At 48.1% G+C, this 68472-nt stretch overlaps 6 protein-coding genes across 15 annotated transcripts in view; 1 reads left to right on the plus strand and 5 right to left on the minus strand.

Moving 5' to 3' along the window:
- Nucleotides 1–3518: 3518 nt before the first annotated feature.
- Nucleotides 3519–19035, minus strand: SDR9C7 (short chain dehydrogenase/reductase family 9C member 7). The gene is made up of 4 exons (XM_037163541.2): nt 18735–19035; nt 13443–13701; nt 12577–12740; nt 3519–4292 (listed from the first exon to the last, which is right to left on the minus strand). Exons 1-4 carry the CDS (start codon nt 19033–19035, stop codon nt 4075–4077), a joined length of 942 nt encoding a protein of 313 aa, XP_037019436.2. The 3' UTR covers nt 3519–4074.
- A 4342-nt stretch (nt 19036–23377) lies between these two features.
- Nucleotides 23378–55306, minus strand: RDH16 (retinol dehydrogenase 16). 6 transcript variants are annotated; one of them, XM_037163527.2, is made up of 6 exons: nt 46996–51461; nt 32802–33183; nt 30330–30588; nt 29308–29471; nt 28637–28873; nt 23378–25838 (listed from the first exon to the last, which is right to left on the minus strand). In XM_037163527.2, exons 1-5 carry the CDS (start codon nt 47035–47037, stop codon nt 28656–28658), a joined length of 1065 nt encoding a protein of 354 aa, XP_037019422.2. In that variant the 5' UTR covers nt 47038–51461; the 3' UTR covers nt 23378–25838; nt 28637–28655. The 6 variants fall into 6 exon arrangements, with proteins under 6 accessions (XP_037019422.2, XP_037019423.2, XP_037019425.2 ...); XM_037163528.2 differs by lacking the exons at nt 23378–25838; nt 46996–51461 and adding an exon at nt 55220–55306 and having other exon boundaries at nt 27958–28873; XM_037163530.2 differs by lacking the exons at nt 23378–25838; nt 46996–51461 and adding an exon at nt 54882–54964 and having other exon boundaries at nt 27958–28873.
- LOC119062530 (peptidyl-prolyl cis-trans isomerase NIMA-interacting 4-like) lies at nt 33726–34304 on the minus strand. The gene has a single exon (XM_037163532.2). The coding sequence runs from the start codon at nt 34160–34162 to the stop codon at nt 33770–33772; it is 393 nt and encodes a 130-aa protein (XP_037019427.2). The 5' UTR covers nt 34163–34304; the 3' UTR covers nt 33726–33769.
- Nucleotides 43129–45260, plus strand: GPR182 (G protein-coupled receptor 182). Its single transcript, XM_037163525.2, has 2 exons — nt 43129–43336; nt 43864–45260. The coding sequence occupies exon 2, from the start codon at nt 43892–43894 to the stop codon at nt 45074–45076; it is 1185 nt and encodes a 394-aa protein (XP_037019420.2). The 5' UTR covers nt 43129–43336; nt 43864–43891; the 3' UTR covers nt 45077–45260.
- Nucleotides 51521–59453, minus strand: ZBTB39 (zinc finger and BTB domain containing 39). 3 transcript variants are annotated; one of them, XM_037163524.2, is made up of 2 exons: nt 59435–59453; nt 51521–53709 (listed from the first exon to the last, which is right to left on the minus strand). In XM_037163524.2, the coding sequence occupies exon 2, from the start codon at nt 53656–53658 to the stop codon at nt 51523–51525; it is 2136 nt and encodes a 711-aa protein (XP_037019419.2). In that variant the 5' UTR covers nt 53659–53709; nt 59435–59453; the 3' UTR covers nt 51521–51522. The 3 variants fall into 3 exon arrangements, with proteins under 3 accessions (XP_037019419.2, XP_037019417.2, XP_037019418.2); XM_037163522.2 differs by lacking the exon at nt 59435–59453 and adding an exon at nt 55220–55298; XM_037163523.2 differs by lacking the exon at nt 59435–59453 and adding an exon at nt 54882–54958.
- A 2852-nt stretch (nt 59454–62305) lies between these two features.
- The window catches only part of TAC3 (tachykinin precursor 3), a 6418-nt gene continuing 251 nt past the window's right edge, over nt 62306–68472 (minus strand). The window contains exons 2-7 of one of the 3 annotated variants that reach the window (XM_053662108.1): nt 67913–68025; nt 65367–65463; nt 65157–65186; nt 65010–65063; nt 64573–64647; nt 62306–62607 (exon numbers count right to left, since the gene is read on the minus strand). In XM_053662108.1, coding sequence (XP_053518083.1) covers nt 64574–64647; nt 65010–65063; nt 65157–65186; nt 65367–65463; nt 67913–68020 — 363 coding nt within the window. In that variant the 5' untranslated portion in view covers nt 68021–68025 and the 3' untranslated portion in view covers nt 62306–62607; nt 64573. Of the gene's footprint in view, nt 62643–64572; nt 64648–65009; nt 65064–65156; nt 65187–65366; nt 65464–67912; nt 68026–68472 lie in introns of all 3 variants that reach the window. The other 2 variants (XM_037163543.2, XM_053662107.1) reach the window with 2 other exon arrangements.

Raw genomic sequence — 68472 nt, forward strand, 5'->3', positions numbered from 1 at the left:
GGATAGTAAACCAAGGCAGGGAGGAGGAGGGACACATGTCTAACCCACTAACTCAACAGTCCTGAGCCCGGTCCAATAGTATTGCCGGGTTTCAGACATCACAAGAAACTCTGTGTTAGCACGGGGGTGGGGGGAGTCCTTGAAATTCTATGTATCATTTTCACTATCTGGGAAAGAAAGCCTTGAAACTGTGTATTCATCCCAAGGCCTGGAAGCGGGGAGAGGAGGAAGTTCACCGAGTCCAAAGAAAAAGCCCATAAAACAACTTTGGTTAACTGCCTACCTCTGGTCACTGTTTTACTTGGGAGTCCCTAAGCTTACAGAAAGGGCCTATAAATAACTTTAGGTAACTGCCCCAACTTTAATTAACTGCCTCCTGTCACATATCTGTTTTACGACAAGGGGTCTAGAGCAAAATAAGGATTCAGGCTAACAGACCCCCGCCCATACCTACATTTGGGTAGTCATGTCTCCCCGGGAGAACTGGTGCCACCTTTACCTGTCAATCAGTATGTAACTGCTTCACCCCCATCCCGCCAACTATGTAAGTCCCCAGAATAAAGGACCTGGGGTTCTTGCCACCCTTGCTCTTGCTTCTTGCCACCCTTACCATGCCCTGAACCTATGCCTTTTGCCCCGACTTTGGCAACTCTTGTTCTCTTCCATGAGAACGTATCACTAATAAACCCTGCTTGCAAGGTAGTAGACTTGCTGATCTGTAATTCTTTTTTTAAAATATATTTTATTGATTATGCTATTACAGTTGTCCAATTTCTCCCCCCTTCACTCCCCTCCACCCTGCATACCCTCTCCCACCCACATTCCCCCACTTTAGTTCATGTCCATAGGTCATACATATAAGTTTTTTGGCTTCTACATTTCCATACTATTCTTACCCTCCCCCTGTCTATTTTCTACCTACCATCTATGCTACTTATTCTTTTCCCCCAGTCTCCCCCTCCCACTCCACTGTTGATACCCTTCCATGTGATCTCCATTTCTGTGGTTCTCTTCCTGTTCTAGTTGTTTGCTTAGTTTGTTTTAGGTGTAGTTGTTATAATAATTGTGAGTTTGCTGTCATTTTACTGTACATATTTTTTATCTTCTTTTTCTTAGATAAGTCCCTTTAACATTTCATATAAGGGCTTGGTGATGATGAACTCCTTGAATTTGATCTTATCTGAGAAGCACTTTATCTGCCCTTCCATTCTAAATGAAAGCTTTGCTGGATAGAGCAGTCTTGGATGTAGGTCCTTGCCTTTCATGACTTGGAATACTTCTTTCCAGCCCCTTCTTGCCTGTAAGGTCTCTTTTGAGAAAACAGCTGACAATCTGATGGGAATTCCTTTGTAGGTAACTACCTTTTTTTCTCTTGCTGCTTCTAGGATTCTCTCCTTCATTTTAATCTTGGCTAATGTAATTATGATGTGTCTTGGTGTGTTTCTCCTTGGGTCCAACTTCTTTGGAAGAAGAGCTTCCAAAACTAATCTCTGAGCTTCCTGGACTTCCTGGAAGTCTATTTCCTTTGCCAGATTGGGGAAGTTCTCCTTTATTATTTGTTCAAATAACTTTTCCACCTGTTGCTCTTCCTCTTCCCCTTCTGGTACCCCTGTAATTTGGATGTTGGAACATTTAAAGATGTCCTGGAGGTTCCTAAACCTCTTCTCATTTTTTTGAATTCTTGTTTCTTCATTCTTTTCTGATTAGATGTTTCTTTCTTCCTTCTGATTCACACTGTTGATGTAAGTCCCAATTTTTTTTCCCATCACTATTGATTCCCTGTACATTTTCCTTTCTTTCACTTAGCATAGCCTTCATCTTTTCATCTAATTTGCATCTAATTTTTTCATCTAATTTGACACAAATTCAACCAGTACTGTGAGCATCCTTATTACCAGTGTTTTGAACTGTGCATCTGATAGGTTGGCTATCTCTTCATCAGTTAGTTATATTTTTCTGGAGCTTTGATTTGTTCTTTTATTTGGACTATTTTTTTTTGTCTTGATGCACCTGTTACATAGTGAGGGCCAGAGCCTTAGGTGTTCACCAGGGCAGGGTAACCCACATCGAAGGGTTGTGATGCTGTGCATGGGGGAGCGGTCTGAGAGGAAACAATGGCACTTGCTCCACTCTCTGCCAGATTTCAGTCACTTCCCCCACTTCCCACAAGGATATTGGGCCCTTCTGGTGCTGACCCCTGGGTGGAAGGGGCTGTGTATGTTCTAGGACCCTGTGGGTCTCTCCAACAAACTCCTCTGTGAGGCTGGGAGTTTCTCCTATAGCTGCCTCAACCCCCACAGGTGTTTTCCATCAGTGGTTTGAGGCTTTGAGGATTTCCCCACACTGGGATTGTGGATTGTGTGGTCCATTCTGCTCCCCAGTTTCTCATGGTTTATCTGCACTCGAATGTGTGACCACCCAGTCCACCAGCCACTGCCTTGCTGGCCAGCTGCAACCTTGTGCACCATGCCCAGTTCCACAATTTGCTGCCTCACTGATCTGTAATTCCTAACTGTGTTGGCGAGAATATCCATTAACACCATCATTCAGCTATAGGATCTTGTCCTAACTCTTTATTGTTTAAGTCAATGGTCAGTTGGCCTTTCAGTTATTTGCATCTCAGTGCATCCTTCCTGATACAGAATTTGGTGCCAGGAATAGAAGTGATGCAAATAACAGGTTGTATGGGGACCTCCAACAAGGTATGTCCACATCCTACTCCCTGGAATCTGTGAATGTTACCTTATTTGGAAAAGGGGTCTTTTGTAGATGCCATTAAGTTCAATTTTATTATTTGCATGTTCAGCCAGATGTTGAAGAGACACAAAGACATTTTAAAAATTATTTTCACACTTGCCTTTATTATATGGCCATTCCTCAAGATCAAAAACATCTTTATTCAATAGGATTTCATATGACCCAGAAATTTAAGGTATTAAAAAAATTAGTTCAATGAATTATTTAACAATGTTACTAATTTCAGAAATTTATTTTTCTATAACAAAAATCCTACACTGGGAATCTGAACACCTTTTATCTTGGTCACTCTGCTGGGGGGCTTTGAATTGGCCACGTCCTGCTCTGAGCACTAATTACTTCCATGGAGCTATCAGCAGTTCCCAAGTGCATCAGAATCGTCTGTGTTCTTGTTACAAATACAGATTTCTGGGCCCCATCCCAAGTCTACTAAGTCATATTTTCTAACATCAAGGCCTAGGCATCTCATTTTAATTAACTGCATGATTATGACATACAGACAGTTTTGGGACCCTCTGAATTAGATGACCTCCAAGACTCTTCACAGCTCTAAAAATGTGACTTTCTGATTTATGTTTCTTTTATCACTGTTTGTCCATCTTCACTACTACATACTGTGCTAAAAAAAACACACACACACACAAAATAAACCAAGACTATGATTGAATCATTTTGTAACCTAGTAGCTACACAGTGCCTGGTATGTAATAAGAACTCAATAAATATTTGAAGAATTATTCATAGTAATTAAATAAATGCATATTATTTTATGTGGGCCCCAATCACCTACAGATAGAGAAATCCAAATAGAAAATATTCTAAACTTTCCCTGTTTAATCATGTACTCCGTCTGTCCTACCACACATTTCAAATAACGGGTTGTGTGTAAGAGGTTAATGCATCTTGAGAGACCCAATAAGAAAGTGGTTGAGACTCGCCTGTGGGCTGGATTGTGCCACAGTGTTTCCCAATGGCACCGACCACTAAGGGAGGGTCATAATTCAGCAGGAGTTAGTTATCGTCTCCTTGACTTTCCCAGGTCCAGAAAAAGCCATATACTGATCAGATGACAGATATTCTTGGGGCCATCCTGCAGGTCTTTGAACCTGCAAAGGCCATCGCAGGTTTCTGTGTGGCCCCAGGGATTGGGAAGAGGTCCTCATCTTCTATTAGAAGTTACCCATAAATTCACCAGCAATGTGTGTCAGCCAAGCAAAGTGTCCCCAGAAAGTCTGATGCCACCTTTTGTGACCTCAGAGTTCCTTCTCCCAGATCCCTTCTGGACACTTCACTGACCACCCTTTGGGCTTCCCCAGCTCAGGCACTGTCTGCTGGCCTTGGAAGGTACCGGCTCAGGATGAAATCTGTCACAGGGGTGGGCAACTTAGCCAAGGGGAGGTAGAGGAATTTGGCATCCAGGCCAGGGTTGTAGCGGATGCGTGGGCTCCGGGAAACAATGGCATGTTCCATGCTATTGGTGACATCTCTGAACCTTGGCTCCGCTGACCGAGTCATGTTTGTTAACTTCTCAGTATCTGTTTGGGGGAGGGGGAGAATAAAAGGTTCTATTATTTTTCATTAAGGATGGTTCTTTCTGAATTCCATTCAAGCTCCCTTTCCATCAGATAACTGATCTAACATTTCAGGCAGATCCACCACACCCTCCAGGTTGTCTCTTACACAAACATCCTGTAAATAATCTTATTTCTATTCCTAAATTCAAGAAGTGTGTATTGTACTAATTCAAAAGAATATATCCATCCCTATGTTCATTACAGCATTATTTGCAATAGCCAAGATATGGAAGCAACCCAAGTGCCCCTCCATAGACAGGTGGATAAAAACATGGTGGTACATATCTACAAGAGAATATTACTTGGCCATAAAAAAATGAAATCTTACCATTTGTGACCACATGGATAGACCTATAGGGTATTATGCAAAGTACCCATTATAATATACCATATTTCGGTATTTGTATGATTAAAATGCCCTGCAATTTTACTTATATGTGGAATCTAAAGAGCAAAATAAATGAACAAAGAAAATAGAAACATACTCATAAATATAGAGATCAGATTGATGGTTGTCAGAGGAGAGAAGTTGAGGGGTTGGGTGAAGAAATTAAGAAGTACAAACTGGTAGTCACAAAATAGTCACGGGGACATAAGTACAGCATAGGGAATATAGTCAATAATATTGTAATGACTACATATGGTGCCAGGTGGGTACAGGAAATATCAGGGGGATCACTTGGCAAAGTATATGATTGTCTAACCACTATGCTGTGCACCTGAAACTAATACACAATAGTATTGAATATTGAATATAAACTAATTGAAAAAAAATCATGTGTTGAATTACTACTATTGTGTTAAACTAGCAACAAGAAAACCTGTGCCCTGTTCTGCTGTGCATTAGTTGTATGACCTGGAGCTTAAACTGTCATCATCTGTAAAATGAGGATAATAGTACCTGTCCTAGAGAATAAGAAATATATGCCCTGGCTGGTGTAGCTCAGTGGATTGAGCGCGGGCCTGCAAACCACACGATCGCAGTTCGATTCCCAGTCAGGGCACATGCCTGGGTTGTAGGCCAGTTCCCAGCAGGGGACTCACAAGAGGCAACCATACATTGATATTTCTTTCCCTCTCTCCTTCCCTTCCTCTCTAAAGATAAATGAATAAAATCTTTAAAAAAAACTATCATTAAAAAAAAGAAATATAAATAATAGCAGGTTAGAAAGTGGAGGAGGATGAAATAAAAAACAAATGTATTTAACTGCATAGAAAAATTGGAAGGAAGTAAAATATTGTCTGCCTGTTGGGATTTCTAGTTGCTGGAGGGATTTTTCCCTCCTGCTCACTCCCTAGAGTTCCCACTGCTTACTCCCTAGAGTTCCCAAATTTTCTGCAAAAGCATTCGGGGGGAGAGTGTCATTAGAAAATAGTAACACTGCCCTCACCTTGGTCACAGGCATTGTGGGGTTCAAATGATCTCAGGCATAGACGGGTGCCTGGTAAGGCTCTAACAAATGTGAGGGTATTCTGTTAACACTGGGCACGTGACTGTGGAGGTGGGTACAAAGCACCCAAGTGGTCCAAGCCTGCTGAAGCCCACCACACAAACAGGAGAAAGGCAGGAGATACACTTCTGGGCTCTGATCTGCGTGGGTGCCCTTGGGCTTGTACTTCAGCGACATCTCCAAGCACTCTGAGGGAAGTGGTGCCTGAGAGTCAGACTTTGAGATAAATGATTAAAACTTGAAAATAAAGAGAGAGCTACAGTGGGTTTGACTTTGGAGATGGTCCAGGAAGGCTAGGGATTCACCCCTCTGAGACAGACACTGAGTTGATGAGGGCAGGACAGTACCATTTGAGTATCCTTAACCCTGGCTTTGAGGAACTTGCCTTTCCGTTTCCTAGAGAGAAGACTACTGCAGTGAAAAAGAACAAACGACCTTTTGGGATCCCCAAAAGAGCCACGCTGACTTAAAAGCCAGACTCTCTGTAAAGTGATAATGTTTTAGGATGCCAACACTCTGCCCTCCAATCTTGGGCCTGATCCATAGTCCACTAACAGCAGGTCCAAGCCAGGAGGCGAGTGTCAGGAGACTCATTCAGGATGCTCAGGGCTGAGTACTTTCACTCAGAGCCAGGGAAGGCTGTGTGACCTGAAGAGACAAGGAAGCTGATGTGATAAGATGATTTTGGAACTAGGCTCTGAAAGATTAGAAGGACCTACACAGCCAGTGGGATGGAAAAAGCTGCCTGAGACATGAAGTTGTATAAGGCACATTTGTTCATTGTTCTTTCAAATATTTATGGACCTCCTATTTTGTGCTGGGCACCCTGTTAGACATGAAGTGGAAAGGGGGACAGAGGTACCCATGTAACCGGTCATTCTCCTATATAGTGAAGAGCACAGGCTTTGGATTCAGGCAACAGGGCACACTTGTGTTACTGTGAGAACTCAGCATCAGGGACCAGGCTTTGGCACTTATGGACCCCATAGTTGAGTTTCTGGCCTCTTCTCTTTTGCCAGGGACAACTACTTCAGATCTAGTCCCTCCCCAGGAAGGGAGGGTGCCACGTCCACAGTGGGATCCTTTCCTTGACAAAGTCAGGAGGGGAGGTCCAAGACTTCAAAGAAGCATTTTCCAACCTGGTGGACGTGGCATGGAGGACCCTGCTATACCCATTGTGATTGTTTTTGCTTTGGGGATTTTGACCTCTTCCGCCCTGATTATTTTGAATACCATTGCTGTGATCCAAATAGTACAAGCAGATCTTTCCCTGTTCACTGAACAAAGTAATAATATTTCAGAAAGTACATAGACCCTGTTCACTGAACAAAGTAATAATACTTTAGAAAGTATATTGAGTGATGTGACTACAGATGATTTAGAGAGTTCTTGGAACAAAGAAAGTAACCATAGTAACACACTAGAAGAAATCAGGAAGCAAAATATGAGTATTGGAGAATTAATAGAAAGTTAGAAAAAGCCTCATAAGATATTTTTCCGGGCCATGGTACCTTACATAATGGCCCAAGAAGAGAGAACAAATATCAAAAGAAATAAAAGAATTAGAACCCCTAGCAAAAGAGGAAATAAGGAAGGGCATAGACAAGTACACAGGTCAACCAGGAGGGCATGTTTACCCCCCACCCCAGTCAATTTTAGACATATCTAAAATGCAGAATAAGAATAGGCCCCCTGCAACAGCCTAACCAAGGCAGACAGTCAAGTTCCTGTTCAGACCAAGAAGCATAGTAACAGTAACTGCAAAAGCCAACGAATCCGAAATTGCTTGCCGGCTGAAATCGCTTGCCAGCTAGAATAGTTTAAAAGCTTCAGCCTTACTTTCAGTAAAGGTCTTCAGAGCATCATGTGCCTTGAGCTGCGTAGTTGCCTGATTTCCGTGCCAACTCCTACCTTCACCTCGAGGGGACCCTTAGACCCGCTGCAGCTGGACCGCGGCAGGAGGGGGCCAAAAGGGGAATTTTTGGTAGCCTTCCTGGCAGGGTTGAGATAAATAAAGAAACTTGGCAGGTGACTGTGTTGCTTGTAGGCTGTGGCTCAACTCTAAGCCTATTAGGACGAGAATACTGTGCCCTGTTCACACAGGTGATTCTGTGTGCTACTTCTTTGGGAATGTTCCAGTGTTAAGTGGTTATTAATTAGGGTACATATTACTCCAAGATACCTAATCTGGTCCAAGGTTCACAGGCCTCGGGACTGTTTGATTGGCTATAACTTGCTGGACTGTCTGCCCAGTTGAGCTGTATAACCACTCCTAAATCTTTAGTCTGTCTACACAGTACCTGCCTCCTTAAACACTACCCACCCCCCACCAACACACAGTTCCCATAACCACCAAGACTTCATGCCTTTGTTGTTCCTTCAGTGAATTTCTGCAACAGCCTCTCAGCTGGTCTCTTGTCTCCACCCTTACCCTTCCTACGGCAACACAAATCTAATCAGGTCACTTCAGAGCCGTTTTAACAGGCTCTCCAATGCCTTCAGGATACGAGCCACACTCCTTAGTGTGGCCATCAAAGCCTGTGATCTGACTCCTAATCACTCACAGCCTCACCCCCACCACAATCCCTTCACACTTCTCTCAGGCCAAACTGTACTAGATGATGGCTGAGGTTTAATTCTCTGAATGATTCATGAGAGAGGAGTTATTACACTTTATAAGGAAGAAACTGAAGTTTAGACAAGCTGTGAAACAGCCAGAGAGACGGCTATGATCTAAACTCTGAATCCACACTGGCTCCAAAAGCATGCAATATGGTCGGGCCTTCAAACACTGCTCATGCTCCTCCCTGCACGGGAAGTAGCTGCCATCTCTTCCCCTACTGGTTCACTCTTCAAAGCTCTCTAAACAATCCATTGTCACCTCTGTGAAGGTTTCTACAACAGCAGAAGTAAGACTCTGCACTGTTGCTTTGTTGTTGTTTTTTTAAAATATTATTTATTTATTTTTAGAGAGAGGGGAAGGGAGGGAGAAAGAGAGAGAGAAATAAACATCAATACGTGGTTGCCTCTCATACTGTCCCCTACTGGGGACCTGGCCTGCAACCCAGGCATGTGCCCTGACTGGGAATTGAACCGGCGACCCTTTGGTTTGCAGGCTGATGCTCAATCCACTGAGCCACACCAGCCAGGGTGTTGCTTTGTTTTTGTTTGCATGTTCATTGTTGCATGATTCTCCTGTGGTGTTGTATTTGCTTCTACATCTCCTCTGCTAGACTGATTCCTGGACACTTCGTCTCATCATCTCTGTGTCACCATACACTCCAGTTAAACTGAAGTGAAAATTAGAGTATGATCACCTGGAAATTTTTTTTACCTTAAAGTAGTCAAATGCTGCCTGAGATTTTTTTTCCTGCAATTATGGTACGGACAACATATTACTCAGCACATGGTATTTTATAAACTCGGTCCTTACTATTCTTCAGAATGATAGCAGTTTTTGATAAGTGGTTTTCAGGGGAATTTCTTCTTTCTCCATGTTCTTTTAAGGCCCGGAGAAGATTACAACTTTTGCCTTCACTGAGCCACTTTACATACTAAGAAAACAGCCTAGTGAGGTTTTCCAGTCACAGGCTGAATCTGTGTTTCACCCTAGGCCCCATAACAACCCCATAAATAATTTGGGCCACTCTTTCGTAAGGGAGAGTTTTAGGATGACCTCCTAGAGGATATATATTATTCCCCCTCCCCCCACCCACCCATCTATTTCCCTTGCTAAGAGCAACATCTACAGAGTTTTCTCTGGGGATTCTTGCCTCTCCCTGAGTCTTTTGGTCTGGCAGAGCACACGACCCACCATGAGCCAATCAGATCTTCACATTCCCCTGGCTGCAGTGATGAGCTCACGGTTGGGTACATCCTGCCGTCCTTCTGACTCTGATCCTGCCATCTTAGGTCCATCAAGTCAGACTATATCTTAGGCCTTTTGAGGAGTTATTGAAAGAACTATCCCTGGGAGGAGAGGAGGAGATGCTGCAGCCATGTGACCGCCACAGGGGACAGAGCCTATGATGCTGGAGCCAGCACAAAAGAAGCAGAGCCAAGAAATAGGGTAAAACCAGGTCCTAAAAACATCATTGGTGGACTTGATCAGGCTATGCCCGAGGGCCATCTCCTTCAATTTTTTTAGTCATGAGTATCAAGAAATGCCTTTTCTGCTTAAATAACTTGGGTTGGATTTTCTGTCACTTATCCACTGACTGAAAAATTCTCAACTGATGTAAAATTCTTTGGGCTTTTTTTTCCCTCACAGAATTCCAGTACATCCAGAACTAAAAGGTTACTTTCTTCAAGTAATACTTCTCTGAATATTTTCCCCTAAATCAATGAATGAATAATATACTTCTGTCCACCAGGTTCCTTGAATGATAAACCTAGCACTCATCCAAGATGGCTTCCTCTCCCTCCCAGACTAGCAGACCTAATATACACCTGGCATCTGTTAACTTCTTTCCATTTTCTCCACTTCCTTTGTAGTCCGAGCCAGTGTGAAGTCTAGCCTGGAACACTGTAGCAACCAGGGCAGTCCTTCCTAACTACAAATCAGATCACCTCCTGAGCATCCTCGCTGGGCTTTGGTGCTCTGAGTTCTCCTGTTCCCCTCAGTTCCCTCACACAGCTCCCCACCCTGTGGCATTCTTAAAGTTCCTCTAGAGACTTTCTTGCCTCGGGGCTTCCTGCAAAAACTTCCCTGCCTATCCCCAGTTTCCAGTCTTCAGCAATGCTTTATTTGTTCTTCCTCAAAGTCAACTCAGAGAAGCCCTCCTCTACACCATAGTCTAAACTGGGATCCAACTCCCAGCCCCATTCTTCTCCCACAGTCCTGTGTTTCTTTCCATGGCACTTGTCCACATTTGCCATTAAATGTGTGTATCTATTAAGATCCGTCTTCCCTAATGAGCCTCAAGCTGCAGGCAGTGAGCTGTGAGCCCTGCTGCTCAATGATCCACTCTCACTCACCAGCCCCACATGGTGCCTGGCAGGTGGCAGGCTTCCAATAAAATGTGTATTAAGTAAATAAATGGTTGTCATGGCTTTGGTGTCTTGACTTTTTACTCCATTGATGTATGACGTTTAGGAGAGTGTGCCACTAAAACAAACCCGCCGAGCAGTTAGATACCTGCCATGGATTTGATTGAGTAATTACATATAACCCATCCAGGGTTTCTGGGTGTATTTAAAAAATTCGTCCCTTTGGATTTTGGATCACTACTATCTAAGAATCTCTCTTTGCAATGCAAGAATTTACAGCTTGTAGATGGCAGTGTAATGGAGGGAAGGAGGCCAGACTCAGTCTGAGGGAGGATAAAAACCACTTTTAAATCAAATTGTTCTTACCAGGGATCAGGTAATCTTCTAAGCACTTTATAGACACTAATTCATTTCATTCTCATAACTCATTTCAGATGGAAAAACTGAGTAACTTGCCCAACTCCAGCAAGAGAGCTGAAATTTGCACTCCGGCAGCCCAGTTCTGGAGTCTAAGAACTTACCTGCAGCAGTAAATTGTCTTTTGGGGATGTTCACAGAAGCCAAGTAAAGAGAGGGAAAAAATCTGGGTTAGGGAAATGAGTAACTAGACCACTGAGGTCCAACGGAAGCAGGAAGGGGCTGGGAGCCTGCATGGCTGCTTCACTCCGGCCCAGGAGAGCCTCCTGAACCAGCAAAGGGCCAGCCCTACCTTCCTGGCCAGCAGCCAGGTCACAGAGAAGCACCTGGAGAAATGAGCTGACTGCTAAGGAGCTGCCAGGTAATGGTGTCATTTATAGTGACAGGTCAGAGGCTGCCCACCTTCCAAGGCAGCTACAGAGATGGCTCTGAGGTGCCCGGAGCCAGAGAAATGGAGAGAACTAGGAAGTCTTTTGGATCATCCTCTCATGAAATCAAACCTCAGTTTTGAGATTAGGTGATCTGAGTGAATGTGAGCACTTCTGGTCCTCAGAGTGGCCTTCTCTCTCCTACCATGAGATGCTCTAACAGGTGTTTCGGCCAATTCCTCTTCCACTGCACCCACAGGCCACACCCCCCTCCTCTCAAGCCCCAATGGCCAGGGTTCCAATCACCCATCAGACTGGAAGAACTGCACAAAGTTTTGGGGGCAGCAGAGTAAACATCTGTAATGACCCTCCGCTCTTCACCCCAAACATCTGAGGTTCACTGAAGACCCTTAGCTTGGAGAGGAAGAAGGGCCTGGAGACGCTTCCTTTAAAATACTCCTGTGCTCCTTTTCCTCTTTATTAATTTAACAAGCACTTAGTGTGTACAAAATATCTCAGATATTAATCCTCATAGCAGCCCTGTGAGGTAGACACTATCATTAGCTCCATTTTATGGATGAGAAAACTGAGGTACAGCACTATTAGGTAACGCGCCCGAAGTCTCCTAGCTGGTAAGTGGTAGAGCCGGGATTCAAATCCAGGCAGTCTGGCTCAAGCAGCTGTGTTCTTATTAACCTCTCCATACTTATGTCAGTGCATTTTCACCTGGTTCCCTAGCATAATGACGTGGGGCAGGGGAGTGGGTGCCAGGACCAGGCGGCATCCCTGGACAGCATCTCTCCTAGCACCCCCGTCTCCCCAGCAGCTCTAGTTCTGTCACTGACAGTCGTCCACTTGGTCTCTGTTATCAAATCTCAGCTCTGTTGCTGGCTGGGTGGCCTTGGGCCCTTTAACCCCTCTGAGCCTCCACCCCATCTTCTACAAAATGGAAGTGTGTCAGTGCCCCCCAAGATCTCCCTGTTCCTCTCAGAGAACCCTCTCCCTGTGAAGGAAACTCACAGATACGGAAGTACTCCTCTCCATAGCTATCCCGCGTCTCCTGAGGCAGCTGCTCCCACAGCTTCTGCATGCGCAAGTCCATGCTGTCCTTGCCCAGAATGGATGTCCGATAGTTCCCAGGCTCGATGATGCTGACTTTAACTCCAAAGTAGTGGAGCTCACGCCTGGGAAAGAAGAGTTGGATTTAGTCTGAGACTCTAAGATGACAAAGGGTCACCAGGGGAGGGTCACTTCTGATACCTCTGTAGGTGCTGATCTCCTCAGGAGAAGAGGCATCCTCCCTACCCCTTGCACCAGGCCAGCCTTGGCTTTCATGCAAGTAAACCCTGTTGTAGGGCCTCAGCACTTTCCCAAGCCTGGCCTCTGGGCAATGGACATTAGACAAATTCAGAGAGAGGAAGTTAACAAAGAATCTAGACTAAAGCCTTACCTCCCATCAGGTACCTCCCACTCAGCCCCACAACCAGCACTCACATGGCAAAGGGGATGAGAGGTCAATATAAGGCCTGCGTCCTCCTCGGAGGGTCTCCCACAAGCACATCTATGCCCAGGCCTCTCTGTTTGGGAGACAGTCCCCCCTACTCCCACAGGGCCAAATAGGGGTTTACTTATTCTGGGGCAGCTCAAGGGAAACCAGGAAGATAGTCTCTCCTAGTACCACTTCACCTTTTTTCTAGTCCCTTTCTTCTCTTGGTCCTCAGGGAAAGCCCCCTGAGGACCAGCCTGCTTCCTACTACTGTTTCAGTTTCTTCTCTTCTGGACTCCCCGGCCTCACTGCTGTCATTCTTCCCACCTCCAGCCCTCTCTTCCTGAGGTGACACCCCAGGACTCCCACGCAGGGTGGCTTGGCACCAAGGCTCAGTCACCTGATGCTGTCAGAGAAGGCCTCGACACCAAACTTGGAGACACAGTAGCCACCACCAATGACAGCCACACGACCACCAGAGCTGGACATGTTGACGACCCGGCCCCGGGCTTTCTTGACCATGGGTAGCATGTGGAGGGTCACCTCGATCAGTCCCACCAGGTTCACATTGATCACCTTCACAAAGTCCTCTATTGTCAGCCATTCATTGGGACCACTGGGCAGGCCCACACCAGCGTTGTTCACCAGGGCCCAGAGACCTGCAGGGAGAGGGAGAGAGAGGACCACACGGAAATCACCAAGGCCTCTTACCCACTGCTCAGGGCTGTTGAGGATGGTTGAGCAGGTACACAAAGCATAAGACACCGGGCTGGGGCCTGGGCTGGGAGCTATTACAGCCTGAAGGAAGATGTGCCTTTTACTAATTAGTTTTCCCCAAAGGGGCCTGTTTTCTGATTCAGCTACCTGGGCCCTGTACCAGCTAACAGTCCAGGCTTTAGCTAATGACATCTAAGCTGTTAGCTCTGGGAGAAGAGAAAAGAGATATCATTTTCATACCAAGAAATAAATGTTTGAATTCTTTCTCTCATTATGCTCCCCCCTCTGTATTCCCTAAGTATAAGAGACCTGTTTTTTTTTTTATACACATTACCAAAGTTACTTCATTCATTCATCCATTCATGAACCCAGTGTTCTGTCAGTTTCAGAGGAAAGTGCTAGGGACATGAAGTGAACAAGACAGGGTTTTATCACTCAAGGAGTTCACAAACCAGAGAAGAAATAACATTTATAAATAAATATATGAAGCATTTAAATAATTATGGAAAGTGTGAAAAGGGCTGTCTGAAATCATTGAATTGAGTTGGTATAAATGGAGAGAAAAAAATGCTAAGTATTGCCATTCAGTTCTGCAGAGGCTTGAAGAGCTCAAGTTCTAGTGCTGGTTCCATACCCAGCCTTGGACAAACCCCTTTCTCTCTCTGGGCCTCAGATTCTATGTTGAATGGACTAGAACAATTGTTTCCAGCCTGTGGTTTGCAATTCTGAGCTTCCCAGGCTGTACCTCAAAACCTGCCCAGGGAGGGGAATGCAGGAGAAGCTCAACTTTCATTTGCTTTACAAGTTAAATTCTACCAGGAGGAGGGTGTTTGATGCTTTAAAAAGAAAAAAAAAGGCATGTTGGAAAAGCCTCTAAATGATCCCCAAGAAGGCCCTCCCAGTTTTTCCTTCAGGGATTCTGTGAGCCCCACTGCCCTGGCTCCTTTCCTTCCCCTCCCCCATAACCCCCACCTTGGCCTCTGCAGCCTCAGGTACTCCTCTGGACACACTAACCACTCTTTCCTGAGGGCAGGGCTGGAAGTAAACGCTATACATGGGCCACCCCTTCCCCTGGGGCTCTGGTCCACACAAAAGCCATGCCCTCACCCTATCTTCCTCTTTTCTCCAAGTACAGAGACCCCAGAAGACCAATTGACTGGCAGAACTCAGAACCTGCTCAGGCAGAGTAGACTCTCTTGTCTTACAGAGGAGAGAATAAAGCTTCTGAGACCCAAAGACTATGAAACCTGAATGATCTCTGCCTGTGGGTTAAAAACACACACTCACCACTACCTTTGATGGCCCTGGTAAACAACTTTGCCTGCTAGGGAATCAGGACAATCTTTTTTTTTTTTTTTTCCCCTGAGAAGAGCAACTAGAGAACAGTCAGAGCAGTGCAAAAGCTTAGAGTCAACCTGTCAAGTCCAAAGACTCTCAGGAACAATGAGAAAGTATGCCAGAACCCCCTCCCCCCATTTCCCAATGCTTGTTAGAGCAAGGATGTTGTTCAATGGAGTAGACAGAAAAATGGCCCCCTCAAAGATGAGTCCTTACTAATCCCTGGAACCTGTGAATATGGTGGGTTACATGGAAAAGAGGAATTAAGGTAGCAGATGAAATTCAAATTGCTGGACTTCCGCCAAGATAGAGGCATAGGTGGAGACGCCGTGCTTCTTCACACAACCAAGTTTAGAGACAACTAAATATTAGCAACAGAAAACATAGCCAGAACACAGAAAATTGAACTTTTCGGAAGTCTGATAACAACAAATTCTTCAGCCTGACGGGTACCAGGGGCGAAACCAGCAGCTGGTGGAGCGGGGTTGACAGGAAAACTCGGTCAGACGGACTCAGGTGCGTGGAATCCAGGCGCAGGGTTGGACCTGGTGGACAACTCAGCGAGCGACCACGGGAAACAGCGAGGGAGCAGGGCTGCGGGTTGACTGTGGTCGCGCATTCGTGCACAGATAGACAAGCAAGGGAGTGGGCGATTGGACAGGAGCCAGCAGGCCCCAGTGGCGAGCAGCAGCAGAGGACGCCGCCATTTCCCCGCTCTGACCCCGCCTCCACATACAGCGTCATAACCCAGTGACCTAAGTGGTCCTGCCCCAGTGAACCACCTAAGGCTCTGCTCCTCACCCAGCCGTACAAAACAGCAGAGGGGGCTGCCATTTCCCCGCTCTGACCACGCCCCCACATACAGCATCACAACCCAGCGACCTGGGAGTCCAAGGCTCTGCTCCTCGTACTTAACGGGCGCGAACAGAACAAAAATGGCTCAAGAAGATCTCAAAGCCCCGGAGCCTATAAATCTAAGCGATGAAGAAATAGAAAAACTCTCAGACACACAGTTCAAAACACTGGTGACCAGGATCCTCACAGAACTGGTTGATTATAGCCACAAATTAGAGAAACATATGAAGGTGAAACTAATTGAAATGAATGGAATTGCACAGGAAACCAATAGCGATGAAAAGGAAACTGGGACTGAAATCAATGGAGTGGACCAGAAGAAAGCAAATAATGGCCAAACAGAAAAGAGTGAAGAAGCAAGAATTCAAAGAAATGAGGAGAGTCTTAGGAACCTCCAGGACATCTTTAAATGCTCCAACATCTGAATTATAGGGGTACCAGAAGGGGGAAAGGAACAGCCACCAGTGGAAAACTTATTTGAACAAATAATAAAGGAGAATTTCCCCAATCTGGCAAAGGAAATAGACTTCCAAGAAATCCAGGAAGCTCAGAGTCCCAAAGAAGTTGGACCCAAGAAGAAACACACCAAGGCACATCATCATTACATTAGCCAAGATTAAAATGAAGGAGAGAATCCTAGAAGCAGCAAGAGCTAAGGGGACAGTCACCTGCAAAGGAGTTCCCATCAGACTGTCAGGGGATTTCTCAAAAGAGACCTTACAGGCAAGAAGGGGCTGGAAAGAAGTATTCCAAGTCATGAAATCCAAAGACCTACAACCAAGATTGCTCTATCCAGCAAAACTTTCATTTAGAATGGAAGGGCAGATAAAGTGCTTCTCAGATAAGATCAAATTCAAGGAGTTCATCCTCACCAAGCCCTTATTATATGAAATGCTAAAGGGACTTATCTAAGAAAAAGAAGTTAAAGAAACGTGAACAGTGAAAGGACAACAAACTCACAATTATTAACAACCACACCTAAAAGGAAAGCAAACTAAAAGGACAGCTAGATCAGGAGTGGAAAGATAGAAATGAAGATCTCAAGGAGGGTTAGCAACAGGGTAGTGGGAGGAGGAGAAAGGGGGAGAAGGTAGAGAAAATAAGTAGCATAGATGGTATATAGAAAATAGATGGGGGGGCAAGAATAGCATGGGAAATATAGAATCTAAAGGACTTGAGACACATGGTCATAAACTAAAGGGGGGGTAATGGTGGGGATGGGGGCGTAATGGTGGGGATGGGGGCGTAGGGTGGAGGGGAATGAAGGGGGGAATAGAACAACTGTAATGGCATAATCAATAAAAAATAAATTAAAAAAAAAAGAAATTCAAATTGTTAATTGACGGTCCTTAAAATGGGGAGATTATCCTGGATTAGCCAGGTGAGCCCAGTATAATCAGAAATGTCCTTCTAAGTGGAAGAGGGAGGCAGAGAGATGGCAGTGTGAAAATGGCTTGGCCTGACCTCACTGGCCTTGAAGATAGAAGAGGGTCATGAGCCGAAGACTGCAGGCACCCTCTAGAAGCTGGGAAAGGCAACGAAGAGGATTTTCCCCAAGAGCCTCTGCAAGGGAACCCAGCTCTGCTGACACCTTGATTTCAGCCCAGTGAGACCCACTTTGGACATTTGACCTCCAGAACTACAAGATAATAAATTTGTGTTGTTTTAAGCCACTAAGTTTGTATTAAATTATTACAGCAGCAATAAGAAACTTATATACCCAGTGAATCATTAACACTAGTGGCTCAGGGCTGAATCTAGGGCACTGGGCAAGCCAGCCTGCTGAAAAAAGAGACTGGTTCTTGCTGAATTATTCATCACTTAATTCACCCAACAAATATCTGGCACCTAGCTAGATGCCAGACACTGTTCTAAATACTAAGGATATGTAGTAAATAAAAGAGACAAAAAACCTTTCCCCCACCAAGCTTTATTTTAGCAGGGAAAATAGACAACAAGTGAGAAAAATGAATAAATAATATTAAATAGGGAATAGTGGTAAGTGCTAAGGGGAAAAATAAAGCAGGTAATTATTGCCTGGTCCCTCCAGGGCTCTCCTGTCCCCACCTGTGGGCACCGACCCTGGACTAGTTCCAGTGGGAGTTAGGACTTCCCCTAGGCTGCCACTTCTACAACAAAGCCGCCCTGTTCTTCCCGTTCCTGTGTCCATGCCCTTCATGCAGGAACCTTCCCCGGGCAGGTCCTTATGCAGTCCTGGTCCATCCCTAGCCTGCAGCCTCCTTTCCCAATAGGAACATCCATTCTGATGTCAGCACTTACTCTGAGTTCAACCTAATATCCATCGGGATGCGAGGAAAAGACAGATATCTCTGTCCTCAGCCTCCTAGCCTGGTGCAGTCAAGGAGAGCAAATGCCTCCACTCAGGGAGTTCAACCTCACGCTCCTGTCTTGCCTTCACCCAGCTTGGTCCTGACAAGAGCTGTTGGCCAGAACCACCAAAGTCCCAGAGAAGCAACTACATCCTTAGAGCTTTGGACATGTAGAACACAGCTTCTCTCCCCTACCTCCTATGGTGACCTCCCTCCTTCCCTCTGAGTATCTGGGAGAGAAAACTTCCTTGGGAAATCAGCCCTTCCTGTGGACAGACAAAACCATGCAATGGCTTCCCATCCCACTGGGCCAGAGCCTCAGCCCCTGTCTCCACATCACTTCTCCCACCCCATCTGAACAACAGGGCCCTTGATAACTGTCCGATGCCTGTAGGAGAAAGACCGAAAAAGAAGGATAAGCTGAGAGAGCTTAAGAACGCAATTCACCCCACCTTGCTCGCCCACTTGGTCCCTCACCCACTGGGCTGCCATCTGGATGCTCTCACTCTTGGTGACATCCAATAGGGTGGTCTGCAGCCGGTAGGAGGTATCTTGCTGTAGCTTCTGGGCGCCCTCCTGGGTTAAACAAGCAGCCAGCACCCGCATGCCTCGATCAACCAGCTGCTTGGCCAGTAGGTTCCCAAAGCCCGAGTCACAGCCTGTGATGAAGACATACTTGTCTGAGAGGTTCCGGACAAGATTGCAGTTCTTGAACCAGCGGTACATAAAAGAGAGGTCTGTGAGAGCCGCCATAGGGCAGGAAAGGGGTGATGGCCAAGAAGGATGGGGCTCAGGAAACAGCGGGAGAGGCTGGTCCTCTGACCCCCAGCTGTCAGCGTGCTGGAGGCTGCTGAGAAGAGCTCGCCTCCCTTCCACTGCTGGCAACACACACAGGGCCCTGAGTGAGACACTCTATAATTTTTATAGGTGGATGGATGCATCACACAGCAATTAGCCCAGATGCAAGAAATTCAAGTCTAACCTGAAGCCTCGTCACCTCGGACAGCCCTGGTAGCTGCCCTTCTCTCTCCCCAGCCCTGATGGGTGAAGGTGCCAGGGTTGGGACAGACCCCAGTGGTGATGTTGGTGCTGAGAGGTGGCTCACCTGGGTGTTCTGGGCAGGGTAAATGAGAAAGAATCCAGCTTAGAAAGCCCCCTTGGGAATCCCCCATCCCTGGTCCAGGGATTGAAATCATTTGTCAAGAGTGCAGGCATGTAAATAAAATAAATTTTTATTTTTAGAGAAAAAAATTAAGATAAATTCAGTAATGTAAAACAAAATTGGCTTTGTGCATTTCAAACCCCAAGAGAAATGAGTTCCAGGTTATTAGCTCTCTGGAATTCTCTGCCCTTCGGTGAGTGTCCATTATGGGAGGTGATGAAAAAGAGTTTCTCTCTGGGAAGCTATGTCTTCATTGTCCTGAGGCCAGAGGCAGCAGGGCCCTCCTATGCAGGAGGCTGGTGAAGGAAGGCCCCTACTCACGCAAAGCAGAAAGACCGAGGGCCTCAGGGCCTGGGTCCATGGGAGACAATACTCAGATCACCAATGAGGAGTCTTCATTGCACTCTAGGCAGGCCTGGCAACTGGCCTCCCCCAGTGACCAGGCAAATGGAGGAAGTCAAAGACTGAGGACACATCAGTAACCCTGGGGCAGGGCCCCTATTGGGCATTTTCTGGGCATTGTTTTCTACCCCTGGGATCAGAGACAGATGAGGTGATCTGGTGATCTGGGGAGCCTGGTGGTAGGAGCAGTGATGGCGGGAAGAAGGGATTATGAAGTCAGCTGGCACAGTGGTTAGATGGATGTGCGGAGAGGAGGGGGGCCAGGAGGCAAAGTGATTCTAAGGTATGGGGCTGATAACAGGTAGAACCACAGGTGACAAGAGTGATAGGAGGGGGATACTTAGAGCACAGGGAGAAAAGGCAGGAGAAGAGAGAGTTCTGATATGAATATCAATGAGATGAGGTCATGAGGATGGGTCATGAGCTCCCTGGGCAGCTGCCGAAAGGGCCCAGGGCTGAGTCCTTGACTCCGAGAGGAAAAGACATGAGAAGATCAGAAGACGGGCCAGGTAGCTTCTTGGAAAGTTCTCGGGGTTGGGACTTGGAAGGGAGGGAGAGATTCCAAGCCATGGGGATCACAAGAACTCACAGAAAGGTAGGAGGGAAGCTGGTCAACATAAGGAAATAAGGATGTGAGACAGAGGTGTGAGTCATGAGGGACCACACCTAGGTTTGTATAAGATGCAAGCACAGGGTGATGCTAGAGTCTACAGTGGTTCTTTGGATAAACCTCTAGGGTCACCACTCCTCAGGATAAGCCTGGTGACCAGCTCCTTCTGTAGCTGACACAAAGTTCCCCAGAATGAAGGGATGAAGATGCTTCTCTGTGCTCCACTGTCTACCAAGGTTGGTCAGTTCCAGAACCAGTCAAAGCAGGTGTCTCCTTGGAAAAAGACAGAGAGCTTGGCTACTCTATCCCAAGGGTGGTGGGAGGTCAGATTGTATACCCACCTTTGAGAAACAAACACAAAGCCTATATGGGAAGTGATAGAAGCAAACCTCACCTACTTCATAACCACTCCAAGGCACAACACCTCTTACACTGGATCCAGGAGGCATTTCCCAACTCTGCCTCCTGGGTGAGTGGATAGGGAAGTCTTGGTTGGGAGATGTCAGATAATTTCACTTGAGGGCTGAGCAGGCCCAGGAGTAGCTCAGTTCTTGAGAAGACAAATGAGACCTAGGGGATGCCTCTGGATCTTGAAAAGGATGACTTTGGACTGCCCCAGCACAGGCCTGGGCCTGGCTCATCATCTTATGGGCCTCTCTGTTGACTACCGGCTAAAGCAGTGCTCTCCTGGGCTCAAACTTCTAACATCACAAAATAGTCCATGGACTGGAGGCTTAGAGTGCTGTGGGACCACATAGAAGGCTCTTTTCCTGGGGCTGGGAATGCCACCCACTCTCAGATGACAGGCCTCCTTGCTGAGTTGGCACCTGAAGCTGGTCAGCCTGGTGGTTGTCCTCCACACCTCTACCTCTATCCATGGGTATCTTCAGTGGAGAAGGGCCTTCATCTCCTCTAGGCAATTTCCATCTTGTGGGAGGGGGAGATTGGCCAGGGCCAAGGCACACTCTGAGGAGATAAACAGAAGCAGGGGAGATGGGGCTAAGCCCCCTCCCAGTGTCCACTCTTTCTCAAAAGTGTGGTTTTGGGTCTGTGAAGCTCAGAGCCTTGAGAAGCTGCTCAGGCAATGGGGCACACATTGTGTGCTACTGGGTCCCTGTTCCTCTACCTCAAAGTGGGGTTCTTCCTTCTAATAGCCTCAGAGTCCTGGGAGAACCTGGAGCAGAGGTAAGGAGGAGAGTAAGCAACATGAATCTAGAGACTGGAGAGCTCACTCCCTCCATCTTATTTTCCTCCCCATAAAGCATCAACCTTCACATAGCATCCCAACTAGACCCTCCATGCACCCCAGTCTTGGCTTTACAGGGCCTTGGAAGGCCTTGGGGAACTCCAGTTGACCACAGCACCCACCAGGAAGGTGGAACATAGTTCATGGGGAGGTAGGTGAGCTTGGACTCTCAGCCAGGTAAGTCCTGGGTGCATTCCATGCAGTTCATCACCATGGATAAATTCAACTTGCATGTTTTCAAAAGATTTTTATTTATTTTGATTGATTTCACTTCTCTGTTCAAAATGAGAAAGTATCCTTACATACTTCCCCATCCCTCTTTTCCATTTCATGGCTCTAATTTAGAAAGAAAGTTTCAAAGAACTCTCCTCTCTCTGGCTTTGGTTTCCTCTTCAACATGATCAGGTCAGAGTAGTCCCCCCATCTAACAACCTAAACTCTTTCTTTAGGTTACTAGTTGACCACATGGAATCATGGGTATGAAGCTAAATGTCCCTACTGTGTAGACAAGTCAGCCAGAAGGATGAACCTGTGACTGTAAGAGGCTCTAATGAGGAACTACACTTCCAGAAAATGGTTTGCTTCTTTCCCCATGGTCCACAGCTCACTCACTGAACTAGAAACTTCTCCCCATAGATCTCCTTGACCTCTGGGCTGGCCCAATCCTATGCCTCCTTGAAGCCCTAAGAAAACATCTCAGGACTGCTCCTTTGGGTGTCGAAGCAATGGGGCTTGATGACAGCTGCCTTTACCCCAAGGTGGGAGAGGTCCCTCCCATAGGGCACAAGGCAGGGAGGCAGGGATGTCTTGGGAGACAAACAAGAATAGTATAGTCCCAAAGGAGACTGAGGTAAAGTAAGTTTGAAAGCTTGGGAAGTTGTGAAGTGCAGCAGCCAGGGGGAGAAAAATCTGAAGATGAAATAGTCTCTGTGGAGTTAAAGTAGTTATCTATATATTTTACATGTACAAACCTATTAGCTCTAAACCCTACCTATTCTGCTGCAAAGCACCAAGTAAATGCTATTTTATTTCCTTCTAGTCCCCCTTACATTCCATCAGTCTCCAGTTTTCCCTTTTTACCTCCTCCGTACTCCTCAGGCACCTCCCTCCCCTCTACTGCTCTAGTCAACTCCCTGACAGTCTGTCCTCTAAGGAGCATCTCTCTGCCTGTGTCTCAGCTTCTTCCCATTCAGAGCCATCCCCTACCCTCCAGCCAGGGGGTTCTCTAGAGGCTGATTTGATAAATAGCTCCCCTGATTTAATCTCTTCCATGATGTTGTGCTGCCTTCAACAGCACAAAAGTTCGCAGCCTGTCCTGGGCCTACCTCCCTTCATGAGCCCGCCATGTCTGCCTTCCCAGGACCCTTCCTGCCAGGACAGACCAAGTTGTTTATCACTGGGGGACCCCACAGCATAGGCAATCAATCATTCCTCACCCTTACTTCCCACACCCAGGAAGCCTTCCCATCCTACTTTGCTAGGTTGCCAGGTTGCCAAGTTCAGTTCTTCTTTTTTAAATTTATTTTTAATATATTTCATTGATTATGCTATTACAGTTGTCATGTTTTTTTCTCCTTTTATTCCCCTCCACCCTGCACCCCCTCTTCTCACTAGCATTCCCCCCACCCCACTTAGTTCATTTCCATGGGTTGTACATATAAGTTCTTTGGCTTCTCCATTTCCCATACTATTCAAACCTCCCCCTGTCTATTTTGTACCTACCAGTTTATGCTTCTTATTCCCTGTACCTTTTCCCCCCCTCCCCTGTCCCCACTGATAACCATCCATGTGATCTATATTTCTGTGACTCTGTTCCTGTTCTAGTTGTTTGCTTGGTTTGTTTTAGGTTCAGTTGATAGTTGTGAGTTTGTTGTTTTACAGTTTGTATTTTTTATCTTCTTCTTTTTCTTAGATAAGTCATTTTAACCTTTCTTTTAATAAGGGCTTGGTGATGATGAACTCCTTGAACTTAATCTTATCTGGGAAGCAATTTAACTGCCCTTATTTTAGGCAGAGGGGTAGGAAGGGAGGAAGAGAAAGAGAGAAACATCAATGTGTGGTTGCTTCTCATGTGCCCCCTACTGGGGACCTGACCTGGTTCACAACCCAGGCATGTGCCTTGACTGGGAATCAAACAGGCAACCCTTTGGTTCAAAGGCTGGTGCTCAATCCACTGAGCCACAACAGCCAGGGCTCATGACTTTGAATACTTCTTTCCAGCTCCTTCTTGCCTGCAAGATTTCCAATGAGGTCAGCTGACAATCAAATGGGAACTTCTTTGTAGGTAAGTGTCTCGTTTTCTCTTGCTGCTTTTAGGATTCCTTATCTTTCATCTCGACTAATGTAATTATAATGTGCCTTGGTCTGTGCTTCCTTGGGTCCAATTTGTTTGGGACTCTCTGAGCTTCTTGGACTTCCTGGAAGTTTATATCCTTTGTCAGATTAGGGAAGTTCTACATTAGTTTTTCAAATAAGTTTTCAATTTCTTGGTCATCTGCTTCCTCTGGCCCTGCTATGATTTGGATGTTGTAATGTTTAAAGTTGTCCCAGAGGTTCCTAAGCCTCTTCTCATTTTTTTAACTCGTTTCTTCATTCCATTCCAGTTGAATGTTTATATCTTCCTTCTGCTCTGAATCATTTATTTGAATCCTGGTTTCCTTCCCATCACTGTTGGTTACCTGTACATTTTCCTTTATTTCACTTTTCATAGACTTTATTTCTTTCTGTATTTTGTGACAGTATTCAATCATGTCTGTGAGCATCCTGATTACCAGTGTTCTGAACCCTCCATCTGATAAAATGGCTATCTCTTTATTGATTAGTTCTATTCTTGGAGCTTTGATCTGATCTCTTATTTGGGCCATATTTTTTTGTCTTGGTGCACCAGTCTGGATGAATGTTTCTTCAACTCCTTGGTTGTCGAACTTCCATACAGTTTGATTTTCTGGCAGTTCTGGTTATTTTTTATTTTTAAATTTGTTGTTGTCCTTCTTTTGGTTCTGTGAGGAGGCACAGTGTGTCTATCTACAGCCCCATCTTGGTCAGAAGCACAAGTTCAGTTCTTCAGTCCTCAGCTCAGACCTCTCTCCAAATCCTCCCCTCATTCCACTGGCTACCTCAGCCACCATGGCTAACATGGCCAGCCACTACAGCACAAGAAATGGCCATACCATTTCTATATCTCTTGTTCCTTTCACAGCAGTAAAGAGTTTGTGTTTCAAGTAACAAACCTTGTTATCCTCAGACATTAATTGTGTACTCACAGAAGTACCCAGAAATACATGTAGAATTGAGTCAAATACCCTGCCCTGAGCTCGGGGGCTTCCAGAAACTAAATGACATAGGGTTAAGGAGCTGGGCTCAATAGCCAAGTTATCTGGATTCCAATTCTGCCTCAGCCACTTTACTACTGTGGGCCTTCCTCCAGGGCATGAAGGGATTAAATCAAATTTTATAGACCTGAGACCCATTTTGACTCCCAAAAGCTAAAAAGGTGCTTCCTAATGAATGCCTGGCACAAAGCAAGAGAGGAATCTGAAAGGAAGAACCTCTGATGCTGTGTGAAGTGAACTTACTGGAAAAGTCCCCACCAGAAGCACAGAAGCAGGAGGACCGAGTTGGGGGGGCCTCTGTCCCAGCCCAGTACCTGAGGGAGTCCGAGAAGGCCTCAGCACTGTACTTGGAGATGCAATAGCCCCCGCCATACAAGGACACATGACCCAAGATGCTGGAGACGTTGACCACATGGCCTCTTGCCTTCCTCACCAGGGGCAGCAGACTCGGGGTCACTCCCAACAGGTTCACACTGAGTATCTTAATGAAGTCCTGTTTTATGAGCCTATCATAGGGTGTGTGGGCATGGAGATACCAGTGTTATTCACCAGGCCCCAGAGTCCTGGGCACAGTGCGGGTAAGAGAGCAACATTGTGCTGTGACCCTATAGTGAGAACAGGTATGTGGTTCCAACTTACATTATGATTAAGTTTATTTTATTGAGTGAACAACAGCATCATACATGGGATACAGAAAAGCGTGCAGGAAAAGAAATAGGAATTCTGTGGCTGCAGGGTGTCAGGGCTTGCAAACACGTTTAGTCACTGGATGGCAGGGATGATCATTTTTCTGCTCCTCAGTGCCTGGCATGCAATAGGAAATAAACCCATCTTTGTTAAGTGAATGGACAGAGTTTGAGATAATAGAGTAGTATTCAACAATATCTTTTTTTTTAAGATTTGGTTTATTTTTTAGGATTTTTTAAAATCTGTTTTATTGATTATGCTGTTATAGTTGTTCCATTCCCCCCCCTTTATTCCCCTCCACACTGTGCACCCCCTCCCACCTGCATTCCCCTCCCTTTAGGTCATATATATAAGTTCTTTGGCTTCTACATTTCCTATACTATTCTTAACCACCCCCTGTCTATCGTCTATCTACCATTAATGCTACTTTTCCCCCTCTCTCCCCCTCCCACTCTCCCTCTGATAACCCTCCATGTGATCTTCATTTCTGTGATTCTGTTCCTGTCCATTTTGGATGTTTGCTTAGTTTGCTTTTGCTTTAGTTTTAGGTTTGGTTGTTAATAAATGTGAGTTCGTTGTCATTTTATTATTCATATTTTTTATCTTCTTTTTCTTAGATAAGTCCCTTTAACATTTCATATAATAAGGGCTTGGTGATGAAGTACTTTAACTTGACCTTATCTGAGAAGTAGTTTATCTGCCCTTCCATTCTAAATTTGCTGGATAGAGCAATCTTGGATGTAGGTCTTGCCTTTTGTGACTTTCAATATTTCTTTCCAGCCCCTTCTTACTTGCAAGGTTTCTTTTGAGAAATCAGCTGACAGTCTGATGGGAATTTCTTTGTAGGTAACTGTCTTCTTTTCTATTGCTGCTTTAAAGATTCTCTCCTTACCTTTAATCTTGGGTAATATAATTATGATGTGCCTTGATGTGTTCTTCTTTGGGTCCAACTTCTTGGGGACTCTCTGAGCTTCCTGGACTTCCTGAAAGTCTATTTCCTTTGCTAGATTGGGGAAGTTCTCCTACATTATTTGTTCAAATAAGTTTTCAATTTCTTGGTCTTCCTCTTCTCCTTCTGGCACCCCTATGATTCAGATGTTGGGACATTTAGAGATGTCCCAGAGGTTCCTAAGCCTCTCCTTCTTTTTTTTTTTTTGAATTCTTATTTCTTCATTTTGTTCTGGTTGAATGTTTCTTTCTTTCTTCTGGTCCAAACCACTGATTTGAGTCCCTGTTTCCTTCTCTTCACTCTTGGTGCCCTGTACATTTTCCTTTATTTCACTTAGCATAGCCTTCATTTTTTAATCTAATTTGCAACCATATTTAACCAATTCTGTGAGCATCCTGATTATCAGTGTTTTGAACTGTGCATCTGATAGGCTGGCCTCTCTCTTTGTCACTTAGTTATATTTTTTCTGGGGCTTTGATCTGTTCTTTCATTTGGACCATTTTATTTGTCTGGGCACACCTGTTAGGAAGTAAGGGGCAGGGCCTTAGTACTCACTAGGGTGGGGCAACCTACATTGCTGTGTTGTGATGCTGTTTGTGGGGGACGGGTCTGAGAGTGAACAATGCTACTTGCTCTGCTCTCTGCTGGTTTTCAGTCATTTCCCTCAATACCCATAAGCAAATTGGACCCTTCTAGTGCTGATTCCCAGTGGGTGAGCTTGTGTGCATTTTAGGACCCTGTGGGTCTCTCCAAGAAACTGTCTTGTGTGGCTGAGAGTTTCTCCTGCTGCCATCTCAACCCCCACAGGTGTTTTCAATCAGTGGTTTGAGGCTTTATTTCCCTGCACTGGGACCCTGCATTGTGCGGTCTCACTCTCCAGTTGTTCCTCTCCATTTATCTGCACACAAATGTGGGATCACCCAGTCCACAATCTGCTGCCTTGCTGGGCCTGCCAGCCACCACCTTGCCCCTAGCCCTCTCCACCTGGCTGCCTGTCTCCGCCCCTCCTACTGGTCTGGATGTTTCTTCTTTATCTCCTTAGTTGTTGAACTTCCATAGAGTTCAATTTTCTGTCAGTTCTGGTTGTTTTTTGTTTTTAAATTGTTTGTTGTCCCTCTTTTGGTTGTGTGAGGAGGCACAGTGTGTCTACCTACACCTCCATCTTGGCTGGAAGTCCTATTCAACAATATTGTATAGGAGAGAGACATAGATAGGCAGAAAGAAATGAGTAAGACACAGAAATAAAGGGAAAACTAGAGAAGAGAAAGGAAACAGGAAAACAAGAAATGAGGGAAAGAAAGCCGTGAATAATTACTTGCCACACCCTGGTTGGAGAGATACACTTGACATCCCAGGATAGGGTGAGTAGAGACAAGCCTGCACTGAACACCAAGAGACCAGCTTTGAAACAACCTGCATTAATTCCAAGGCACTATCTGCTCAGGAAGCCAAGTTCATCTTCTCTGTTGGGAAATTCCAAATTTCACCCTGGAGTGAATGGTGCAGGCTTTGGGGAAAGATGCGGAGACCAGGTGCCACACCTTAGTGTAGACTGAACCCTTGGCTCCAGGAAGTGTCAATGGCCCCTTTCACCCTCCCAAAGGCCATCCTTGCCACATCCCACTAGGTTCCCAGTCCACTCAGCTTTCAGAAGACCTCTCTGGAAGAGACAGAGGGAAAAGACACAACAAGGTCAGCAGGTACAGGGTGATCGGTGAGTTGGGGATGGTGAGGGAGGTGGGGGCAGGCAGAGTTTGACCTTGGGGATACTGGAAAGAGAACAAGGCCCTGCAATATTAGTCCCTGCTCTGCTCAGAAAACTTCCCTGGCCTTAAGGAAATGCATATTCTTTGAGTTAATTATTTAATTTTACTTAAGTAACATTACTGAGAATGTGAGCAAAATGTACCATACTTCTCTCCACAGATGCATCCCTTCCCTCACATAGTACCCAACTCTTCCTTACTATGCACCACAGTTATGAATCACAGAGCCTTAATGGGCCTTGGTCTGTTCCAGTAGACGATGGCATCCGCCAGGAAAGTGGGCATGTAGCTCATGGGAAGGTAGACGAGCTTGCAGTCCCAGCCACATGAGTATCGGGTGCGGGGATGGCAGGCGATCAGGGCATGTTCCATGCAGTCCGTCACCAAGGACAGGTCCTTCGTGCACATTTTTTCCAACAATTCCATTGATTTCACACCTGTCCAGAATGAGAAAGAATCCAGATATATTCCCACCTCCAACACTCCCACATTAAAATCAACTTATAGAATGAGTTTCTAGAATTCCTGGCCATCTACACAGTGAATCCACCCAAATTCCTCAGAGAGTGTCTCACTCCTACCTCAGGCACAACTATTTTACACAAGTATCTTTTCTCTCTGGCTTTAGTTTCCTCCTCAACACAATGAGAAGTTCACATAAGACACTAGTGCCTGCTCTGATAAGCCTGGATCCCTTCCTTGGGTTACCAGTTGGACCATGTGGAACTATGGAGATGGAACCAAAGGTCCCCTGTTTGTGGGTGAGTCAGAGCACTAAGGTTGAACCTGAGACTGTAGGTGGTACTGACTGTAAACCAGGTTTCCAGAAAGTGGTTTGCTTCTGTCCCCATGACCCACACAGCTCACTCACAGGCCCCCAGGAACTTCTCTCCATAGATCTCCTTCACCTCTGGGCTGGCCCGATCCCATGCCTCCTGGAAGCCCCTAGAAATCATCTCAGGATTTGACAAAGCAGTCTTGAAGTAACCGGGCTCGATGATTGCCACTTTCACTGCAAAGTGGGAGAGTTCCCTCCTGCAAGGCACACAAGCAGAGGGGCAAGGACTTCAGAAGTCTTTTACACACACACACACACACACATGCACAATACCAGGAAAAAACCAACAAATAAAACATCAATATAGGGTTGCAGTAGACTAAGCTCAAAACTCAGGGAAGCTGTGAAGTGTAGCACAGGAGGGGGAAGTGTATGATGATGGTAGTGCCTCTCAGCAGAGTTTGAGTATTTTTCCAAGTTTTATATACATTTGCTTCTAACTCTAAATCCTACCAATTCTGCTGAAAGGTGCCACTTAAATTCTATGTCCTTGTATATCTGTCACATGCAATTAAAACCTGGGCTGTACCCGTTTTATCCTTCCTGTACTCCTAAATTCCCTCCCTCTTCTTCCCAACCCAGGTCAACCTCCAGGCCACCTGGCCTCCAGGAGCATCTGCCTGCCTGTGGGCTCAGCTCCTCCACATCACAGCCATCCTCAGCCCTGCAGCCAGTGCAGTCTCTCCTGCTGATGTGATGGAGAAGCTCCCTCAATAAAGTGCTTCCCTGCTAATAGGCCTCCCAGCACCCAAGTATCACAGCAATTATATACATGAATGGGCCACACAGCTGAATAGTATTGGTTCTAATTCTGCCCCAGATGCTTTCTGACTATGAACAGGGACAGCCTGAATCAAACTTTAATGTCCTGGAGCCCATCCCAACCCCCAGAAGATAAATAGGTGCTTCCCAACAAATGCCTGGCACAAAGCAAGAGAAAAGGAGCTAGAAGGAAGAGACTCTGAGGCTATGTGAAATCAACAACCCCTTGGAAAAGGCTCCCCTGAAGCACAGAAGCAAGAGGACCAAGGGGGGCCTCTGTCCCAGCCCAGTACCTGAGGGAGTCCGAGAAGGCCTCAACACCATACTTGGAGATGCAGTAGCCCCCACCATACATGGACACACGACCCATGATGCTGGAGACGTTGACCACACGGCCTCTTGCCTTCCTCACCAGGGGAAGCAGGCTCAGGGTCACCTCGATCATCCCCAACAGGTTCACATCGAGAATTTTTATGAAGTCCTGTTTGGTCAGCCACTCGTTGGGTGCCGTGGGCGTGGAGATGCCAGCATTATTCACCAGGCCCCAGAGTCCTGGGCACACAGAGGAGAGAAAGCAACTGCTGAGGACATGCAGTGAGGACACAGCTGTGGTCCAGTTCACCTGCTAACCCAGTGGGGACCCTGTAAGGAGGTGGCATGGGGAGAGGGTAGAATAGATAACTAAGTGCCGCCAGCAGGGCTGGAGGCAGTGCTGATCCTGTAAGCTGTTGGCAACAGAGATATGCCTTCCTTCTGATTTAGTCCTCCTGTCCAGCCTCGTAGAGGAAATTGGTGAAGCAGGACTGGTGTGGATGAAATCTAGCGAGTCCATAGTGTGGGTCGCAGGGTCATGCTTGGGTTTCACACATCGGTGCTGTCCTTGCAGACAGTATAATTATTCACCCACATTTTCAGGTTTCTGGACTGTTTCCTTAGTGAGTGTTCAGTGACTATCAATGAGGGAAAGAGAGAGATACAGACAGAGAATGAAGAGTGGAGTGGAAGAGAAAGAAAACCACATTATATAAAAGACAACAGTAGAAAATATGGGTAATATCTGGGGACAATTTGATTGGGTAAAACAGATCAGAAACCTCAGGGGTGGAGAACCGTGGAGAGCAGGTCTGTGACTGACCTCGGGCTGTTGGTCTGGACACACCCTGCATGGACACAGAGCTACGGAGGGCGGGCTCTCAGGCAGACCCAGGCTGCCCTTCCTACCTGCAGGCACAGACCTCATTCCGAGACCCGGTCAACTCTGACGGTCAACTCCACCTTCCCCTCTCATCTGTGCAGGAGACCCTGGCCCCCCAGACATCTGGCCCACAGTGCCCCCTGCTTCATGGAAATCTCTCTGCAAGATCCAAAGGCACAGTCCCAGAGATGTCAAGATTTACCGGCGACAGGCGGCAGGGCAGCAGGAGCAGAGATCAGGGGGACACGGGACAACGGCTGGTGGTGGGGACTCTGGAAGTACTGGCTCAGAGTGGAGTCCCTGGCCTTCTCACATAGGCCCTGCCCTTGTAGGAATCATATTCTCCCAGCATATATTTTCCTTCAAAGAACCCAATTAATGTACATGGTTACAGATAGAGATTTGAGTAAAAATAAGTTTCCCAAGATATTTTTATGCTGAATATGAAGAATAAAATGTAGAAAATAATTTCATATTAGACCATAAAATACTGCTTTAGTAAATCATGTTATTCAGAAGGATAGAAATGTCTCAATCATTAAAAATTAAGTTTTTATAGAAATTTTCACCATGCTATAAAATTGTTCATCTTCTTTTAATGCAAAGGATTTGTCAACTATGTGCAAAATATAACACCATGTACCCTATTTTTTGGACTATAAGACACATGCCCCCACAATTTGGGAGAAAAATACAGCACCGACCCTGCTGCTGCCTCCTGTGACCCCACTCCACTGCCGCTGCCCCCCCAGCGAGCCAGATAAGCTACATTTGGACTATAAGACATACCCTGCTTTCCCTCCCAAACTTGTGTCTTATAGTCCAAACAATACGGTATATCAGAATGTTAATGGCACTCATCTTTAGGTAGTGAGATTTAGGGTGAGGTTTTTTTAATCCCTGCCCTTTTCTGTATTTTCCACATTGATCATGTTGTACATTCATACTTAGATAAGGAAAATGATGTTCTTTTCTTCCCCATAATTGGACAGGCATAGCTGTAGTTTAGGAATGAGAGAGAGAGGAGTGAGTGACCCCGCACTGATTTCCTGACCTTTCTTAGGTGAGTCCTGAGAGTTCAGTGTCATCATCTGAAAATGGGTGACATCGACTCCCTGGTTGGATGATTATAAGTCACCAGCATGAAGACACTGATGTGCCGAGAACAGGGGCCCGGCTCCCATGCTGTCCCCTAGCCACCCATTCAAGCCTCAGGCTAGTGCCTTCTCCTCCACCCCTCCTCCAGAAAGTGGAACTCGGTTTCTCCACGGCACTCAGTATCTAGAAATCCAGAACCTTTGCTGAGAGAAAAGGGGACACCAGAGACAGGATTCTGCCAGGACAAATTCTCATCAGCCCAAACTCTCCCCAAAACTGCAGAGCTCCAAGGTTGGGAGGTGTGGGGGGCCATGGAAAGAGAAAAGACTTGGCTGATAAGCTGGGTGAGGTGAAGAAAGCTGGTATGACTTCAAGTCCCAGAAAAGACCTTGGGAATCTTTCCCAAGTAGCAGACAAGGGGTCTTCCCTTCACTGAGAGAAAAGACTCAGAGTTGAGAAATCTGTGAAGTACCTCTGTCCCCTACATGCTCCTTTACCCACTGGGTGGCTGCAGCAATGCTCTCTGTCTTGGTGATGTCCAGGATCACTGTCGCCAGCCTGTCTGACGCCTGGCTCCTCAGCTGCTCAGCCCCCTTCTTTGTCAGACATGCGGCCAGTACCTTCAAGCCTCGCAGGTCCAGCTGCCTGGCCAGTAGGTTCCCGAAGCCTGAGTCACAGCCCGTGATGAAGACATACTTGTCTTGGAGGTGGCTCACCACCTGTCTTTCCCGGTACCAGCGAAGAAGGTAGTACAAGCCCACGAGAGCCGCCAGGTACAGCCACATGGCTTTGCAGGGGATAGGCAGGCAGGCAAAAGTGAAACACGAAGGTAGCCCGTGTGCAGTCAGGAGGACCTAAGGACACACAGGATATGAGTTAGCACACCAAGCTCCAGGCTTCTGGCATGGAATCCTCAGATCGTTCCTGTTTACCAAGTCTGGTATTGATTCTAGCCCCAACTCATGTGATCTCTGGCACACTTACACCATTACTGACAGCTCGTCGCATTCAGACTACCCCTTGATCTACATGTACTTTCCTCAACCACCTTCTCCTGGTCCTCCCACTCCACCAACCCTATCATACTCTCTCTCTCTCACACACACACATACACACACTCTCTGGAGCCCCCTATGATCCTGGCCTCATGGTACAGAACTGTCTTCCTGTCTTTTGCCTGCTCCAGTCTGGAACCCTTGTCCTCTGACCTACTGTAGATTCTACAAAGAGGACACACTATGAATCAAGACACACTTGGGTTCGAAACCCAGGTCTGCTCCAACTGCTGTGTCACCTTGGCCACTGGCATAGCCTCTGAGCCTTGGGTCCCCTCATATGGCTCAGCACATAATTCACTAATAAGCTTCATCAGTTTCCAGAATTAGGAGGAGAAGGAAAAGAGTATAAAGACCCCTCCCTTTTTTTGTATTCCATATAATTTTATTTTCTCCCTTCAACCATAATGATATGATATCCAAATTTTGTCTTAACTGGAGGGTCCATTAAAACAGGCTTGTCTAGGCCACTTACAGGCAAAGCAAATGCTGCTTTGTGAAATGGTCCCACCATGGACACTCTGGTCATCCCACCCAGGTCGTCCCCTTGCCTGGCTTTATCCTCACTACATTGTGTGGCCACTTCACTGAATTTCATTCCAGACTTTAACTTTTCCAAGGCTTCCACGATTTTTCCGTGTTTCTTGCACAGAATGTGCCTGACCTTTGCTGCATTGCCACCATCTTTGGGACCCTGAGACTTCTCGTCAGAACTGTCACTCCCAGACACTGCCCCTTTGCCCCCTTTTCCAGAACCGCTTTTTCCTTTAGGTGGCATCTGTGAAACTTGAAATTCAAGACCCTTACTGACACAGTAACTGTCAGTAGCAGAAAGGTGTTCAGGAGAAAATGACGGTGTCTGAGCTCAAAGGTAAGGAAGGGAGAAGGGAATGGGGTGGGCTCACTCAGTGGAGCTTCTACCAGAGCCTGGGAGGGCTGAAAGAAAGGAGTTTAAAAAAGTGACCCTAATAGTCGTCACCTTCTCACTTCATGAAGATGGCCTGTCTCCAGCCCTGGTGTTGATTACCTGGCCCTCTGCCAGTCCTGGGCTGAGGCTCCCCCTGATAGCCTCGCAGGCAGAATCCAGACGCAGACAAGGGCTCCAAAGGCAGAAATGACTGACTTGGAAAGAAATCAAGGATGGGTCCTTAACTTCACTATCGGGGAGAACTGCAAACCCCAATAACTGCTAGTGTCTCATTTTGGGTTGTCTCAGGGTGATAGCAGGTGGAGGGAGCTGCCCCCTCAGGAGACTAAAGAAAGGACTAGAGACTGGAGCCCAGAACAGCTGTCCTTGAGGGGCTTCAGAGTGAGCCTGAGGAAACCATTTCCTAAAATGGGGTGGACTGGCAAGTGGAACGAAGCCGGGAGTGGGACAGCCTCCTCGTGGCACCACTGTGGCATTGACCCAACTGAGCCTGGATCCTGCTCACATTCCCAGAAATGACCGGACCCCCTTCTCAGGAAAAGAGGCCTGGGAGGACAGGCTGGTGGAGGCTCAGAGGGACTTTGAGGCTGGGTTACACTGGACCTCTTTGCCAGTACAGTTCTCCCTCCACTGCAGCCAGGCCCCTCAGCTGTAGCCCCGGAGAAGCCGGGCAGTAAAGCATCAGTAGTTTGTGTCCTTCAGAAAGGACAGTCTCAGATCGGAGACCCAACCTGTCCATTGTTCCCTGATCTTCTGGAGAGGATTCCTGGAGGTGGGCCCAAACCTCTTGAACAACTTTCCTCCAGTGCTACCAAATGGCTCAATGATCATTGTTTTGGGGGAAGGGAAATGAAAGAAATCCAGATGCTCCAGGTTAAGTGTGAAGCAATGGCTTCATTTTAATAAAGCCAGTTGACTTTGCCCGTGGGCACTGAATACCAGAACACTGACCCGAAGCCTCTGCATGGAAGGGTCTGGGTTTCGTCGTGTTTACATTTCCAGCACCTGGCAGTGCCTAGCATCTTACAGAGATACTAGGAGGTAGATGACACTGCAATATCCTGCTCCATTCTGCCTTTTCTCCTGCATTTCTTACATTGTCTGACAATATGAGATTCCCCAAACCTCCATTTCCCTCCTGTTTATAGTGAGGGAGGAGAGTGAAGACGACTCCAACTCCAACTCCCAAGGAGTCTAAGAAACCATATGTTGTCATCAAAATGGTAAAACCTTAGGAAGTCAGGGCCTTAGGAAGCACCGGAGAATTCAAGGGGAATTTCTGTCCAGCACACATTAGGCACTAAACAAAAGTTAGTTAAAACTGAATAAGTCTGGAATCATCGAGGGACTGTCAACACATCTGCAGAGACCATGGGGTGGGAACCAGGGATCAGAAGGTGGGGGAATCTGAGGGAGGAACGGTAGGGAATGGAAACTGAAGGGTGGGAGAAGAGCTGAGGCATACTGGGAGGCCATCAGTTTTCCTGGGACAATGGTACCTAGGGCCCTTCGGGTCTCTATCAGTCTCCCCAAGCATCGTCATCCTTAGACTAACGTTGCACATCCCTTAAACACACAAACACACACACACACTCTTGGGAAGTCACAGAGAGGAAACAGCTGTTCTTTCTTCTTGTGGAAGGATGAGGGCTAGCAAGCAAAGGCAATTTACCATCACTTTCTCAAACCCTTCTCACATCATCTCATGCTTCTCTCAGCCTCTGTGAAGAGGACTTTCTCCTTCACTCAAGAAATTTCCCAGAGGACTTCTGGCCAAGATGGAGGTGTGGGTAGACACACTGTGCCTCCTCACTCAACCAAAAGAAGAACAACAACAAAATTAAAAACAAAAAACAACCAGAACTGCCAGAAAGTCGAACTGTATAGAAGTCCGACAACCAAAGAGTTAAAGAAAAAACATTCATTCAGACTGGTAGGAGGGGCGGAGACGGACAACTTGGCAGACAAGACTTGCAGCAAGGCAGCAGCCAGAGGACCTGGGTGGCAAGGCGGTGGCTGATAGACAGGGCAGTCCCGCATTTCTGTGCAGATAAACCAGGAGGAACAACTGGGGAGTGAGGCACACCACACAACCCAGGGTTCCAGTGTGGGGAAATAAAGCTTCAAAACCTCTGACTAAAAAAACCCTTAGTTCATAGCCCTGGCTGGTGTATCTCAGTGGACTGAGTGTGGGCTGTGAACCAAAGGGTCGGTAGTTCAATTCCTGGTCAGGGCACGTGCCTGGGTTGCAGGCCAGGTTTCCAGTGGAGGCCATGTGAAAGGCAACCACACATTGATGTTTCTCTCCCTCTCTTTCTCCCTCCCTTCCCCTCTCTCTAAAAATAAATAACAAATAAATAAAATCTAAAAAAAAACCCCTTAGTACACAAAACCACCCACCTGGGAATCAGCATCAGAAGGCCCAATTTGATTGTGGGTAGCGAGGGAAGTCTGAAAACTGACAGAGAGCACAGCAAGCAGCACGGTTCCTCTTGGATCTCTCCCCCACAAACAGCATCACAACACAGCAACAACCCTTTCCCCACCCTGGTGAACACCTAAGGCTCCACCCTTTACTTCATAATAGGTGTGCCCAGATAAAAAAAAAATGGCCCAAATGAAAGAAGAGATCAAAGCTCCAGAAAAAATATAACTAGGGACAAAGAGATAGCCACTATCAGATGCACAGTTCAAACCTATCAGATGCACAGTTCAAAACACTGGTGATCAGGATACTCATAGGATTGGTTGTGTATTGTCACAAAATAGAGGAAAAAGTGAAGACTATGAAAAGTGAAATAAAGAAAAATGTACAGGGCACCAACAGTGAAGGGAAGGAAACAGGGACTCAAATCAATGGTTTGGACCAGAAGGAAGAAAGAAACATTCAACAAGAACAGAATGCAGAAACAAGAATTCAAAAAAATTAGGAGAGGCTTAGGAACCTCTGGGACAACTTTAAATGTTCCAACATCCAAATCACAGGGGTGCCAGGAGGAGAAGAGGAAGACCAAAAAATTGAAAACTTATTTGAACAAATAATGAAGGAGAACTTCCCTGATCTGGCAAAGGCAATAGACTTTCAGGAAGTCCAGGAAGCTCAGAGAGTCCCAAAGAAGTTGAGCCCAAGGAGGAACACATCAAGGCACATCATAATTACATTACCCAAGATTAAATATAAGGAGAGAATCCTAGAAGCAGCAAGAAAAAAGGAGACAGTTACTTACAAAGGAGTTCCCATCAGACCGTCAGTTGATTTTTCTCAAAAGAGACCTTATAGGCAAGAAGGGGCTGGAAAGAAGTATTCCGAGTCATGAAAGGCAAGGACCTACATCCAAGATTGTTCTATCCAGCAAAGCTTTCATTTAGAATGGAAGGGCAGATAAAGTGCTTCTCAGATAAGGTCACATTCAAGGAGTTCATCATCACCAAGCCTTTATTAGATGAAATGTTAAAGGGGCTTATCTGTGAAAGAAGATAAGAAGATAAAAAATATGAACAGTAAAATGACAACAAATTCACAGCTATTAACAAACGAACCTAAAAAAAAAGCTAAGCAAACAACTAGAACAGAAACAGAATCACAGAAATGGAGATCACATAGAGGGTTATCAGCAAGGGGGTGAGACAAGGAGAGGGGGGGAAGGTACAGAGAATAAGTAGCATAAACGGTAGGTAAAAAATAGACAGGGGGAAGTTAAGAATAGTGTGGGAAATGTAGAAGCCAAAGCACTTATATGTATGACCATGGACATGAACTAAAGGGGAGAAATATAGGTGGGAGGGGGTGTGCAGGGTGGAGAGGAATAAAGGCGGGGGGAATGAGATAACTGTAATAGCATCATCAATAAAACATATGTCTTTAAAAGAAATTTCCCAGAATTCCCAGGGCTGAGGCACCTCCCCAGAAGCGTATGCCTTGGTCCACTTTTTTTTTAATCCTAGCCCCTGTCTATGAGAAGCTCTTCTAGGGCAGCCATTTTTAACCTTTTGAACACCATGGGCTCCTTTGAAAATCTAAGGGAAGTTCTAAGCCCCATAAAAATGACTCGGAATTTTGTATATGAGGTCTGTTCAGAAAAAGTCCAACCATTGTTAATATAACAAGAACGGTTTGTGTGACATCGATGCCTGGCAGCCAAGGAGAGTGGACTGGAATTCACACATGTGAACAATGACGACATCACTGTACTAGTCAGTGGGGGCAGTAGACACTGTTGAGTAAGCATGTGTGCTATGTAGCCGCCGCATTCAAAATGAGCGAGTAGAGCAACGAATCTGTGTCACATTTTGCATTAAGCTTGAACATTCCCTGTGGAAACTATTCAGATGATTCGGAAGGCTGCTATTATAGGCAACTGGTGATGGGCAGCTTTGTCACAACATGTGCCTGCTCATACATGCATCTCATGCAGAGATTTTTAGCAAAACATCAAATCGCCTGGGTGACTAAGCCCCCTACAGTCCAGATTTGGTGCCTTGCAACCTTTGGCTTTTCCCAAAACTGAAGTCACCTTTGAAAGGGAAGAGATTTCAGACCATTGATGAGATTCAGGAAAATCCAATGCGGCAGCTGATGGTGACTGGGAGAACTGTGTGAGGTCCCAAGGTGCCTACTTGGAAGGGGACTGAGGCATCACTGTTCTATGTACAGTGTTTCTTTTATCTTGCATCTTGTTCAATAAATGTCTCAAGTTCTCATAGTACTTGTCTGGATACTTTCTGGACAGACCCTTGTATACTTTTCAGGTCTAGGAGTTCACAGATCACCTAGAGCCATTACATGCCACAAACCCAGGTCAAGTGTCACTGTAATAAGGGTTTACTGAACTACCAGCAATGCAACTCAGGCGAGTTGTCTAACCTGAGAGCTTCAGCTCCTTGCCTACCCCAGCGCCTGCCCTGCTAAGTTAGCATGAGGATTAAATGAGGCGATACGTGAAAAGCAATTGTGCCTGGCAGATGGTGAGCATTCAATAAATGTTAGTTGTTGTTACATCTCTTCTGTGGTAATTCATAGTGGCATTTGAGAATATTTCTCATCTTCTATGCAAGAAATTCCATGCCAGACAACTAAATAAAAGAGGAAGGTGGTGTCAATTCATTTTAGAGGAAAAGGCTGATGGTGGTGGGACTCGGGAGCCCACCATCTGAAGAGCGTTTCCACAGGAAGGATCTCTTCTTCCTCATCTTCAAGAAGTAGACAAGGGCCATACTGAATGCCACACACTTTCTATATTGATGTTTTATCTGATGTATCCTGTACATCATTATCCTCACTTTCTATATAAAGAGGTTGAGACTGAGAAAGGTAAAGTAACTTGTCTGAAGTCACACAGCTACTAAGTGGTAGAATAAAGGTGCCAGAGCCAAGTCCAGTCCCCAAACTAGTGTTACCTCCACTGCATTTGGGTGACACACAAGTCAGAAGGAAACTGCTGAGCCAAGCCAAGGACAGGGTCACTGGGACACATTCTTCTTTGGGGAGCCCTTTATCTGTGCTGCTGGGCAGACAAGGCTGCTTCTCTGGCAGGAGGAAGCCACGGTCAGAGGGCAAAGCAGCAGCAGGGGCTGGACTTGGCTTCTGCACTCAGTGACCTAGAAGCTCAGGCTGGGAATGGGAGTGCAACTATTGCCAACTGCCTCAGCCTTGAGCTGTTCCCAGTCCACCTGCCCTCGCCACACAAAGTAGGGTCTCGGATCACAAATGCCACAAAGCGTATGTGGAGGGCAGCAGGACCCTTCTTCGAGGGTCCAGGCACAAACCCTTGGCCCCTAACCGACCCTGGGAAGCTGCTTGTCTTTATCTGTGACTTCCAATAACTCCTCCCTGGTACCTTCCTTCCTTTCTGATTGTTGATTACAATGTCTTGTCCACATTTGTTGAAAAACAAAAGGGGAGGATGGGAGGAGGAAGAAGAAAGAGTAAATTTCCAGTAATTGTTTCACTGCTGCAGCTCTTGTTGCTTGCAAAGCTGTTTGCCCCCATCCTTTTGCCTGAGCTCCTGCCCCTCCCTCTTTCCCTTCCTTCCCATCTCTCTCTTTCCAGCTGCCTCCCTCCTCCCTCCAAAGATAAACACTCACTTGAAAACTGCAGAGCTATCACTTACTGCTTCCTGAGGATGATTTCCCGCTGAGCCTCTGGCTGCACACACACTGGGGGACGTGAGGGGCAGGGTCTGGGGAGCAGGTGGAAGTGGGACTTCGGGTGGGCTGGGGGCGGGGTGGGGGAGAGGATGTTGCCATATGGGAGAGAACAGGTCCTGAGGTGGAAGATTCAGAGATACAGGAGACATGCGCCACTACAATGCAGTCTTGAGAGGGATGGAAATGGCCATGGGTCTGAGTGGAGAGAACAGAGTCCAGAAATAGGGGGGCTCAGTCTAGTGGAGTCTCCACCTGTGTGGGTCAAAGGCATAGAGGAGGAAACAAACAGAAAAATCTCATAAGGCTCCTCACTGAAAAAAAGATATCCATAGGTTAGCAACTGAGACCCCATGGAGAGGGAGAGAATAGAACTGTCTGGAAAATCAAAGCAAACCACATTTTGTATCACCAGAGCTCATCATGACAGATTTCTCAAACGCCACCTCCAGTTCCTGGGTAATAGGAGCATCTCTTCCTCTAATGAGGTGAATTTGATGGGCTCCTGGATGGCGTGGGGATGGAGGATGGCCATCAAAAGAGAGCAAACCTTCATAAGAAGCTTGCAACTTTCAGCCCCATTCCCCATCCTATAGGGAAAGAGTGGGTTGGACATTAACTTAATAATCAAACATGCCTATGTGATGAAGCCTCTGTAAAAATACCTGAACGATGAGGTTCGGAGATCTTCTGGGTTGGTGAGCACATCCGCACGCCCCCAGTGTGGTGCACCCCAGCTCCGCAGGGACAGGAGCTTCCTGACCCTCCCGACCTCACACTGGGTGTCTGCCGCTTTGTCTGACCGTGCAGCTGGGTCCTTCGTAATAAATCACTACGTGTGAGTGGATGTCTCCCAGAGCGCTGGGAGCCATGCCAGCAAATTATTGAAACTGAAGGGGACTTTGCGAGAACCCCTGACTTTGTAGCCACGCTGGACAGAAGTGTGTGTACCCTGAGGACCAATGGCTTGCGACCGGCACCTAAAGTGAGGACAATGCTGTGGGACTGAGTCCTTCAACCTGTGAGGTCTGACACTAACTTCTAGGTGTCAGAATTGAATTAAATGATCAGATACCCAGTTGGTGTCTGGGGAGCTAGAAAACTGGTGGGTGTCGGGGAGGGGGAACCCTACACACTTAGTGTCAGAAGTTTTGAGAGCAGAGAAACAGCTTTTCTAAAGGAAGCTTTAAGAAAACTGCAAGATTAAAAATACCCCTTCCCACAGGACGGCTGGTGGCGGCGGCCGCACAACAGTGCGAGCACGCGCTCGACGCTGCCGAGCTGTCTTTTTAACGCAGTTGGAGCGGCAGATGTGATGTTTAATAAAAGTAGTACAAAATGAATTAGCGCGCTTAAAAACATCCCCTCCCTGAACGGATAAACAAAATGTGCCCTTTCCGTGCAGTGGCCTAGGAGCCGGTCATGGACAGGAACGCAACACGACACAAGCTACCGTGCGGGTGAGCCTCAAAGATATTCCGCCGAGTGACAAAACCAGACACAAAGGCCATTTATGATCCCATTTATATTAAATATCCCTGATAGGTAAACCCACAGAGACAAAAAGCAGGACGGATACTGCCAGGGACTAGGCGAACAGGGAGTGAGTGCTTAATGGGTACCGGGCTTTCTTTTGGGGAAATGAAAACGTTTGGAACTAGATTGAGATCGTGGCTGCGCAACAATGCGAGCGTACTAGATGCCGCTGAGTTGTACACTTTACAATGATTGACCCTGTTGTGGGAATTTTACCTCGATGAAATGCACCTGAACCTAATCTCCTCCAGCCAACACGTTCCCGCCCTACATTCTACACTACATGACCCCAGTGCCAGGTGGCTCTGCCATCTATCTGCGCAGTGTGGCTTGTGAGACAGGCAACCTCTCTGGGCCTTACAGAGGATAAGAAAGCTCATCCTTTCTTCCCCCAGGGGCACCTCAAGGACCAAATGATGAACTGAGGCGAAAGCACCCTGAGAAGCAGGAAGCTCTGCTGACACAAGATGTTCTCCCACAACACGACCCACACCAGGGGTTACCCTATGGGCTGGAGGGAGGGGGAAGCTGAGTGACTTTCAGTCCCCCTCTCCCTCCCCCTCCCCCTCACACACACTTCACTAGAAGTGTGAAGCCGTGAGGGGAAGAATGCTGTTCCCTCTCCACCCAGATGCAGTCTCCCTGAAGCTCAACGCGGCCCCTTCCCCACCCCACATCCAGTCTCTCCTCTCTCCAGATTCTCAACTCAGACCTCCAAATGAAACCTGGGAGAATTGGCCGGGGAAGGGGGGGAGGGGAGAAGGGCCAGAGCGATTAAGAGTCTGATTTTCCGATGTTTTTAGCCCTCCCACCTCTCTCTAGTTCTATGTTAGTAGAAATGAAGGCAGACATGAAAGAGTGGGATTCCAAGGTAATTTAGAGAGTGGGAAACACAAATATATGTAAAGTGTTAAACACAGGCCCCGTCCTGCGCTAAGCACTTCACCGGCAGGGCTCATTTAATTCTCACACACACCCCCAGTAGTAGACCCTAAACTGTCCCACTTTGCAGGAGAGAGAGCCCAGGCCGTAGGAGGCAAATTCTCACATCTAGTGAGGGAGGAGTCTGGATTTTAATGCTTGCTGCCTGGCTCCTCCCTGACCCCCCGTACACTGGTCTTTTGCCGGACTTTCCCTCTAACTGGATTGGGGGAAGGCAGGAAAAATCCCAATCCTCTCCCACAGAGCCTCAGCCAGTGATCTGCTTCCCGGATGAGAAAGGCGGCCCTGAAGCCCAAAGCAAAGCCAGCCCCGAGGCTACAGTCCCTCCAGCCTCCTCGCAGCTTCCCAGCAGCCCAGACCCCCTGGGCTTCCAGACTGGAGGTGCTCCCGAGGGAAACTCAGGTGAGTGTCACTCCCTCTCAGGGAAGAAGGAATGGGGCTTGAAAGCAACCGCTTTTCCTACATGATCCTCAGATGTTCCCAGGGATGAATTAGAGGGGTGTGTGTGTTGCACACATTTGTGTGTGCATGCCCCACACTCACAGCCCAAATTGCAAAACAAAGCAAGAACCTCCCAAGAAAGGCCAGTGTGAAAGGGCCAAGGTGAGAAGCACCAGTAGGGAAATGCAGGCTTGAGCCAGCCCCTCAAATGCAGGCTTGAGGCTGGAGAAGGGTGGGACTGGCCCGGCTGGGAGGAGGTCTGGCTGGGCACAAACCCTTCTGGTCTCTCCCACCCGTGAGGCCCCTTAACAAAGTGTCTCTGCTCTTGGGTCAAAGCTCACAGTCTGAATGTGTATCTTCCCTTTCTTGCCTCTTCATACCTAGAATCTTTTCCCAAAGCCTCCTGGTCCCAGTGACCTGCTACCTGGGGGACACAAAGCTGTCACCCAAGTCTCCTTTCTCTTCCAACCCTCTCTTCTCCCCACCAGGCATTTGCTGGTCCTAGTCACGGCCAGCATGGAGTCCGGCCCTTCCACAGGGGTCACTGCAGAGCCTGACTATGACTTTGGAGAGATCCACAACTGGACTGAGCTGCTCTCCTTCTTCAACCACACTCTTTTGGAGTGCCACATTGAGCTCAGCGAGAGCACCAAGCGAGTGGTCCTCTTTGTCCTCTACTTGGCCATCTTCGTGGTTGGGCTGGTGGAGAACCTCCTGGTGATCTGCATCAACTGGCGCTACGCCGGCCGGGCAGGGCTGCTGAGCCTCTACATCCTCAACATGGCCATAGCGGACCTGGGCGTCATCCTATCTCTGCCCGTGTGGATGCTGGAGGTCACGCTGGACTACACCTGGCTCTGGGGCAGCTTCTCCTGCCGCTTTGCCCACTACTTCTACTTTGCCAACATGTACAGCAGCATCTTCTTCCTGGTGTGCCTCAGCATTGACCGCTACGTCACCCTTACCAATGCCTCTCCCTCCCAGCAGCGCCAGCAGCACCGAGTGCGGCGGGCGGTGTGTGCAGGTGTCTGGGTGCTCTCAGCCATCATTCCACTGCCCGAGGTGGCCCACATCCAGCTTGTGGAGAGCTCTGAGCCCATGTGCCTCTTCATGGCACCTTTTGAGACCTTCAGCACGTGGGCCCTGGTGGTGACTCTGTCCACCACCGTCCTGGGCTTCTTGCTGCCTTTTGCTCTCATCGCGGTCTTCAACGTGCTGACGGCCTGCAGGCTCCGGCGGGCAGCCCGGCCTGAGGGCCGGCGCCACTCTCTGCTGATGTGTGCCTACGTCACCGTCTTTGCCGTCTGTTGGCTTCCCTACCACGCGACCCTGCTGCTGCTCACACTGCACGGGATCCACATCTCCCTCCACTGCTACCTGGCTCACCTGCTCTACTTCTTTTATGACGTCATCGACTGCTTCTCCATGCTCCACTGCGTCATCAACCCCATCCTTTACAACTTTCTCAGCCCGAGCTTCAGGGGCCGGCTGCTGAGTGCTGTGGTCCATTACCTTCCCAAGGTCCAGAGCGGGGCAGGCCGACGCGCTTCCTCCTCCTCCTCCTCCACGCAGCACTCCATCGTCATCACCAAGGAGGGCACCCAGCCCACCACAGCCGGCCCCCACCACCATCCTAGCCTGGACTTCCAGCCACCGAATACTTCACCCATCTCCACCCCTCAGTCTCTTACAGCCAGCTGAGGTGGAGCTCAGTCTCCTCCCTCTGTGAAGCGGAAAGCTGGAATTATAGGTGAGAGGTTTTGGGGGAGCAGGAGAAAGGGTCAAAGCATCATGCAGGGTCAGTTTTGACTTTATCTTATATCTTCAGGTGGGGAGGGGGGAGGGAGAAGGATGGGGGAGATAAAGAACAGGTCCTTGGTGTCGTACTGGTTGTCTCAGTCCTTGTGTCTAAGGCAGACACACGGGGGGGGGGGGGAGGTGAAATAAAGTAATAGAGACAGCCACAACTCCGGATCTCTGAAAAATCTGCTCTTGAGGCTGGGACTGGGGAAACAGCTGAGGTGACAGAGACGTGTGGCAGAAACGGCACGCACTGCAGAAATCGCCCTGGCCCGGAAAGAGTGAGCTCCACAGGGACTTCACAAAACTTTCCTTTTGTGTTTGTGCACTTGTTGATCTGCCAGCACAGCAGGCAGGCTGTGGGGACAAGAGGCCAGAGGCCAAGGAACCAGGAGGTCTCAGCAGGACGCACTGCATCCTCAGTGCCGAGATAAACAGAGGGGGTTGGGGAAGCAGGGGGGGGCAAAGCCATGGTCTGAGCAGGCACCAGCAGCTGGGTGGTCAGGGTGGTTCTCCACCCACTTCCACCATCCAGGAAACTCTCCATTTCCTTGCTGATACTCTCCGCATCACCTGTCCAGCTCCCCTCTCTCAGAGCAGAGAAACCACCCCAGTCACTGCTGCTCATAGCCTGTCTCCCCACAGCTTTGGATGGAGGACATTTCGGATCTAGGTGAGATGCTATCAGAAGTCCACCCCGTCCCTCTGGTTCTCTCCAGATGTTCACAGCACAATAGCAAGGGATGCCCATTCTGGGAGCAGACCGTGGGACAGCAGCAGCAAGCACTGACAGATGCTCTGTCCCTCAGCCTGTGTTCCCTGTGCAGGCCGGGGAAGTGGGGATCTCCCCTCTGTCTCGGGGCAAAGCTCTGGTGCTCTTCCATCAGTTCTCACCCTCACACTTCTCTCTGGCCTAGGCTTCTCCACAATTTATCTGTCCAGCAACTTAGTTCTATAAACACTTGTCCTAGAGACAGGAAAAGAAGTCCTCTTGTTGACAAGTGGGTCTCCTGGAAAGGCTCATTTATCAGTTTGGGAAACTAGGACCATGACCATGAAGAACTCTGACTGAAGAAAAAGCCTAAGAACAGGTTCAAGTCCTTGGCCTCTTAACCCTGACTGTGGAGACCTAAGGGCTTGTTGACCGAACCGCTGAGAGCCTCCGTCCTGCTCAGTGCTCTGTGTCTGGAATGTTTAACTTGAAATAACTCATTGCCCTGGAGCGCCGTCTCCTCTGCTCTTAGAAAAGCCAAAACTGTTCACCAGCTGCATTAGACACACACTCCAATGGTGTACGCTCCCATCTGTCAGAAGCATGGGGGCAAATCTTTATCCACAGCCCCCCTATACACTGGGCCCAGCCTCAAAGGGTCTTAAGCTACAAACAGCTGCTCAGTGGCATAGAGCCGAAGGTTTTTCAACTTGGATAGTCCAGGCTGGGGTTGCAGTTAGGAATCACCAATATAGAAAATACATTACACTTTCTCCCCTATGCCAGTGTGAAAACCAAGCCAATATCTGATGCCCATATCGTTGCCTCCCGACCTGTGCTGCCAGGTTCCCTAAAGGAAACTCAATTTTATATCCCTGTCACTTCCCAGGTTACCTCAGAGTCCACTTCCCCAAGATTGTGCTCTTCTCACGGATTTCACTCAGGCAACCAGTTCCGACCATGTTCCCACACTCCCTTAGGGCCTTGGGAGGGCAGGGAACCGGCGGTGCTGCCCGCAGCCAGGCTGCCCGGTTCAGCCTTTCCTGAGCAGGGACGGGGTCCAGGCCCTGGCAGTGTACTCAGACCAAACCAACCAACCGCATCCTACCTTGACTTCAGGAGGCTTGTCTCCTTCTCTGTGGAGGCACATTTGTTCTCAGCCTCCAGAAAAGATGCCAAACCTCTGCCTCTGTTTGACCCGCCCCTCCCTGCCCCAATGTGCCACATTGCAGTGAGTTTCATAACACTGGCAAGACAATCTGTGGCCAAATCCCAAAGCCAACTAGACATTAGTAGAGTTCCACTTTGCTCTCTCTACTAACAGAAGACCCCCTCAGACATGTCCTCCCCAAAAAGGTAGAATCATTTACTTAATTTCCCACTAAAAACAGGACATTGAGTTAACCCTGGGGAACTCCAGCTACAGGAAAGTGTGCTTGCTACCTAAAGGTCCCCACAGAGCTGAGCGCCGCTACTGCACGGGCCACGGCCCAGACGCTCTGAACTCAGGGACTCGCAAGACTACAGTGAAAGGAAAAGAACTCCCATTTCCAATTTCCTTTTTTTATTCTAAATAAAAACCACACTTTGTGCCGAACAATGGAATATAAAAGAATCAGATGTACAACGATTTTAGACATCTACTATTTGGGAAAAAAAGTTTACAAAATATACAAAACTTTACAGCAATAGATAGTAAACACTTAAATATTAGGAGGTCAGTACTTATGAATTTAATGGAAGGAGTCAGACAGCGACGGCTCTTCTCCATTCCGTGAGAGACTTTAGCTAGTGGAGTCGGAGGGGCGGGTGGACTGGAGAGGGAAGGGGTGTCAAAGAAACACTGAAATCCAAACAGCTTCATTTCCATCCTGATGTCAAGTTTACGACGAGCAACCACACCAACATGAGCGCTGGGTGCCCCACTTCCCGACTCGGCCAGTGCACAGTTTAGGAGAGAGGGCGTGCAGCGACTCCCAGACGGGCTCAGACCGCTCCACACAGCCCACTCTCATGCCAGTAACATCAGTGTCCACCTACAAAGGGACTGAAATTCACTTCCACAGCTGTGCAGCCTGCGAAAACAGGGCACAGCAGGAGGCCAGAAGGGGAAGAAAAACCATCAGTAGCAAAACCCGACTGGGGAGGAGGTATTTAAGCCCAAAGGCTTGTCCCAGAGACAACGGGGTGATGACAGGTCAGCAGAGGCAAAGATGAACTGTTACCCATTTTCTGGTTCTTAGGGGTCACCTGGGCCAGAGCCCCATCCCCACCTCCTTTCTTCCCAACTGACCTTGAACTATAGACTCCATGGAGTCTGAAAATTCAGAACCAAACATGAGGATACAGCTGGGCTTCCCAGCAGATGCTGTGACAGCCACTGGGGGACACAGAGGAGCCGGGACAGGACCCCCTCTGGGCACGAGCAGCCTCTGCTCTGTGTCCTGGTGTTGCCACGAGAGTGCCACCCTCTTCCCTTAGGAAACAGGTTGAGAACACCCTCATGCTTGGTTTAATGTTCTATAATTGCCATCTTGAAATGCTTAGTAATTTTTAAACAAAGGGCTCTGCCAATTATGTAGCCAGCCGGAGTATAGAACAAGAGAACGGAGGAAAAAGAAGAAAAGACATTCAAGGGTCAAACTGGATCTTGGAACAGTACAGCAGGAGACAGCGCTAAACTGGGTTCCAGGGCAGAGGGTGCAGCAACACCAAATGAACAGACGTTGACAAAATAAAAAACTCAAAATAAAATCAACACCTTCCACTAGGTATCCTGGAGTGCCCTTTGTCACAATGCAGTGTTTCAAGTAAAACAGTTCAGTACGGGGTGACCCAGAGGCAGAGGCAGCAAACATGATCCCAAAGAGAGAGAAGTTTGGGTGTGAACACGGGACACACGGAGGAGCAGGGTCTGGTCAAGGAGCCTCACAGGCCGCTGACCCTGCTTCCACATCTGACTGTGACCGGCCGGACCACCCGATCAGCCTCTTGGCCTCAGGAGGATCGGGGGTGCAGTTTTTTTGTTTAGTGTTTCAGGGCAAAGTTTCAAGGATTTGCTTTTTGGTTTACTGGCAAAAAGGGAATACTTCACAGTTTCAGGTTAAATATACAGACTACCCAGCATGCCCTCTGTTAAGGAAAAGGGTTTCTCCAGCACCTTAACCCTGGCTAGGTTCCAGTACTACCTCTCTCAAATCTGGTCATTTAAAAAATCAGTCCTGACCTGACTGATGCAGCTCAGGGGACTGAGTGCAGGCTGCGAACCAAAGGGTCGCCAGTTTGATTCCCAGTCAGGGCACATGCCTGGGTTGCGGGCCAGGTCCCCAATACAGGACACTCAAGAGGTAACAGTGATGTTTCTCTCCCTCTCTTTCTCCTCTTCCCCTCTGTCTAAAAATGAATAAATAAAATCTTTTAAAAAATACTTAAAAAAAATTAGTCCTTACCAACAGCCTGGGAGGGATCACTCAGGCTTGAAAAGCTTAGCAGACACTTGACGGTCATCTTTTACATATTTTCCTTCTTAAATTTCTAATGGTCAGTGTGGGAAAGAGAGAAGCCAGTCAGGGATGAAAAGTCTCAGCGCTGCTTTCCTGACAAATAGGTCTGAGGAAGATTCAACAAGCTGGGTTTAGATGAAGGTGCCACTCGTACAAGTCCCTTCATGTACCGGCCACCCCACCAGAGAGCCATGCACTCCAACTCAGAGGCTTTATGAGCTTAGGGCTGGGGAGAGAGGCAGCAGGTCCACCAAAGACAGAGCTTCGGTTTGCCTATATATCTTAATGCAGCTTTCCGCGTTTAGGAGCAATGAAAAAATGTGCAAAAAGGTCCTTCATGTGACTGGATCCCCTCAGCCCAGGCCCCAATCTCCCCCGTCACAGCATGGAAGGAGGATGAAAAGCCTAGGAATTCCACAAGCCCCGACTTCCTAGAGCGTATATCCATTGCCTGAGAGGTTCTCTGGGTTTATTCTGGAAGAGCCTATCTGGAGAGAAAAAAGAGAATTTGTTTATTTAAAGGCGTGACACGTTCTCTCCCAGTTCTGGCCTATTTCCCAAAACTCTGGCCAGAACTGTCCCCTGGAACATGGCTCCTTGCTGGAGAGAAACTCATTTTCCTGAAGTCTCTTATCCAAAAGAGATGCTGGGTAATATGCATACAAAAATTAAAATAAATAAATATTAATGTCAAAAAAGGCTTTGTGAGTTCATTAAAACCACTTGCTTGTGAAACAGCCTGGGGTGCTGCTGAGTCCCACAAGGGGCAGTGTCAGGGCCCAGGCAGGGGCTCCCAGAGCACGCCTGGGTGGTGAGGTAGTATGAGGTACTGAGGTGAGCCAGTGAGGACGCGAAACAAAGGGCCCTCTCACTCAAGCCTTCTTTGGGCAAGACCCCCTCAAAAGTCAACTAAGAACAAAACAGCTTGGGCTGGGCAGAAATGTTTCCCAGACACCTAGGGAGGGCCTGAACTAGGGGCCAACGAATAGAGCCCCCTGGTGGCAATGCGAAGACAGATCAGGATAAATTCCAGCAGGTCAAAAGTCAGCGGCCAAAGCTGCTGCCCAGCTGCACAAAGTAAACAACAGGTTACCCAACTGGGCCAGAGATGCATCCCACCACACACCACCAGTCACTCGGTCCCTTTAATCCTGAAGGACTCCCAGTCCATCACTCCACCTCACAGGGTCTTCTCATCTACACTACAGGTCAAACACACATGTAGGTGGGAGACAGGGTGTAAATTAAGGCAAGGCTGCTGCTGTAGGAGACATCCCCACCTCTCCACTAGGAAACTCAAGGTTGACAGAAGTGGCCAGATAACAGATTGACTACATCAAATGGCTCCCTGTCCTCTTTGCCCCACAACGAAGGCCTGACGTCCTGGGCCGTCACTCCATAAAATCATGTTTCTTTGGAATTGAGAAGAGAAACCTCCCTTCCTGTCCATCCAGGCTGCCACTTCTGATGGCACTGAAGAACCTCTTCTGGCTGGCAAGGAATCATCCCAAAGCTTTCTAGTCTAAATAGAAAGCTTAGTCCCCAGTTGGATTTAGCTTCCACAAGATTTTACTGTCCAACCAGCAGATAGATTAGAGCTGTGAAACCAACAGGCACCTCTATCCCTGATGCCTTTTCCCTGCTGAAGCTTGGGACCAGAACCTGGGGTGAGCTGCCCTGCTAACTAGTCTTTTTTAAACGAACACATTGCCAAAATCTCTCTCACAGTTGGCTGCCTTAGTGGGAGATCTGGCAGTTGCACCCGCAGCGAAAACCTCTACCTCCTCTATTCGGTGAGGCTGTTGGTTGGATTCTTAGCAGCACAGAACTCAAGAGGCTGAGGGAGGGGATCTAGTTGACACCAACCACCTGATGAGATCCCAAGACCGGCCTCAAAAAACCCAAAAACACAGCCCTCCGTGGACAAGAACGGGTAAGGAGGTAAACATGATAGGGCCATTGCTTCTCAAATACATGTGCTATTTCTTCTTTTTTCTTCTTTAAACATAAGACAGAACAGAATTGCTACCAAGGCAAAGTTGTAACTTCAGCTGGGGTGGGAGCAACAGCCATTAGAAAATTAATGTCCTGGCTGCCAACTGGGAGCTCTCCTTGGCTCTGCTGGGACCCAGTCAGCTGTCCAGGTTCTTTTCCGCCTCTTTGGAATGGATAATGTACATGAAAGTCTGCTCAATGGTGAAGTCAGGTGGGAGGTTGCCTTTGTGCACGCCAACGTGCTTGCTCATGAGGTTAAGGGTGGAGCTGTAGTGGCCACAGACTGTGCAGCGATACATGAGGGCCCCTGAATGTGTCTTCAGGTGGCATTTGATAGTTGAGCGACCTCGGAAGAACTTGTGGCACACCTTACACTGGTACGGCTTCTCACCGGTATGGATCCGCCGGTGGTAGTTAAACTCGCTTGTGTGGGCAAACCTTTTGCCACAGACTTTGCAGCTATACTTGCTGTTCCCAGGTTGGCCCTGTAGAGCTAGCTCCTCGCTCAGGAACTCCTCCGCTGGCAGCTTCCGCTTCTGGAGAGCTGAGTGCTGTAGCCCAAAGCTAGGCCGTGGGTCAAGGCCACTGTTGCATTTGTGCTGGCTGAGGTGGTAGCGATAGGCAGCCTCTGACTTGAAGCTCTGGCTACACAAGTGGCAGCGAAAGAGGGTGTCTTCCAGGCTCTGGTGCACGGCCATGTGCTTCTCTAGGAGATGCCAGTCCACAAAGCTGTTTGCACAGACGGAGCAGGAAAAGACTGAAATGCCAAGATGGGAGAGCATGTGCCACATGAGGCTGCAGAGGTTGAGGTGGCGCTGGTCACAGACACTGCAGGCCTGGCCTTTCAAGTTCAGGTGGTCGAGAATGTGGCCCCGGACCATGTGGAAATCTTTGGCCATTGCCTTCCCACAGGCAGCACACTTCAATTCTGTGGAGGCAGCCCCTGAAAACAAACTCAGCTTCCCAGGCAGGGGATCATTGGGGTGGACGATGATGTTGTTCTCAAATATTCCATCCCGTCGGTGGAGGGTCAGCTGCCACTGGGTAAAGAATTTAGTTTCACACATGTCGCAGGAGAAGAGGAAAATACCAATGTGAGAGAGAACATGAGTCACCCGTGAGTTTCGGTCCTGGAAGTGGGTCTCACATACCTTGCAGTTGCCTGTCAGCAGGTCCACGTGGTCCCGAGCATGCTGTCGAATCAGCTGAATGTTGGGCTCTAGAACTTTCTTGCACACCTGGCAGGGCATGGCTTTATTCTCTCGGTTGTCATTCTCTCCAAAGGTCAGCTCATCCTCACTGTCGTCACTCAATTCAATCACCTCCTCCGCTGTCCCTATGTCCTCAGTGGGGTCTTCAAATTGCAAGTCATCATCCCCCAGGTCCTCCAGCTGGAGCTCATCTATCTGCTCAAAGGCTGGATCTTTGGAGTGGTCGCTGTTGCTCAGACAGGAGTTGGTCCCAGTGGTAATATCTATTGCATTGTCGGGGGAGAAGAAGCTGTTTTTACTGAAGTCTCCATTGCTCTGAAGTTTGTATGGCTGGCAGGAGCTCGTGCTGGTTTGGATGCCCATGCTGACAGTGCCTAGGACTGGCTGGGTCACCACACTAGGTACAGATGTGAAAGGAGCAGGGTTCTCACGGTCTTCCGTCTTTGATGGCAATGGCTGCTGTGGCAGAGGCAGGCTATGGTTAGTGTCACTGGTAACATTCCTCTCTTCCTCTTTATAGTTTCCTCCAGCATCACTAGGTAAGACATAGTTTCTATCAGGACCAAAGTGCTCCCCACTGCCCCGGAGTTCTCCAAGAGGATGGGCAGGTTCTGCTGAGCTACAACTCAGCGTGCTGGAGCGATTCTCACTGGTGCTGGTCAGGGGCTTGGCCACAGCCGTGCTCTCCAAATCAGGAAAGGTGGAATGACAAGCCCGAAGGAGGTCCTCCATCCCCAGACGCTCAGCTACCTCGTAGATAACCCCAACGTTGATCAGGTCCGTGAAGAGCTCCGATGTGTAGACAAAGCTCAGAATCTTCTCAAAGTTGGCAGGAGTGATAAAGTCCACCACATAGGTCCTGGCAGCATCCAGCCCAGTGTTTAGGAAGAGGTTCTGGAAGTAGCCAGCCGCACAGGCCAGCACAGCTTTGTGAGCTGGGAAGGAGCGACTCCCCACCACAATGGTGACATCGCACATGGTCTCTGAGAGCCGGCACTTGTTGAGTTCCTTCAGCAGGTTGTTGGGGTGATTGGTGCTTTGCAGTTTGATCCTCATGCCCATCTTAGCAGCTCCTATGAAGTTGCCTCCTTACCAGCACGGTTAATCTGTGGACTGCAAAAGGAAAAGATGGATGGCCAAACACATCCCTGCAAGCAAGGCACTCTGCAGGAGAAAACAGCACCAGTCTGAGAGTTTCAAAGCCCAAGGTGGGGAGCAGAGTGAACAGACACAGAGAGCTGCTCCATTCTGCTGAGAGCAAGGACAGCAAAATGACAAACAATGATCTCTCTACCTGCACATACCCAAAAAGAGTTGTCATGACAAACGCCAAAACCACTGAAAAAATCTGACAGCCTGGTCTTTAAGATTCAATAAGAGAGGTTGTGGGCCTGGTTGGACAGAAGCTAGTGCCTTACAGCCAAGCCAGAGATAGCCTCTCGGATGTAATCTTATACCTCATTTCTGGAGCAACTGGCCCAAATCTTTCTCATGTTAATTCCCTAATTTCCTCCTATCTCATTGGGTACATTCTCTTCCCTTACAATGTCACATCATATACTTATCTGAACACAACTATCAAAGCTCCTTTCATTGCTAAGAAAAAGATAAGGATGCTCCCTCCACCTTTTAGTTTTCTAGCATTGCTGTGTCCTTTCACATCCTAAATAAATCTCTTGCTCATTTTTGAGTTCCTATCTTTTCCTACCTGTGCTACCTGCCCAGTCTCTTGTCTCCACAACCCAGAGCCACTCCGATAGTACTCTATCACATTCTCTGTGAGCTGTGGGTGAAGTAAAAATACTTCGGAACCCAACGGAGTAAAAGCAAAGTAGAACACAACTGTGATACTTAATATTGCTTAAATATACTTTATTTCTATTTACCACCCTTTCCGGGATTTATATTTCTGTTGACCAGGACTAAGAGATATACTTGTTGCCAAAAGGAGACATCTATGGTAATTGTATAGGTAAGACTCCTAAAAAGCTTGCTGAGTGCCACTTTTCCCTCTTTGAATCTCGAATGCCCAAGTAAGAGAAGACCAGCAACATTCTTCTGTCTCACTTCTTGTCCTGCGCAACACAGTCCCCTGCACCTCACCGCATTCTACTAACTCCCAACTTTTGCCGGGGCCCAGAAAGCTTCTGAGCATTGTCTGGGTGCCAGCCAAGCAGCTCCCGGGCCCTGGTGGCCGGCCACACATCAACGGTCAGCAGGTCGGGGCTCTAGGAAGCCTGACTGGGGGCGGGAGAGGGGCAGATTCGGAACTTCCGAGAAGGTACCCCAACAATCCCGTGGCGCCGCAGTCTTCCCTCTGGAGATCGAATCCAAGAGGAGGGGCGTTGGATCGGGCTGGGGCACTCCGGCTGGGTGGCACCGAGCAGCTGGGTCTCTCCCCAAAGAGCCTCGATTCCACTGGTGAACTCCGGGAGGGGGGGAGGCACGCAGGGCGCAGGGCCGCCCGGAGGCCAGGGATGGGCAGCGAGGTCGGCCAGGGTCGGCGCGCGATCAGGGAGGTTGGGTCCGGCCGAAGGGGGTGCACAGGAGGGAGCCCAGCAGGAGCGAGAAAGGCCAGGACAGGGGTCGGGCGTTGGCCAAGGACAGCCGTCGGCCCGCTTACCCGGCTCCGCGGGGCCCGAGCACCATCGCCGCTGCTGCCTCACACAAAGGCCCCGGCCCGCCGTGCCCGGCCCGACAAGGAGGCGGCGCCGCCGGCCACGGCCAGACTCTCCATCCGCTTCGCTGCTCGCAGTGCCGGCCCGGGCTGCCCCCGCTGCCCGGCCCGCAGCGCCCCCCGCCGTCCTGGAGGAGGCAGCGCCCCCCCCTTCGGCCGCTCGACCGCAGCGCCCCCGCACGGTGGGACCTGGAGTGAAGTGGGCGGGGCGCAAAGCCACGGAGCCAACATTAGCCAGCAGCTAGTCCCAACGAAATCAGGGACCCCAGCCTCAGAGCTGCCTCCACTCATCTCGTAGCCCTGGGCCTGCCCCTCGTGAGCAATTATGGGGGCATTTAGAATTTCCCCACCCCCCCAAGTTTTGCCTTTTCGAAAGCACTAATCCACCAGGTAGAGGACCACTCCTTCCTCCCGCTGGTACCTGGAGAAGCAGAAAAACCCCTATCCCAACTCAAAGCTCTTATCGCCTCCGCGGTTCTATGCCTTTCCCTCCTCAATACATAGGAACCTCTCAAGCTCCAGGACCCTTCTGTTTCAGCCTCTCTCCTGTCTCATCCTACCACTGCCGGGCGATAGGCAGCCAGGCCTAAACCCTCACATGGGGATACTGTAGGGCTCAGCATTTCCTGGATGGATGAATGGAAAGAGGAACACACACAGGATGATGCCAGCTGATCTAAGCCAGTTTGGCTGGTTAACAATCGTCAGTTATTCTGATGAATTTAGGAGATTGTGTGTCCCCTTTTCCACAATCTCACTAACTGGTGGTAGATTATACTGAAAGCTAACATTTTACTAAATGCTGCCAAACATGTAATATTTATTAGCACGGGGATGCAAAAACTGCCACACAACCTGTTCTTGTAGTTTGGGAGCAGGCAATCCAGTCAGCTCTCTAGTGAAAGGATCAGTTGGAGACTGATATATGTTGCTAGGCAGGCCCAACCCCTGCAGCTGAGGCCACCAAGTGCTCCTGAAGCGGAGTATCTTACAACCAACAAACTCCATACCTCCAGCATGACACTGAAACATTAGGGCTGCAAGACTTGCGACAGTCTTGGCCCTGTTCAATCTTTCTAACCAACTGCATTAACCATCTGTTAGAGAGAGACAGACAGACAAGAGGCCCCAATTGGGGAGTCCCTTGTGCTAAGTCCATATTAACAACCAAGACTTAATACCTCACCTAACTGGAGTTTCAGCCTCTCTCAGGAATGTAATCTTAACCGGTCAGTCTGGAATTTCCCAGTCAGCACTAGTGAGGTAATCTGCCTGATAGTCCCCTGCCCCGGAGTTGGGGGTGGGCCCCCCCCCCCCCCCCCCAGGAAGGTGGCCTTGTTAGGATACTCAACTCTTGGCTAACTCACTTCCTTGTCCCACCTCTTTTTTGCCTTTAAGGCCTTTCCTTTTCTATAACTCTTTTGTGCTTCTTTCTATCTGCCACATGGGATTAGTTGCCTGATTTAGAAATTTTTTAATAAAGCCAATTTAATCTTTGCATTTATTTGGTTGAATTTTGGTTTTTAACAGTGGCAGCCCTGCATCAAGCAAATATGTCAGCGCCATTTTGCCAACAGATTCAGAAAACAATTAGTATTTTTGGCAATAAAGTATTTTTTAATTAAGGTATGTACATTGCTTTTTTAGACATAATGCTACTACTGCTCACTGAATAGACTACAGTATAGTGTGAACATAACTTTTATATGCACTGGGAAGCCAAAAAAAATTCCAGCCCTGGCTGGTGTAGCTCAGGGGAATGAGTGCGGGCCTGCGAACCAAAGGATCATGGTTTGATTCCCAGTCAGGGCACATGCCTGGGTTATAGGCCAGTTCCCAGCAGGGGACTCACGAGAGGCAACCATACACTGATATTTCTCTTCCTTTCTCCTTTCCTTCCCCTCTAAGGCTAAATAAATAAAATCTTAAACTTTCAAAAAGCTTGTAACACCATTTGAAAAAAAAACATTCTTGAGAAGAATCAGTCTGGTGTTCTTAGCCTCTGGACTGGTCCAAGATATTAATCCCCTGGGTGACCAGTTGTCTGGATGATGGGTGTCAGGTGGTCTTGATATGTGACCAATCTATTCTTAGTCTTTCTGGGGAGTGACCAGGCAGTTATTTGGAGGTTTGGTGGATATCAGGTATTGAAGAAGGACTAAAAGTTCAAGTTTTATTTTCCAGTCTAGTTAGAACAAAGATATAATCATTTTCTCATGCCTCAAACTGCTTGATTTTAGTAATTGAGCAGCTTGACTATAACAACTTCATTTTATTTCTTTACTTTTCCTCAGCGCCTGTTGTGGACAACAAGAGGCTTCGCACTGCACCTGACAAGCTCGGGGGAGGTCTGCGCCGTGGGCCCAACACACTCAGGGACGGAAGGCAATCACAGAGAGTAGTCTGAAAGTAAACCTTCCTGGCTAAAAGCAAGTCATGGCAAGTAATCATGTCCTAGGCTGGTGTCTTTCTTGACAAAGGTCAATCTCTGCCATAACTGAGCCTGTCTGAGCCTGTCTGTTGTCTTTTTGCATCCGCAAGAACATTTTTTGGGAACATCAGAATAACCCCGCCTTCCCAGACCCTTTAGGGCACACTCTCCACATGACCATTGTCACCTCCTGCACCCATTGTCACCTCGTTTACCTGTGCTGTAAACGTTCATTGTTAACTATCCTGTACCCACCAATCAGTCTCCTCATTTGACCCTTTTCTTTTTCTTTTTTAAATATATTTTATTGATTATGCTATTACAGTTGTCCCATTGTTCCCCCTTCACTCCCCTCCGCCCTGCACACCCTCTCCCACCCATATTTTATCAAATCTCAGAGATTTCCCTGCTTTGCTTTCTCCCACCTCCCTGATCTATCATCATAAATTTCAGGTAACCCTCCTTGTGCCTCCTCCTTTGATTCTAATGAGCAAAATAAGGGGCAAAACTGCCATTGTCTGGAGCATTTTCTCAATCTGTTGAGATTTTGTTTCCCAGCAATTGTTGTCAGTTTGGCTCAAATAAACTCATAAAAATTTTTACAGGTTTGGACGTTTCTTACATCAACACTAGGTAATGAAGCTTACACACACACACACACACACACACACACACACACACACAAGAAAGTTCAAAGTTCAGAGAGCTCATGGATTGGTGAATACTTGGAGATTCAGAGAGAGGAGAGCTGTGCATTCAGAGAGCGCGTAGAAGCTCTGTGTTCCCCATGCCTTCACCTATGCACCTCTTTCACCTGGCTCTTCCAGAGCTCTAACCTTTTGTAATAAACTGAGAGTAGTTTATTGAACCCAGGCCATAGGTCATGGGAACCTCCAATCTGCAGAAGGTTGGTCAGAAGCAGGGTAACAACCTGATCCTGGATTGACATGTGAAGTTGGGGGGTAGTCTTGTCAGGACAAGCCCTTGCCCCGGCTGGTGTGGCTCAGTGGGCAGAGTGTCAGCCTGTAAACCAAAAGGTCGCTAATTCCATTCCTAGTCAGGGCACGTGCCTGGGTTGCAGGCCAGGTGTCCACTTGGGGGTGTGTATGAGAAGCAACTGATCACACATCAGTGTTTCTCTCCCTCTCTTTCTCCCACTCTAGAAATAAATAAACAAAAGAATAAGCCCTCAACGTATGGAATCTGATATCCTCTCTGGGCAGATAATCACAGCATGGCTTGTTGGTATAGGAAAACCTACTCCCAGACACAGTGGAACTGGGTCCAGAGCATTTAGTACTGAAGTCTTTTTTTTTTTAGCATGATCAATAAAATATATTTAATAAAAATAAAGGAAAAGAATTTACAGACCAATATTTCTCATGAGCATAAGGATACAAAAAATAAAGAAACAATGAAATACTAGCACATGAATACAGCAACATATAAAGCACCTCATCACCAAGTGGAGTTCATCCCAGGAATGCAAAGTTAGCCCAACCTGCAAAACTCAGTGAGTGTAATGCACCACATCAACTGAATAAAAAGCAAAATATATTTGTTAAGTAGAAGCAGAAAAAAAGCATTTAGCAAAATCCACAGGCTATTTATGATGAAAAATTCTCAGTAAATGCAGAATAAAAGGGAAATTTCACAATCTGTTAAAGGACATCTCCCAGAAATATACAGCTGAATTTATTCTAAACTGTGAATCAGCAAATGTTCCCTACCTTGATCAGGAATAAGGCAAGGACGTCCACCTTCACCACTCTGAACGGCACAGTACTGGAACACCCAGTCAGTGCAATAAGGCGACAAAAACAAAAACAAAAAGGCGTAACGGTTGGAAAGGAGGAAGTGAAATTATCCCTATTTGCAGAAGACATAGTTCTGCAGTAAATACTACTAGGACTAATAATGCGTACTTAGCAAAATCAGATTATGTGGTCAATATGCAAAAATAATATTTCTATATACTAGCAAGAATAATTGGAAAATGAAATTAAAGTATAAGTCACATTGTGCCAGACTTCTGGTAGGCACCCTGATGGCATCTTGCATCACTCAGATTATAATTCAAAGTCTTTCCCGTGTGCCACGAGGCTCTCTTGCTGTGTACACTCCTCTCCCTATAGCACCCAGCATGTCTCTGACCTCTCCACCACCTCCCCCTGGCTCCCTCTGCTGTGTCCACAACTTTGGCATTTGCTCTTCTCTGTGCCTGCACACTCTTCCCTGGCATACCCCACTGCTCACTCCCTGACTCTTTCAGGTGTATGTTCAACTGTCCCCTTCCCAGAGGTCTTCCCTGATCACTTTATATAAAATAGTTCCTCCTTCACCTCACTCTGTTTTTTTTTTAATTTTATTTAGTTATTTTTCGAGTACAGTTTTTTATCTATTTCTCCCATCCCAGCCCGCCCCCGCCCCATGCTCCCCACCTCCCTCCCATTTCCACCCCCCCTTACTTCTCGTCCCTGTGTCCTTCCTATTTGTTCCTCCAAATCCCTCCCCTTTTTTCCCCTTAAATTCCCTTCCCTATCCCCTCTGGTCACTGTCCCCTTGTTCTCTATTTCAGTGTCTTTGTTTTTATTCTGCTTGCTTGTTTGTTTTGTTGTTTAGCTTCCCGTTAAAGGTGAGATCATATGGTATTTGTCTTTCCACACCTGGCCTATTTCACTCAGAATAATGCTCTCCAGTTCCATCCATGTTGTTGCAAAAGGTAGTAGCTCCTTCTTTCTCTCTGCTGCATAGAATTCCATTGTGTATATGTACCACAATTTTTTGATCCATTCATTTACTGACGGGCACCTAGGTTGCTTCCAACTCTTGGCTATTATAAATTGTGCTGCTATGTGAAGTCTTTTTAAAGTAAATCACCATGGAAGCCCTGGCTTGGCAGGTCTATTGGTTAGAGTTTCCAATACACCAAGGCTAGGGGTTCAATCTCCAGTCAGGGCACAAACAAGAGTCAACTAAAGAATACGTCAATAAATAGAGCAACAAATTGATGTTTCCCCTTCTCTAAAAATCAATGAGTATTAAAAATTTTAAGCAGCAAACAGATTTAGGAATGTTTGTCTGTGGGAATTGCACACATATGCAAAGCTAAATGGAGAAGGGCCATGAATTCGGCTGAGATCTTGTCAACTAACTCTCCTTAGGCATGAACCTCTATATACAGACGAGGAGGGCTGGGATTCCTTCACCATCCCCCAGGTACAATACAGGAGTCGGATTTAAAACATCTCTCCATGTCCCCGGAGTCCCCAGTCCTGCAGTTTTCATCAGTCCCACCAGAGAGCAGCCTTTCTGCGTCTGTGCTCCTACTTGGCGGAGCACTAGCGCTCTCAGCACACTCGTCAGACTCCGGAGTGTGAGTAGAACTGACTCTTCACGATTTTATGATCCACATAAATCCCCAGGACTGCAAAAAGGAAACCCTCTAGATAGATAATTTTGAAAAGACACAAGATGACTCACCGAAGAAAGCTTTTGGATCCGGGCTGAGGATGTCCTTTGATCTCTAGCAATAAACGTGACTCTGAAGATACTGAGCTGAGCTCCTCTTCCCGCCCCCACGCACAGCTGGCAGTCCCGAGTTGCCCCAGCCAGGTTCTGGGAAGAAAGAACTTTCACTGGGCGGAAGGAACTGCGGGAAGTGGCTTCTGGTTCCATGGCCCTCTCTTCATGCTGCCTTGAGAGAGCTGAATGTTGGCTTGTATCAGGGTAGTTCAGAGGCTTGGCCAAGGCCCCTGCTCCAGGCTAAAACAGAAGCCTGAGACTTCCCAGGCTGTTCCACTAGGGTACAGAAGCCCCCTTGGGACCAGTGGGCTGCGATAGCACATCAGATTAATAAAACACCCATTCGGACCTCATTTAAGTGCCTTGTATACTGCAGACCTGCTACGGGCTGGTATCAATAGCATTACAGAAGAATTCAAATAAATGTTTCCCTTTATAACTAAGGTGGTCAATAAACGCTCAAAATACCTGCTCCCTTCTTTCTCAGCTGCTTCAGCAATTTTTCCACCCACACCCCATCCTGGCAGGATCAGAGTGGTTTGCGTGTCCACAGCCTTGCTAGACTAAAAAGTCTGTGTAGGGGTCACCATCTCATCTCCACGATCTGTTTCAGGACCCATGCGTGACATTTGGGGACAGAATAATGACACGGTGCTAGACACGCTCCTCTGTGGCTGGATATTTGTACAACCTCGATACCCACCTCCCTCCTCTGAGCAAAGTCAAGTTCAGAGACTGGTGTCTCCCACGCCCATCCTAGAAGTACAGATAAGCCCTTCAGGATATGTTTTTCTTTATCTGAAGCTAGTCTCTGAAATTCTTCGAGTGCTAGAAACCATCTTAAATTCATTTATCTATTCTTTTAATCACTAAATAATTTTTCCGATACTAATTATATGAAGCACTGAATAAGCCACTGTTGGAAAAAATTATGTGTACAAAATACTTCCATTTATATATATTTTGTATGTGTGCATATCATATATAAGCATGTATGTATGTACGATGTAGTTGGAAGAGTTAAGGAAGAGAAAAAAAACACCCATCCACCAAACAGAAACATACACCACTCCAGGTCATATGTAAAAATCCTTTATTGTTGAGGAAGCCAGGGGAGTCTACAGTCCGTGCTGGGTGGGACTGGGGCTGCTCCATATGCAGTTTCTATATCAGCGCTGGGGAGAGGGGTGTGGAAGGGGTCTAAGCACAGGAGTGTCACAAGGCTGGGAAGAGCAAGGGAAATAGGAGTGCATGCACCTGTGGATTTAGAGAGGGGAGCAGGGTGCCTGCATAAAGCAGCCCAGGAGTCCAGGAATGGAGTGCTGAGGACCGAAAAATGAAGTCACATCTTCTGTCCTGTCAAACTCCCACCAACCACCTGCTGGGGAAGCAGAAAGAGAAGGGGAGGGGCATCTGTTTGGGAGCAGAAGAGAGAACAGAAGTCTTAGGCAAAGCTGTCCCTCAGCCTCTGACCTAGAGGACTGACTAGCCACAGGTGCCAGCACCCTCCCAGAGGTGTGTCTCTGATGCTACTTATACATACCTGTGCTCGTGGTCGATGGGGGCCCATGCAAAAAAAAAGTAGCAACAAAACCAAAAAATTCCTATTATCTTAGCATCCCCATGAGCCAGGCACACAGTACACATAGTCCCATCCGATGAGCCCTGGTGCTCAGGCTCCCCCAGCCTCCCTCAGCGCCCCCCACCTTCCCAGAACCCCCACTCAACCACTCCCCAGCAAGAACAGGCCCAGGGATCACTTCCTTCTTCAGCAGTTTCACATGAATAAAATAAGATGATAAAATGATCTTTATTAGATGAATCTAATCTCCTTTAAATGCCAGCCACCAAGGACCTTATGTCCTAGTCTTCCTGGCACCTAACAGGTTGAGAATGCTCCATCAGTGGTGCGATTGTGAAGGCTGCAATTATATGCCTGGTCCCTCTGAAAGAACCTAGATTCACCAGCAAGCAGTAAAAGTAGATTTCCACAATGCACTTGTTTCTGCTATTTGTATAAAATACTATGGCAAAATTGCACTGTAATTATCTTTATGGCTGATGCATAACGCTGGGGGAGAGTATGTCATCCAGATATAGTTGCCCGTATAATTATCTGGCGGTCGGCAGGACGGAAATAACCATCTAATGAGAGCAAAATGATACGGTAAGTACCATGTAATCAGCGAGTTACGATTATTACGGCTCTTTGCACCCTCTCACCTAACCCCGAATGGGGGGCCAGGCCTTGTCTCTGGGCCCAGGGAGTCATGCACAGGCAGTTTCATCGAGAGCCAGCTCTTGCTCCTGCGGGCTCCTTTGAGACCAATGAGTGTGGGTAATAGGGACACGGGGAGAGAGGCAACTGTCCCTTTGTGATAACTGAGTTTCTGAATACCTCTCCTTCTCTCCCCCACCGCCTTTCCTTGGAACTCAGTTGAGCCGCTATTGCCATGCGTGGGAAGATGGTGCCTGGGCAGAAGCCTCCGTGTTTTGACTAGACACTTTCCTGGGGGACTCGCACTTGCATACCAAGTAAGAGATCCTTCAGCCCACTGGGGCCGGGCTCAGCCCAGACCGCCCGCTCTAGGCAGGCAGACCAGAGCCAGCCAGGGAAACATGAACGTGCTCCCCATACCTCCCAGGTCACAAGTCCTACCAAAGCCAACGCAGAGCCCTGTGTACCCAGTGCTGTTCCGAACGCTTCGCCTGTACTCAGTCCTCGGGTCCACAGGTTCTATTATCACCCCCACTTTTCAGATGGGGAAACTGAGGCACGGGGGTGTGTGTGACTTGACCAAGGGGACACAGCCAGGGAGGGGCAGACCCAGGATTCAAAGTCAGGCCCATGCTCTTGCTACACAGAGCAACTAAGATACGGGTTCAGGCCACGCCATTAAATTTCAAAAGTCCCTTGCATTTCTTCCTAAACTACTGTGTAGAACTACGCATGGACCCAGTCAAGGAGATTCTGAATAATCTAACGGTTCAGCCTACCTGGGAGGAAAAACACTTCACCTGTGAACTGAATGTGGTAACTAATTATCAGATGATGACCTCTCCATCTTTGGCACAATCAGGAAGAGAACAGAACCCAAACAATAGAAGTTGCCCCTCAGAGAAGCAGCAGGGGGCAGAGATGAGATGAAAAGGGGGTTATGTGCGCATCTGGTCGCAGACAGCACCTCCCTCTGAGTGGTGGGCCCTGGCAGTGTATTTTAGGGTGAGTTTATGCGCATTAAAGCCCGAAGCATCAGAGGAAATGCTTCTCTAGCAACCACCCCCCCTCCCGCCCCGCCCACCCTCCACAGTCCAGTCTCCTCTCCCTGACCAATAGCCCTACCTCATTCCACATTGTGGGGATACTCAAGGCTGCCAAAGCCGGGGACATTCTCTTGGTTCACATCAATAGGAGTGTCTGGGGTGAAGTAAACCGTGTAGTTAGAACTCTTCTGAATGTGACCTTCACCCTGACCCCACAACGAAGGGCTGGCTGTGAAGGGCAACGTTGGAAGACAGAGGTGGGGAGACTGGGAGGAAGCAGAGTCCTCCTGACGGAACCGCCCCAACCCCGAGCTACAGCAGGACTCCTTGTACCAGTCTCCCAGAGAACAACGCCGCACTGAGCACCCAGATGACTGGGTGGACAGGGCTGAGGAATCCTCACTGTAGCCAAGAGAAGTCTTGTCTTTCCCTCTGAGAACAAATAGGAGGCTTCTGACATCTGCATATCTTGGCCAGTCCCCTAAATCCTGTCACTGTCCCTCCACACACTCTTACCTGGCTGGATGTTCCTCTTGCCCATAAGTCCCACAAAGAAGTCATGCATGTCACCTGCAGAAAAGGGGCCAACATAACAACCGGTCCCTGGGCCCCATGGCCCTGGAGAAAGTGGTGGGCAGAGATAGCTAGGGAGAAGCTACTCACGTTTCTGGAGAAGTGACAGTTTCTTAGGGCCTGTGAAAACAGAACAAGCATGTAACTGGGGAGCAGAACCTAGAAAGCAATGATTAGGGGAGGTCCGGGTCACAAGTCTCAGTTGTTCACCGAGCTGTCTCCCACCCGAGGGGGCTCCCAGGCCTATGAAATCGTCCGAATCCTGCCCTTCGCATCCCTCACCCCAGGGACACTTCCTACCCTTGCTAGCCTTGCCCAGGATTTTGAGCAGATCATCCACGGAGACGGAGCCGCTGCCAGAGAGTGTCTTCAGCAACTGGTTGATATCTGGGAACTTCTACGGGAGAGAGGCAGAGGGCTGAGTCAGGAGGCTCGAACCCGATCCATTCACAGTTTTCCCACAAGGAACTGCCTTTTCTTGAGTCTATCACAGCTGAACCTGACATCTTATTTCTTTCAGGATTTCCTCTGACCTACAGTGGGAGAGAAGTAGGCTCTCAAAGTGTGGTCTGTGGCCAGCAGCAGCACGCCTGGATGCTTGTTAGAGACGCATATTCTTGGTCCTACCCCAGACCCGCTGAGATAGAATCTGCGTTTCGCCCAGGCCCCCGGGTGACTCATGTGCCTGGTGAGGTTTGAGAAGCCCTGGTAAAGGGAACACAGTATGTGTCCCTGCAGACTGACCAACTGTCCCTGTCTGCCCAAGACCTTCAAGGCCACCCTGGGATGTGGGGCTTCCAGAGCTCAAGCTGAGGTGATGATCGGAGCCAAACAGACCGCCAGTTATATGCTCTCTCCAGGCTCAGGGGCCCCCGTGGGCTCTTTCCGTTGAGGACCTTTCCCAGCTCCTGAGGCCTCTCAGTCAGAAGGGCCTCTGGTTCTTTGCTCCCTGGCACATCAGGAGCTAGTTTGCCCAGTGATGTGGTGGCCCCACTGAGTGAGCCGTGAGTGGCCCTACTCACAAGACAGGCCCCTCAGACAGATCAAGTGTCCACTGGTCTGTGCTCCGTGACTGAGCTGCAAACAGGACTCGATCCTGGGGACAGGTCAGGGTAGGAGCCGTCCCCAGGGTCGAGGGCACACCAGCAACTGCGCCCCGTCTGTCCATGTCTCTGGGTGTTCCCCTGCATTTCCCACTGCCTCTCACCCCTTCCTTCCCCATGGACCTCTGCCTCTGGTTTTCTTTCCCTGTCCCCTCTCTCCCCTCGGAGAAAGGCGGGGGTTCAGAGTAACACCACTTCTCCATCCCACAGATGAACCCAATTCTAGACCTGCTGCCAAGCAGGGGCTCTGAATTGTCCTGGTGATTTTGTTTAAGCAACTTCAGCACAGCAGCATGGCTGGTAGGCACACACCACACACCCAGTTTATCGTAGCTGCAGAGACAATGACAAGGGTCGTGTCTGGAGACTTGCCTCGAATCTCAGAGGTGCGTCCCTCTCCAGAGTCCCGTGTCCCTGGGTGCTGAGCACACACAGAAGCACACTGACACAGGACGCACCCCACACGGGCCGACCCTATGCACCCATATGTCCCACCCCCTTCCCTCCCCAGTTTTCCCTCATTCTGACGGCAGAAGGGATGAGACAGCAATCTCTCTTTTTCATTGACCAAGAGGGGAAAGGTCTCAAAGCAAGTTTGTCTCAGAGGAATATACCCAGACATTCTGCCTATCTCGAGTTGGAATTTTGGGCTCCAAACACAGTGGCCAGCCTGTCTTTGGCACACACCCTGTGTACTTCTTGAGTGGGTCCTGTCTTTCGAATCTGATACCACTGCCACCACCTGCTAGGCAGCCAGCCCGCCTTGCCCTGCTCTGCCTCACCAGCCGCGTGGAGGCTGGCCACCTCTCTGCCCAGCACGCAGCTTCCCAGGCAGCCACTTTCCCCAAATTGTTCCAATGCGCTGCCCACCTCCTGTAATGGGACGCTGAACAGATTTGAGCTAGAAAGGCAGTTAGTCTTCACACACTGAATTTGTAATAAGTTCCACCTACGATCATCTTAAAAGCATTCGTACCAATGTAACTGCTATCATTTCAAAACCTTGAAAAGGCTTCCTGCCTGTTCTCCTCCTGCAGCTCTACCCTGACGAGTCCTATTCTTTTCCCTAGAGGAACTTTGGAAATCTGGGTCTAACCTGGCTGGTGTTTGTTTTCACTATTATTTTCCTACCCTGACTAAGCAGAGGCTAGAGAGGAGCAAGAAAGGGAAGAGAGGAAAGGTTTGGATCTTAGGAACACCTGAGGTTCCCAGGGGTGGAGGGCTAGAGGAGCTGTAGAATTCTGAAAACAAAATAATACACGTAGCTGCCAGGTAAAAGAGCATCCAAATGACAATTTAGGTGAGAAATTCTGACTGTGTTGCATACCATCCAGAGAGTAGACAGACTCTCCCACCACCGCCCCTCCCACTGCCCTGCAAAGGGACAGAACCTGAGCTAGACCACAGAGAACCCCAGACCAACCTGGGCCACCCTGGCCTGCCCCTGTAAGTACCATCCGCTCGCCAAGTCACTGGTCAGTCACACTGAGAGGGCACCTCTTACATACAAGGTGTCAAGCTTGTGCACGGGGACAGAGATACTTACAGACCTAACCAAAAACAGTGAGAACGTGAGCTGACCGGAGAGGCCAGGAAACCCAGCCCTCTGACGGACAGCCCAGGGAACTCCCACCCACGGGCCACACCTTCCCCTGCAGCTTTTGGAACCAGCAAAGCTGTTCTCCCCTGATGCTGCCCAGGACCCTGCCGAGGCGGGCCCCGCTGGAGGGATGGATGCCTTACCTCCCTGCGGCCCCCATGGGGCACCGTCTGCTCCTGTGACTCCTCACAGACAGCCCCTAGAGCCAGGCTGAGGGCCAGGATGACTGCCAACAGCAGGGTGCTCCGCATGGTGCCTAGGAGAGCAAAGAGACAGGAAGGGAAGGGAGGGAGGGGGAGGACATGACACAGGAAACATTCACGACCAGCAGCGTGGCTTGACCCTGCTTCTCAAGACCCTGATTCCCCCACCCAACCCCTGGTCTGGGGAGAGTATCTCTGAGCAGGGGGACAGTCCACTGGGCTTGGGTTGCCAGCTGCCCCATCAGACACTTCTCCCCAGGGTGGGCAACTGGCAGCAATGAGCCACCGAGCAACAGTGCCAGGGAGGGTAGGTTCCAAAGGAAGATGACAGATTTACAGGACATGCACAGGTCGTTTTCCTTAGTTGACTTGAGGAGGGGTCCTAGGTGCTATTTTCCAGCACTAGGCAACCCCAAGACTTAAGCAAAAACTTTCTAACGTGGAACAATCCATCTGCACTCACAAGCTCCCAACATGACTAGCTCTCAACCCCGTTCTTC

The sequence above is a fragment of the Artibeus jamaicensis genome, unplaced genomic scaffold, assembly GCF_021234435.1.
Source record: "Artibeus jamaicensis isolate MK-2021 breed Jamaican fruit bat unplaced genomic scaffold, CSHL_Jam_final contig_233, whole genome shotgun sequence".
Lineage (NCBI taxonomy): Eukaryota > Metazoa > Chordata > Mammalia > Chiroptera > Phyllostomidae > Artibeus > Artibeus jamaicensis.

What these genes read in the sequence shown, in the direction of transcription:
- GPR182 (XM_037163525.2), top strand. Translation starts at nt 43,892, where the DNA reads ATGGAGTCCGGCCCTTCCACAGGGGTCACTGCAGAGCCTGACTATGAC.
- SDR9C7 (XM_037163541.2), bottom strand. Translation starts at nt 19,035, where the DNA reads ATGGCGGCTCTCACAGACCTCTCTTTTATGTACCGCTGGTTCAAGAAC. An exon ending in GCCTTCTCTGACAGCATCAG is followed by an intron (nt 12,741 to 13,442) that starts GTGACTGAGCCT and finishes CTTCTTTCCCAG; the next exon opens with GCGTGAGCTCCACTACTTTG. An exon ending in AGAGGAGTACTTCCGTATCT is followed by an intron (nt 4,293 to 12,576) that starts GTGAGTTTCCTT and finishes TCCCCCAAACAG; the next exon opens with ATACTGAGAAGTTAACAAAC.
- LOC119062530 (XM_037163532.2), bottom strand. Translation starts at nt 34,162, where the DNA reads ATGCCACCTAAAGGAAAAAGCGGTTCTGGAAAAGGGGGCAAAGGGGCA.
- RDH16 (XM_037163527.2), bottom strand. Translation starts at nt 47,037, where the DNA reads ATGTGCCTCCACAGAGAAGGAGACAAGCCTCCTGAAGTCAAG. An exon ending in ACAAGCCTCCTGAAGTCAAG is followed by an intron (nt 33,184 to 46,995) that starts GTAGGATGCGGT and finishes GTGTGTCCTTAG; the next exon opens with GTCCTCCTGACTGCACACGG. An exon ending in GCCTTCTCGGACTCCCTCAG is followed by an intron (nt 29,472 to 30,329) that starts GTACTGGGCTGG and finishes TGTGCCTTGCAG; the next exon opens with GAGGGAACTCTCCCACTTTG.
- ZBTB39 (XM_037163524.2), bottom strand. Translation starts at nt 53,658, where the DNA reads ATGGGCATGAGGATCAAACTGCAAAGCACCAATCACCCCAACAACCTG.